The 71,601-nt window shown below is 46.7% G+C and overlaps 4 non-coding genes and 3 pseudogenes across 4 annotated transcripts; all 7 read left to right on the forward strand.

The window, feature by feature from the left end:
- Positions 1–12,458: 12,458 nt before the first annotated feature.
- Positions 12,459–14,269, forward strand: LOC149574649 (18S ribosomal RNA; annotated as a pseudogene).
- Positions 14,270–14,976: 707 nt separating this feature from the next.
- LOC149574650 (5.8S ribosomal RNA) lies at positions 14,977–15,130 on the forward strand. The gene has a single exon (XR_016361304.1). It is a non-coding gene; the product is annotated as a 5.8S ribosomal RNA (ribosomal RNA).
- Positions 15,131–15,356: 226 nt separating this feature from the next.
- LOC149574651 (25S ribosomal RNA) lies at positions 15,357–18,589 on the forward strand. Its single transcript, XR_016361075.1, has one exon. It is a non-coding gene; the product is annotated as a 25S ribosomal RNA (ribosomal RNA).
- Positions 18,590–37,218: 18,629 nt separating this feature from the next.
- Positions 37,219–38,224, forward strand: LOC149574652 (25S ribosomal RNA; annotated as a pseudogene).
- Positions 38,225–39,517, forward strand: LOC149574653 (25S ribosomal RNA; annotated as a pseudogene).
- Positions 39,518–55,167: 15,650 nt separating this feature from the next.
- Positions 55,168–55,321, forward strand: LOC149574654 (5.8S ribosomal RNA). The gene has a single exon (XR_016361333.1). It is a non-coding gene; the product is annotated as a 5.8S ribosomal RNA (ribosomal RNA).
- Positions 55,322–55,547: 226 nt separating this feature from the next.
- Positions 55,548–58,949, forward strand: LOC149574655 (25S ribosomal RNA). The gene has a single exon (XR_016361028.1). It is a non-coding gene; the product is annotated as a 25S ribosomal RNA (ribosomal RNA).
- Positions 58,950–71,601: the final 12,652 nt, after the last annotated feature.

Raw genomic sequence — 71,601 nt, forward strand, 5'->3', positions numbered from 1 at the left:
GGAGAGGTAGTGTGCTCGAAATAAAGTCGAGTCATAATTTTCAAATCAGGTAGCCTTAGATATAAAATGGAAGTCGAGCCATTCTAGCTGAGCCATAATTTTAAAATTGGGTTGCCTACGATACAAAATTCAAGCCGAGCCATAATTTTCAAATTTGGGTAACTTGCGATATAAAATGGGTACCCGAGCCATTCTACTTGAGTCATAATTCTCAAATCAGGTAGCTTTCGATATAAAATGGTCATCAAGCCATTCTGGTCGATCTCCAAAAATTGATCAATTTACCCCCTTGACTGATGCAATCAAATCGCCTAACCAATGCCAATCTTTGTCTCTGTTGACAACCTCATCAAAAATGGGGTCGTGGATGGCATTCGGTCACATTTTTCATTGAATTGGGGTTTAAGGTACTTGTCCACTGAATGTACATTTCTGATGTAGAGTAAGCCTTGCACTAATAGCTTATATAGGGGAGGTAGTGTGATTGAAAAATGGTGGGCGAGCCAGCCTGGCCGACCCGATTTGGGTGAGCCATGCTGGCTGAGCTGATTTGGGCGAGCCATGCTGGCCGAGCCGATCTGGTTGAGCCAATCTGGCTGAGCCATTCTGGCCAACCCAATCTGGGTGATCCATGCTGGCCGAGTTGTTCTGGCTGAGCCATGCTAGTCAAGCCGATCTGGGCAAGCCATGCTAGCCGAGCCATGCTAGCTGAGCCGATCTGGCTGAGCCATGCTTGCTGAGCCAATCTGGGCGAGCCATTCTGGCTGAGCCGATCTGGGCGAGCCATGCTGGCTGAGCCATTTTGGCCGAGATGATCTGGGCAAGCCATGCTAGCCGAGCCATTCTGGGCAAGCCATTCTAGCTGACCCGATCTGGGTGAGCCATGCTCGCTGAGCCATTCTAGGTGAGCCATGCTGGCCGACCCGATCTGGCCGAGCTCCAAAAATGGTGTCGTGGATGGCTGTTTGGTCACATTTTTCATTGAATTAGATTTTTAAGGGAGTTGTCTATGCTATCATAGATTTCTAATGCAGAAGGAGCATCACACTAAAAGCTTATATAGGAGAGGTGGTTTCCGCGAGCCTCTCCCATGCCCCTTTCATTGATTCAACATTGGTGTCTAGGAGGATCAGATTGTCAGATTTTCAAATGGTGTATGCTGATGTTGAATCAATGAAAGGGGCATGAAGTGATCTGTGAGTGCTTTTCCCTTTAGTTCATGTTTTCTAATGACTCAATTTTGGAAAAGGTGAGGCAGCGGTTTCCGATCCATGGCGTGTCTTTTTGGTGATTTTAAAACTTGATCTAAATGTGAGGCCTTGTCTAGCACTTCCACATTGCTTGGTATAATGGAAATTCTCTATGGGTGCTCGGTGCTCTAGCAATTTGTCATGGTGTACTTATCGCGGCTACATGGGAGCTTTAATATCAAAAGCTGTCGGTGAAAAATGGTGGTCGAGCCATGCTGGCCAACCCGATTTGGGCGAGCCATGCTGGCTGACCCGATCTAGCTTAGCCATTTTTGTTGACCTGATCTGGCTCTTCTTTCTCACTCCATCAGCACAAATTTGGGAGTTGTTCGACAGTGGTTTTCATTCCAATGTGTCATTGCAGTGATCTGGAGAGCACTGCTAAGGGCGAGAGCTTGCGTCTAGCATTTGGGATGTTTGTACAAGCGAGTAGGGGAGCTTCTCTTATCAAAACCTCTCCATGGCCTTTGAATATAGACCCAGTGCCGACGATATCGATGGATACGAGCCTTGGATTCTAAATTTGTTAAGCTAACATTGGTTTTTGTGAGAGATGGGTACGAAAGAACTTCTCGATTGCTACGCGGGAGCTCCCTAAGGTCGCCTCTATGCCAACTCAATCGGCACAACATTGGGAATGGTTCGACAGTGGTTGTCATTCCAATGTGTCACCAGGATGTCTTGGAAAGTGACCTTTCAAGGGCGAGCTCGCATCTAGCACTTGGATTGTGCATCGTCACAAGTGAATGGGGAGATCTCTCTGTGAATAGTGGCATGGTGTTTGCAAGAGAAAATTGACTTAGTAGTCAGAGCATTGGCCTCGGGCCATTGTGACGGCCTTGCAATTTCTTTATAATTGCAACTTATGTTTGCACAGTAGCAGAGTTTGCATGTAAGATTGGCCTTTGTTCTTGACAGTTCCAAGAACATTTGGATTGGGCCCTTTCAAGGTGAAATTCATCCAATTGATCGAATGAGCTCGATGACCATTTCACTCCCTTGGCTCCATGAATTCAAATCCCATCCAGCTACCATAGACACTCCAAATGCCAAGCTATTGTTACCATGCCAACCTACTCGGACTCCTAGATGATAAAGGCCGACATTGTGTTCGCTCCTCTTAGGTAAACCTCAAAAAAGGCACCGAGGCAAACGGTATTGTCAAGTCGTCCTACTCGAGCTATTCCACTCGACCTGAGCTGTTCTGCCTGATCTCCAAAAGGTGGTCATTTCACTGCCTTAGCTCCATGAATTCCCATCTCCAAACCAATGACAATCTTTTGCTCCTCTGCCGACCTCATAAAAAATGGGTTCGTGGATGGCTGTTTCGTTACATTTTTCAATGATTTGGATTTTTAAGGCAGTTGTCGGTGTGTTCGCTAATTTCTAATGTAGAGCGAGCCTCGCACTAATAGCTTATATAGGAGAGGTGGTTGTCGCGAGCCTCTCCCGTGCCCATCTGATTGATTCAACGCCGGTGTCAAGGTAGATGGATATGTCAGATTTTGAAACAGTGGACACCGACGTTGAATCAATTAGAGGGGCATGATGCCCACCCTCGAGGTGCTATTCCTCGACTCTCCTTAAGATAATGTTTTCTTGTGACTCAGCTAGCGCAATTTCAGAAAAAGGTTTGGCAGCAGTTGCCAGCCCTCACTGCCTCTACTTGGTAATTTTAAAACATGATCTAAAATGGGAGCCCTCGTCTAGCACCTCCATCCGGTGTTGCTCGGGTATTGCATAAATTCTTGCTATCGACGCAAATCCCCCAACGAATCCCTAGCCTTTGACTCTCTCTTAGATCACCTTCTTTGATCACTCAACTAACCAAATTACGAAAGAGACTTGGCAGCGGTTGCTATTCTACAGTGCGTCTGTTCAGCGATTTCGAAGTTGATCTAATGGCGAGCCCTTGTCTAGCCATGAGGTGGGTGCCTGATGCTCTAGCAATTTTTTGTGTGCCTATCGTGACTACAATGGGAGTTTTGATAACAAAAGCTGTCGGCAACCCTCCCCAATAGAATCAGTGCTGGTGTTCAAGAAAGACATGTTATTCGGATTTGGAATATTGGCACCAGCATCGTTTCTATTGGGAGGGCCGTGAAGCCATCCCAATTTTGCTATGCGAGGGCTCTCTCCCCAGATTTGTTCTATTTGCAACAACTTCTTCGGCACAAAATTTTTGGAATGGTTTGGTAGCGGTTGTCGTTCCAATGGTGCCGTTGTGGTGCTTGCCTGGCCAGCGATCTGAATGGCGAACCGTCATCTAGCAGTTGGGTTGTGCATCACAAGTGACATGGGAGGCTTTGTTATCGAAAGCTCCTCGTGGCCATTCAATTAGAAGAGCCATTGCTTGTGTGAGCAAGGATGAATGCAGCCCAAAAGTTTCTCTACTTTCTCACTCCATTGCCACAATTTTGGGAGTTTTTCGACAACGGTTGTCATTCCAATGTGTCATTGCAGTGATCTGGAGAGCGATGCTAAGGGCCCTCGTCTAGCACCTTCATCCGGTGTTGCTTGGGTATTGCTTAAGTTTTTGCTATTAGTGCGAATCCCCTGATGAATGCCTACCCTTGGACTCTCTCTTAGATCACCTTCTTCAATCACTCGATCGACGCAATTATGGAAGAGACTTGGCAGCGGTTGCCATTCTATAGCACATCTATTCAGCGATTTCGAAGTTGATCTAATGGCAAGCCCTTTTCTAGCCATGAGGTGGGTGGTGGGCACTCTAGCAAAATTTTTTGTGTGCCAATCGCTACTACAATGGGAGAGGTCATTGCCGAGAGCCTCTCCCGTGCCCCGCTCATTGATTCAACGCAGGTGTCAAGCCGGAAGGATATGTCTGATTTTGTAATGGTGGACACCGACGTTGAATCAATTAGAGGGTCATGAAGCCCACCCCCGAGGCGCTATTCCTGGACTCTCCTTTAGATCATGTTTTCTTGTCACTCAGCGGGCGCAATTTCAGAAAAAGGTTTGGCAGTAGTTGCCAGCCCTCACCGCGTCTACTTGGTGATTTTAAAACTTGATCTAAAATAGGAGCCCTCGTCTAGCACCTCCGTTCGGTGTTGCTCGGGTGTTACATAAATTTTTTCTATCAGCGCAAATCCCCAAATGAATTCCTACCCTTGGACTCTCTCTTAGATCACCTTACTCGATCTATCGACCGACGCAATTACGGAAGAGACTTGGCAGCAGTTGCCATTCTACAGTGCGTATGTTTAGCTATTTTGAAGTTTATCTAACGGTGAGCCCTTGTCTAGAAATGATGTGGGTGCTTGGTGCTCTAGACATTTTTTGTGTGCCTATCGTGGCTACAATGGGAGAGGTGGTTGTTGCGAGCCTCTCCCGTGCCCCTCTCATTGATTCAATGCCAGTGTTAAGGCGGATGGATATGTTAGATTTTGAAATGGTGGAGGCCGACGTTGAATCAATTAGAGGGGCATGAAGCCCACCCTCGAGGTGCTATTCCTTGACTCTCCTTTAGATCATGTTTTCTTGACACTCAGCTGGTGCAAATTCAGAAAAAGGTTTGGCAGTGGTTGCCAGCCCTCATCGTGTCTACTTGGTGAATTTTAAAACTTGATCTAAGACAGGACCCCTCGTCTAGCACCTCCTTCTGGTGTTGCTTGGGTATTGCTTAATTTTTTGTTATCGGCGCGAATCTCCCAATGAATTCCTACCCTTGGACTCTCTCGTAGATCACCTTCTTCTATCACTTGATCGACGCAATTACGGAAGAGACTTGGCAGCGGTTACCATTCTACAGCGCGTCTGTTCCGTGATTTCTAAGTTGATCTAATGGTGAGCCCTTGTCTAGCCATGAGGTGGGTGGTTGGTGCTCTAGAAAAAAATTTTGTGTGCCAATCATGGCTACAATGGGAGAGGTCATTGTTGTGAGCCTCTCCCGTACCCCGCTCATTGATTCAACACCTGTGTCAAGGCGGATGGATATTTCAAATTTTGAAATGGTGGACGCTGACGTTGAATCAATTAGAGGGGCATGAAGCCCACCCTCAAGGTGCTATTCCTAGACTCTCCTTTAGATCATTTTTTCTTGTCACTCAGTTGGTGCAATTTTGGAAAAAGGTTTGGCAGTGGTTGCTAGCCCTCACCGCGTCTACTCGATGATTTTAAGACTTGATCTAAAACGGGAGCCCTTGTCTAGCACCTTCATCCGGTGTTGCTCAGGTATTGCATAAATTTATGCTATCAGCACAAATCCCCCAATGAATGCCTACCCTTGGACTCTCTCTTAGATCACCTTCCTCGATCCCTCGATCGACGCAATTATGGAAGAGACCTTGCAGCGGTTGCCATTCTACAGCGCATCTGTTCAGCGATTTCAAAGTTGATCTAATGACGAGCCCTTGTCTAGCCATGAGGTGGGTACTTGGCACTCTAGCAATTTTTTGTGTGCCTATCATGGCTACAATGGTAGAGGTAGTTGATGCAAGCCTCTCCCATGCCCCTCTCATTGATTCAACACCGGTGTCAAGGCGGATGGATATGTTAGATTTTGAAACGATGGACATCAACGTTGAATCAATTAGAGGGGCATGAAGCCCACCCTTGAGGTGCTATTCCTTGACTCTCCTTTAGATCATGTTTTCTTGACACTCAGCCGGCACAATTTCAGAAAAAGGTTTGGCACTGGTTGCCAGCCCTCATCGCATCTACTTGGTGAATTTTAAAACTTGATCTAAGACGGGAGCCCTCATCTAGCACCTCCATCCGGTGTTGCTCGGGTATTGCTTAATTTTTTTCTATCGGCACAAATCTTCCAAGGAATGCCTACCCTTAGACTCTCTCTTAGATCACCTTCTTCGATCACTCGACTGACACAATTATGGAAGAGACTTGGTAGCGGTTGTGACTCTAAAGTGCGTCTGTTCAACTATTCCAAAGTTGATCTAATGGCGAGCCCTTGTCTAGCCATGAGGTGGGTGGTGGGCACTCTAGCAAAATTTTTTGTGTACCTATCACGGCTATAATGGGAGAGGTTGTTTCCATGAGCCTCTCATGTGCCCCCCTCATTTATTCAATGCTAGTGTCAAGGTGGATGGATATGTCTAATTTTGAAATGGTGGACGCCGACGTTGAATCAATTAGAGGGGCTTGAAGTCCACCCTCGAGGCACTATTCCTGGACTCTCCTTTAGATCATGTTTTCTTGTCACTCAACTAGAGAAATTTCAGAAAAAGGTTTGGCAGCGGTTGCCAGCCCTCACCGTGTCTACTTGGTGATTTTAAAACATGATCTAAAATGGGAGCCCTCGTCTAGCACCTCTGTCTGGTGTTGCTTGGGTGTTGCATAAATTTTTGCTAACAACACGAATCCCCCAATGAATGCCTACCCTTGGACCCTCTCTTAGATCACCTTCTTCAATCACTCAACCAACATAATTATGGAAGAGACTTGGTAGCAGTTGCCATTCTACAGTGCGTCTGTTCTGCGATTTTGAAGTTGATCTAATGGCGAGCCCTTTTCTAGCCATGAGGTGGGTGCTTGGCACTCTAGCAATTTTTTGTGTGCCTATCACGGCTACAATGGGAGAGTTTATTACTGCGAGCCTCTCCCGTGCCCCCCTCATTGATTCAACGCTGGTGTGAGGGCGGATGGATATGTCAGATTTTGAAATGGTGGATTCTGACATTGAATCAATTAGCAGGGCATGAAGCCCACCCTCAAGGTGCTATTCCTGGACTCTTGTTTAGATCATGTTTTCTTGTCACTCAGCTGGTGCAATTTTGGAAAAAGGTTTGGCAGCTATTGCCAGCCCTCACCGCGTCTACTCAGTGTTTTTAAAACTTTGTCTAAAATGGGTACCCACGTGTAGCACCTCCATCTGGTGTTGCTCAGGTATTGCATAAATTTTTTCCATCGGCACGAATCCCCCAATGAATGCCTACCCTTGCACTCTCTCTTAGATCACCTTCTTCAATCTCTCAACCGATGCTATTACGGAAGAGACTTGGCAGCGGTTGCCATTCTATAGTGCGTCTATTTAATGATTTTGCAGTTGATCTAATGGTGAGCCCTTGTCTAGCCATGAGGTGGGTGCTCGGTGCTCTGGCAATTTTTTGTGTGCCTATCATGGCTACAATTAGAGAGGTGGTTGCCGTGAGCCTCTCCCTTGCCCCCCTCATTTATTAAACGCCAGTGTCAAGGCGCATGGATATGTTAGATTTTTTAACGGTAGATGCCGACGTTGAATCAATTAGAGGGGCATGAAGCCCACCCTCAAGGTGCTATTCCTCGACTCTTCTTTAGATCATGTTTTCTTGTCACTCAGCTGATGCAATTTTGGAAAAAGGTTTGGCAGCGATTGCTAGCCCTCACCACGTCTACTTGGTGATTTTAGAACTTGATCTAAAATGGGAGCCCTCGTCTAGCACGTCCATCCTGTGTTGCTCGCTTATCGCATAATCTTTTGCTATCGGCGTGAATCCCCCAACGAATGCATAGCCTTTGACTATTTCTTAGATCACCTTCTTCGATCACTCGACTGACATAATTACGGAAGAGACTTGGTAACGGTTGCCATTGTATAGCACATCTGTTCAGCAATTTCAGAGTTGATCTAACGGCGAGCCCTTGTCTAGCCATGAGGTGGGTGCTGGGCGCTCTAGCAATTTTTTGTATACCTATCACGGGTACAATGGGAGAGGTGGTTTTCGTGAGCCTCTCTCGTGCCCCTCTCATTTATTCAATTCTGGTGTCAAGGTGGATGGATATGTCAGATTTTGAAACGGTGGACGCCGACGTTGGATAAATTAGAGGGGCATGAAGGCCACCCTTGAGGTGTTGTTCCTGGACTCTCCTTTAGATCATGTTTTCTTGTCACTCAGCTGGCACAATTTTGGAAAAAGGTTTGGCAGTGGTTGCCAGCCCTCAACACATCTACTTGGTGATTTTAAAACTTGATCTAAAATGGGAGCCCTCGTCTAGCACGTCCGTCCGGTGTTTCTCGGGTATCGCATAATTTTTTGCTATCGACGTGAATCCCCCAATGAATGCATAGCCTTGGACTGTCTCTTAGATCACCTTCTTCGATCACTCAACCAATGCAATTATGAAAGAGACTTGGCAGCGGTTGCCATTCTACAGTGCATCTATTCAGCGATTTCAAAGTTGATCTAATGGCGAGCCCTTGTCTAGCCATGAGGTGTGCGCTGGGCGCTCTAGCAATTTTTTGTGTGTCTATCGTGGCTACAATGGGAGAGGTGGTTGCCATGATCCTCTCTCGTGTCCCTCTCATTGATTCAACATTGGTGTCAAGGTGGATGGATATGTTAGATTTTGAAACGGTGGATGCCGACGTAGGATCAATTAGAGGGGCATGAAGGCCACCCTCGAGGTGTTGTTCCTGGACTCTCCTTTAGATCATGTTTTCTTGTCACTCAGCTGGCACAATTTCAAAAAAAGCTTTGGCAGCAGTTTCTAGCCCTCACCACGTCTACTTGGTGATTTTAAAACTTGATCTAAAATGGGAGCCCTCATCTAGCACCTCCGTCCGAATTTGCTCGGGTATTGCATAAATTTTTGCTATCGGCGTGAATCCCCCAACGAATGCCTACCCTTGGACTCTCTCTTAGATCACCTTCTTCAATCACTTGATCGACACAATTACGTAAGAGACTCATAGTGCTTACCATTCTATAGCGCGTCTGTTCAGCAATTTCAAAGTTGATCTAACGGCGAGCCCTTGTCTAGCCATGAGGTGGGTGCTCGGTGCTCTAGCAATTTTTTATGTGCCTATCGCAGCTACAATGGGAGAGGTGGTTGCCATGAACCTCTCCCGTGCCCCTCTCATTTATTCAATGCTGGTGTCAGGGTAGATGGATACGTCAGATTTTGAAATGGTGGATGCCAAAATTGAATCAATTAGAGGGGCATGAAGCCCACCCTCAAGGTGTTATTCTTTGACTCTCCTTTAGATCATGTTTTCTTGTCACTCAGCTTGCGCAATTTTGGAAAAAGGTTTTGGCAGCAATTGCCAGCCCTCAACATGTCTACTCGCTGATTTTAAAACCTGATCTAAAATGGGAGTCATTGTCTAGCACCTCCATCCAGTGTTGCTCGAGTATTGCATAAATTATTTCTACCGGCACAAATCCCCCAATAAATGCCTACCCTTGGACTGTCTCTTAGATCACCTTCTTCGATCACTCGATCGACGCAATTACGAAAGAGACTTGGCAGCGGTTGCCAGTCTATAGTGCATCTGTTTAGTAATTTCAAAGGTTGTCTAATGGCAAGCCTTTGTCTAGCCATGAGGTGGGTGTTTGGGTTTTGAATATTGGCACCAGCACCATTTCTATTGGAAGGGCCATGAAGCCATCCTGATTTTACTATGCGAGGGCTCTCTCCCCAGAGTCATTCTCTTTGCAACAACTTCTTTGGCGCAAATTTTTTGGAATGGTTTGGTAGTAGTTGTCATTTTAATGGTGCCGTTGTGGTGGTTGCCTAGGCAACGATCTGAAGGGCAAGTCGTTGCTTAGCAATTGGGCTGCGGATCACGAGTGACAAGGGAGCCTTTGTTATCGGAAGCTCCCCGTGGCCATTCGATGAGAAGATCCATTTCTTGTGTGAGCAAGGATGAATGCAGCCTCATATTCCAAACAAAATCAACGACATCGGATCTATATATAAGAGCGAAATAAAGTAGCAGCCTGTTTGCTATGCGTGACTCCCCAAAGTTGCTCTTCTTTCTCACTCCATTGGCAAAAATTTGCGAGTTGTTCGATAGTGGTTATTATTCCAATGTGTCATTGTGGTGATCTCAAGAGTGATGCTAATGATGGGAGCTTGTGTCTAGCATTTCCGATGATTGTGCATGTGAGTAGGGGAGCTTCTCTTATCGAAACCTCTCCATGGCCTTTGAATATAGACCCAGTGTCGACGATATCGATGGATACTAGCCCTAGATTCTAAATTTGTTCACAGCTAACATTGGTTTTTGTGAGAGATGGGTATGAAAGCACATTCGGATTTCTACACGAGAGCTTCCTAAGGTTTCCTCTGTGCAACTCAATCGGCACAACATTGGGAATCATTTGACAGTGGCTATTGCTCTAATGTGTCATCGGGATGTCTTGGAAAGTGGTCTTTCAAGGTCGAGCTCACGTCTAGCACTTGGATTGTGCATCGTCACAAGTGAATGGGGAGATCTCTCTGTGAATGGTGGCATGGTGATTGCAAGAGAAAATTGACTTAATCGGAGCATTGGCCTTAAGCCATTGTGACCGCCTTGCAATTTCTCTTTAATTGCAACCTATGTTTGCATAGTTGTAGAGTTTGCATGTAAGATAGGCCTTGTTCTTGACAGTTTGAGGAGATGACCTCTGGAACTTTTGGATTGGGCCCCTTCAAGGTGAAATTCATCTAGTTGATCAAATGAAGCTCGATGTGCTTGTATCTACTCCAAGACGGTAATGATGGTCATTAGAATCTATGATGGTGAGTATATCCCATTCGGTAATTGCAATGGCGAAGCTGGTGGGAAGTACTTGTTGCTTTGTTTTGTTGGATACCCCATATGTAGGTGTCTGAACGGCTTGCAACACACTGCACATTTGGTGTTCGATTCTAAGATGTGCTAGTTGCTGAGTGTATGGAGTTGTATCTTTTAGCCAAGGGCTTCATCTCTTGGCACGTTCTATCATTGCATTTTTATCCTACCCGGACGACAAGAAGGAAAGAGATGGTTGCACGGGTAGAGTGTTGGGATTGAGAGGGGGGCCGGCGAAAGGTTTGGTTGTCGCATAATTTATTCGATAGTGCATTCTCAGTGTGTGCTCGCCTCTTTACTATCTCAACCTATAGAAGTGCATGGCACTGTCATGACAGCTTTTGTGGTCTAGGCCAGTAGAAGTGTAGAGTATTACAGATAATTTTTGTTTGGATGCAGAAACTCTCCATGCCCTATCCTACCCGTGCGATCCGAATGGCTGTGGCTCATGGGTTCTATAGGAGATACTCTTCTTCAGCTTCCCCCTAAAGAGAGAATTTAGTGTTTGCATTGTGTGGACAAAAAGCCCAAGGCATTTCATCTCTCTTTAGATGCAAAATTCTGGGAGGGCTTGTCGAAGTATGGCCGTTTGTACGGGGTGCACCAAAAAGCATGTAGGGGTTATATGCCTAGGAAATGGATGTCTCTGAGTATCCTTACTTGGTCACATGTGCGGTGTACATCTTTGCATTATGACTCTGCTGCAAGCATTTGTAATTTGAGTATTTTGGGGGAACGGGTTTCGTACGAGATGTTCTTCTCAGGCTCCTACAAACCAGAGTGCTTGTCTTTGCAATGCTCCGACAAGTGCAGGACCAACGTGTCTATCTAGGGGAAGAAATCACAAAAATTCTTTTTGTTGAGATGTGTATGTGCATGTGCATGCGATTGAAGCTTGTCCAACAATGCTAGTGTGAGTGTTCACCAGTAGGAACTTTTCATTACCTGCGCTGGTAGATCATGTGTCACGGGGAATGGTTAGCGAGGCTATGCTGGGAAAGGAGATATTTGCCAGAGCTTAGACATGTCCGTGTCTAAGGGTGGGCTCTCATCACCTATAAATGTGTTGAGGGGGTGTTATAGATGATGCCCTTGAGTGGCCTTATAATTGAGGTGGTCACGTGCATAGTGATGCTCCCACCAATCGCATAACTAGTCATGTTTTCGACTCGCATGACCCTTCACCCTTCAGCACAGTGGTCTCCATTGGCACTTCGGCAACCAGCTCTTCATCATGGGAAAATGTTTGTTGTGATCAAGAAGGATTTTTTCTGTGTGGGTGCACCTCAACAGGCATGTAGGAGGCATATGCCTGGGAAATAGATGTCTCTAAGTGGCCTTACAATTGAGGTGGCTATGTGTGCGATGGATCTCGTACAGATCGAGGCTTCTTTCCAAGTACTGGCGACAGCGAGTTCAAAGGTAAAGGGTTCCGTATGGGATGTTCTTCCCAGGTGCCTTTGAATTGAGGCTCCCTGTTTGGCCCTCTCTAGTCGATGATGGGACACTTTCCTCTTGTGTGAAATCTTTGAGCGTTGTGAGTCCTGCATGTGCTGTGAACATCATTCTTGTTGCTTGTGAGGTGGATTGTGTTTGGATGCATGATAGAGTGAATGCAAATTTTGGTTTCCCATCGCAGCGAGCATCCCTTAGCTATAGCAAGTCTTGGGGGTCCCCTCGTTGTTAGAAGCTACCTAGTCGATCCTACCAGTAGTCATATTCTTGTTTCAAAGATTAAGCCATGCATGTCTAAGTATGAACTATTTCAGATTGTGAAACTGTGGATCGCTCATTAAATCAGTTATAGTTTCTTTGATGGTACTTTGCTACTCGGATAACCATAGTAATTCTAGAGCTAATACATGCACCAAATCCTGACTCTCAGAAGGGATGCATTTATTAGATAAAAGGTCAGCGTGGGCTCACCTGCTATTCCGGTGATTCATGATAACTCGACGGATCACACGGCCTTTGTGCTGGTGACGCTTCATTCAAATTTCTGCCCTATCAACTTTTGATGGTAGGATAGAGGCCTACCATGGTAGTGATGGGTGACAGAGAATTAGGGTTCAATTATGAAGAGGGAGCCTGAGAAATGGCTACCACATCCAAGGAAGGCAGCAGGCGCGAAAATTACCCAATCTTGACACGGGGAGGTAGTGACAATAAATAACAATACTCGGCTCATCAAGTCTGGTAATTGGAATGAGTACAATCTAAATCCCTTAATGAGGATCCATTGGAGGGAAAGTCTAGTGCCAGCAGCCATGGTAATTCTAGCTCCCATAGCGTATATTTAAGTTCTTGTAGTTAAAAAGCTCGTAGTCGGACCTTGGGTCGTCACGATCAGTTTTCCTTCTAGGTGTGCACTGGCCCTCACGTCCCTTCTGCTGGCGGCATGTTCCTAGCGTCAATTGGCTAGGTCACAGTTCTGGTGCCATTACTTTGAAAAAATTAGAGTGCTCAAAGCAAGCCTACGCTCTGAATACATTAGCATGGAATAACACGATAGGAGTCTGGTCCTGTTCCATTCGCCTTCAGGACCGAAGTAATGATTAATAGGGACTGTCGGGGGCATTCATATTTCATTGTCAGAGGTGAAATTCTTGGAATTATGGAAGCTGAACCACTGCGAAAGCATTTTCCAAGGATGTTTTCATTAATCAAGAATGAAAATTGGGGGCTCAAAGACGATCAGATACCATCCTAGTCTCAACCATAAACGATGCTGACCAGGGATCGACGGATGTTGCTCTAAGGACTCCGCCAGCACCTTCTAAGAAATCAGAGTGTTTGGGTTCTGGGGGGACTATGGTCGCAAGGCTGAAACTTAAAGGAATTGACGGAAGGGCACCACCAGGAGTGGAGCCTACGGCTTAATTTGATTCAACAAAGGGAAACTTACTAGGTCGAGACATAGTAAGGATTGACAGATTGAGACCTCTTTCTTGATTCTATGGGTGGTGGTGCATGGTCGTTCTTAGTTGGTGGAGCAATTTGTCAGGTTAACTCCATTAAAGAATGAGACCGCAGCCTGCTAACTAGCTACGCGGAGGTTCCTCTTCATGGCCAGCTTCTTAGAGGGACTATGGCCTCCTAGGCCATGGAAGTTTGAGGCAATAACAGGTCTATGATGCCCTTAGATGTTCTGGGCCGCACACACGCTACACTGATGAAACCAATGAGTTTCTCTCCCTGGCCCAAAAGGTTTGGGAAATCTTGCCAAATTGGATCATGATGGGGATAGACCATTGCAATTATTGATCTTCAACAAGGAATTCCTAGTAAGCTCGAGTCATCAGCTGGCATTGACTACATCCCTGCCCTTTGTACACACCGCCCGTCGCTCCTACTGATTGAATGATCTGGTGAAGTGTTCAGATCATGGCGACGACGGTAGTTCTTGTCGGCGAAGTCGCAAGAAGTTCATTGAACCTTATCATTTAGAGGAAGGAGAAGTCATAACAAGGTTACTGTAGGTGAACCTATGGTAGGATCATTATCAATTTGAGACCCTAAATCATGTAGGGGATGGAGTTGGCCTCCTTCCTACCCCTAAAATCTTAGAGACGTGTGGACACTTGGCCCTGAAGCGATGTGCTAAACAGCCAAGCTACGGGTCCAGTGTCGTTGAGGTCGAGGGTCACATTGAATGTCGTGATTGAAAGAGTGGATTCCTCGTGGGGCAAAGAAGATACTCAGATGCAATTTGGATTAGGATCGGTGCCTTCAAACGATGTCCATGTCAGAGCAAGAGGTCTCTCCTTGGTTGGAGTTCAGAGGGGGTCCGGGCCTCGTCCCCTATTGAGATTTCATTTTTTGATCGCGTGCGCAGCGCTGTGCCAGGGATCCATCATTTTGACAGTGGCAAGTTGGGACTGTCGCAACCCCCCATTGCCTTGCCCAGGTGTGTTGACTCATCGCTTGGAGCGTTCTATGTTTAGGATGGTTTCACTCGCATGATTTGCAAGGTAGGGGCCCCATCCGCTGACACAGCTCTCCCATGTGTTGACTCCCACCTTTGTGAGGTGATGGGGTGGGGACACACCACAACGTTCCTCGTTGCACCCATGGAGGGTGCTCGAGGTTCGAGATGTGTCAACACCCAACACACGGGTGCATCGCACACCTTAGAAATCCAAAGAACAAAGCGTGAGCTAGTGCCTTGCACGCTTTGGTCACTGAAAGACAAAAACATAACAAAATCATGACTCTCGGCAACAGATATCTCAGCTCTCGCCATGATGAAGAATGTAGCAAAATGCGATACTTTCTGTGAATTGAACAATCTCGTGAATCATCAAGTCTTTGAACGCAAGTTGCGCCCGAGGCCTCGGCCAAGGGCATGTCTACTTGGGCGTCACACAATGAAATTTTTCCCTCCCTAGCGAGGAGCGGAGATGAACGTTCATGTTTTCAAGTGGCATGCGGTCGGCTGAAATGAGTACACGAGGTCCATTGATTTGTCGCAACGAGTGGTGGCTCGCAAAGGTCGACGTTGATTTGTGCTGATTGAATGATTCCTCATGAGGAACTTTATTCTGGGCTTAGCAGCCTACCGTAATGCGGGCATTGCTACATCTCTACCATGTACCCAAGTCAGGTGTGAATACCTGCTGAGTTTAAGCATATCAATAAGCGGAGGAAAAGAAACTTACCAGGATTCCACTAGTAACGGCAAGCAAACTGGGAAGAGCCCAGCATGAAAATTGATGGCCACGTCTATCGAATTGTAGTCTATAGAAGCATACTTAGCGATGGACTAGGCCCAAGTCCCCTGGAAGGGGGCACCGGAGAGGGTGAGAGCCCCGTCAGGCCTGCACCCTGTCGGACCATGAGGCGCTATCGGCGAGTCAGGTTGTTTGGGAATGCAGCCCTAATCGAGTGGTAAATTTTGTCGAAGGCTAAATACAAGCGAGAGACCAATAGCGAACAAGTACCACAAGGGAAAGATGAAAAGGAATTTGAAAAGAGAGTTAAAGAGTGCTTGAAATTATCAAGAGGGAAGCAGATAGAGGTCGGCAATGTACCCCGATCAGATGTGGAATGGTGTGAGCTGGTCTGCCACTCGATTTGAGGGATGTACCAGCATGGGATGTCACGGTGGCATAAGCGCAACCTTCTAGTCGCACAAATATTTCTGTTGTGATGGTAGAGGAGCGAAGTGCATGCCTTTATGATGGGCTCTTGGGCACCTGTGCACTCGTGGTGCTGGCCAGAAGGCTTTCCATCCAACCTATCTTGAAACACGAACCAAGGAGTCTAACATGTGTGCAAGTTGGTGGGTTGGGAAAACCTGCGAGGCGCAAGGAAGCTGACTGGCGAGATCCCCTCTCAGGGAGTGCACCGCCGATCGACCCTGATCTTCTATGAAGGGTTCGAGTGGGAGCACACCTTTTGGGACCCAAAAGATGGAAAACTATACTTGAGCAGGGAAAACCTAGAGGAAACTCTACTGGAGGCCTGCAGCAACCTATTCTCAAACTTTAAATAGGTAAGTCGGCGTGGCTGCTCTGTTGAGCCGCGCCATGAAATCGTGAGCTCCAAGTGGGTCATTTTTGGTAAGCAGAACTGGCAATGCGGGATGAACCAAAAGTTGAGTTATGGTGCCAAATTACGCACTAACCCAGATCCCACAAAGGGTGTTGGTTGATTAAGACAGCAAGATGGAGGTCATTAAAGTCAAAATCCGCTAAGGAGTGTGTAACAACTCACCTGCCGAATCAACTAGCCCCAAAAATGGATGGCACTGAAGCGAACAACCTATACTCGGTCATAGGGGCAAGTGCCAAGCTCTGATGAGTAGGAGGATGTGGGGGTTGTTGGGAAACCTTGGGCATGAGCCTGGGTGGACAGGCCCTCGGTGCAGATCTTGGTGGTAGTAGCAAATATTCAAATGAGAACTTTGAAGACTGAAGTGGGGAAAGGTTCCATGTGAACATCACTTGGACATGGGTTAGTCGATCCTAAGAGATGGGGAAACCCTATTTCAAGGGCGCACCTTGCGCGATCATCAAAAGGGAATTGGGTTAATATTCCCAAACCGGGACGTGGCGGTGGACGACAACGTTAGGAAATTTGGAGACATCGATGGGGGCCCCAGGAAGAGTTATCTTTTCTTTTTAACAACCTGCCCACCCTAAAATCGGTTCAACCGAAGATAGGGTCCAGCGGCTGGAAGAGCACCACATCTCCCGTAGTGTCCGGTGTGCCTTCGATGGCCCTTTAAAATCTAGAGGACCAAGTACCGTTCACGCTCGATCGTACTCATAACTGCATCAGGTCTCCGAGGTGAACAGTCTCTGGTCAATAGAATAATGTAGGTAAGGGAAGTTGGCAAAATGGATCCGTAACTTTGAGAAAAGGATTGGCTCTGAGGGCTAGGCCTAAGGGTTTGTGCCTCAAACTTGTGGGCTGTTGGCAGCCTGCCCAAGCTGCTCGCACGATGAGGACGGGATGTCACGTGCTGATAGGGCGATGGATGCAGGACACCCCCTTCGGAGGGCTTTCCCTAGGTGGTGAACAGTCGACTCAGAACTGGTACGGGCAAGGGGAATCTGATTGTTTAATTAAAACAAAGCATTACAATGGTCCTTGCGGATGCTAACGTAATTTGATTTCTACCCATTGCTCTGAATGTCAAAGTGAAGAAATTCAACCAAGCGCAGGTAAATGGTGGGAGTAACTATGACTCTCTTAAGGTAGCCAAATGCCTCATCATCTAATTAGTGATGCGCATGTATGGATTAATGAGATTCCCACTATCCCTATCTACTATCTAGCGAAACCACAGCCAAGGGAACGGGCTTGGCAGAATCAGTGGGAAAAGAAGACCGTGTTGAGCTTGACTCTAGTCCGACTTTGTGAAATGACTTGAGAGGTGTAGAATAAGTGGGAGCTTTCAAGAACAACTAAAATACCACTACTTTTAACATTATTTTACTTATTCCATGAGGCAGAGATGGGGCAATGCCCCTATTTTTGGCCTTAAGGTGCATCTAGGCACGTCGATCTGGGCAAAAAATTGTCAGGTGGGGAGTTTGGCTGGCGCAGTACATCTATTTAAAGATAACGCAAGTGTCCTAAGATGAGCTCAACGAGAACAAAAATCTCGTGTGGAACAAAAGCATAAAAGCTCATTTGATTTTGATTTTTAGTATGAATACAAATTGTGAAAGCATGGCCTATCGATCCTTTAGACTTTCAAAATTTCAAGCTAGAGGTGTCAAAAAAGTTACCACAGGGATAACTGGCTTGTGGCAGCCAAGCATTCATAGCGACATTGGTTTTTGATCCTTCGATGTCGGATCTTCCTATCATTGTGAAGCAAAATTTACCAAGTGTTGGATTGTTCACCCACCAATAGGGAATGTGAGCTAGGTTTAGACCATCGTGAGACAGGTTAGTTTTACCCTACTGATGATCCACACTGCGATAGTAATTCAACTTAGTACAAGAGGAACTGTTGATTCACACATTTGGTCATCACGCTTGGTTGAAAACCCAGTGGCGCGAAGCTACCATGTGTCCAATTATGACTGAATGCCTCTAAGTTAGAATCCATGCTAGATGTGGTGCATATCTCTCCCTGGCTACATCGCGACCTACAGTAGGGGTGCTCTTGCACTCCCAGGGGCCCATGTCATTGGCCATCTTTGATCAATGCATTAGCCCGTTGGAGCAACCTTGGATATTAATTTCAACTAGTTGGCGAGAAGAATCATTTGCAGATGACTTAAATAAGCGATGGGGTATTGTAAGTGGCAGAGTGGCCTTGCTGCCACAATCCACTAAGATTCAGCCCTCTGTCGCCTTGATTCATAAAACCTTTTTCGACTCTAAGGTGGGTGGGGTTTGTAATTTACGCGAGGGTGAGAAAATCTCCCAAGTGCCAAATTTCAGGTGGGTGGGGTTTGCAAGGTTTCTTTGCGAGGTCATAACAATCACTCAGGTGCCAAATTCTTGGCGGGTGGGGTTTGCAATTTGCGAGGTCGTGAAAAACATTCAGGTGCCAAATTCTCAGCGAGTGGGGTTTGCAATTTTTGCAAGGGTGGAAAAACTCTCCCATGTGCCAAATTTTGAGCGGGTGGGGTTTTGTGAAAATTTTTGCGAGGGCAAAGAAATCTCCCGAGTGCCAAATTCGTAGCAGGTGGGGTTTTGTAAAAATTTCTGCGAGGGCGAAGAGATCTCCCAAGAGCCAAATTCCTAGTGGGTGGGGTTTTCAATTTCTGTCAGGGCAAAAAAATATCCCAAGTGCCACATTCTGGGTAGGTGGGGTTTTGTAAAAATTTCCGCGAGGGTGAAAAAATCTCCCAAGTGCCAAATTTTGGGTGGGTGGAGTTTCCAATTTTTGCAAGGGCATAAAAATCTCCCAAGTGCCAAATTCTGGGTGGGTGGGGTTTGCAATTTTTGTGAGGGCGTAAAAATCTCCCAGGTGCCAAATTTTGGGTAGGTGGGGTTTGTAATTTCTGCCAGGGCAAAAAAATCTCCTGAGTGCCAAATTTTGGGCGAGTGTGAAAAAATCTCTCGAGTGCCAAAGTTTCCTCGAGGGCAAAAAAGTCTTCCAAGTGCAATTACCATGTGGGTCAGGTTTGTAATCAGTGCAATTTAGGGTGGGTCGGGTTTGCAATTTCTGTGAGGGTAGAAAAATCTTCCAAGTCCAAATTTCGGGCGAGCGAGGTTTCGTAATTTCCAAGTGCCAAATTCCAAGCGGCTGGGGTTTGTAAATTTCGCGAGGGCGAAAAAATCTTCCAGGTCCAAATTTCGAGTGGGTGGGGTTTGTAAATTTTCATGAGGGTAGAAAAATCTTCATACTACAAATTCCAGGTGGGTCCCCGAGTTTTGTAATTTTTGCGAGGGCAGATGACTCATGTACGTGATCCAAAATCGATCAACTTATTTTTTTGGTTAACGCCCAAAATTTTGAACTCAAATCGAGTTGGCTACCCTGACTCGAATTGCCTTCAAATTTTTCATATAACCCATGTCACCATGCTCAACTTGATTCTAAGTGCCCCGAGTCATGTACGTGGTCCAAAAGAGGTCAAATTTTTTTTTTTTGGGTTAATGCCCAAAGTTTTCAACTCAAACCATTTTGGCAACCCCGACACAAATCGCCCCAACTACCCCAACCCCGAATCAAACTGCGTCAAGCCTTAACTGCCTCAAATTTTTTTGCACGACTCATTTCACCGTGCTCGACACAATTCTAAGCGCGTCGAGTCATGTGTGTGATCGAAAGGCGGTCAACTTTTTTTTGGGTTAACGCCCAAAGTTTCAACCCAAGTTGTGTCGGCAACCCTGACTCGTATCGCCTCAAGCCTTAACCGCCTCCAGTTTTTTTGTAGGACTCATGTCACCATGCTCGACTTGGTGCCCCGAGTCATGTATGTGATCCAAAAGTGGTTAACTTCTTCCTTCTTTGGTTAACACCAAAAGATTTCAACCCGAATTGTGTCAGCAACCCTGACTCAAATCGCCTTGAGCCTTAATCGCCTAAAAAAATTTCAAACTTCTCATGTCACTGTGCTTGACTTGATTCTATGCACCCCAAGTCATGTACGCGATCCAAAAGTGATTAACTCTTTTCTTGGCTAACGGCCAAAGTTTTTGAATCAACTCAGCTACCCCGACTCGAATTGCCTCGAGCCTTAACTGCTTCTATTTTTTTTCTCGCTCGATTCATGTAACCACACTCACCTTGATTCTGAGTGGCCCGAGTCACTTCTGTGATCCAAAATAGGGTAACTTTTTCTTTTTTCTTTTTTTTGTCAAGTCCCAAAGTTTTGAACTCTAATAGAGTCGGATGCCCCAACTCGAGTCGTCTCCAAATTTTTTGCACGACTCATGTCACCATGCTCGACTTAATTCTAAGTGCCCCGAGCCATGTACGTGATCCAAAAGCGGTTAACTTTTTCTTTTTGGTTAACACCGAAAGTTTTCAACCCGACCGACCTCGGCAACCTCGACTCGAAGAACCTCGAGCCTTAATGGCCTTCAATGTTTTTGCATGACTCATGCCACCGTCAACTTTTTTCTCGAATCATGTCACCTAGGGCACCTCGATGCAACGTGACCCGTGCCTTGTGCGCGATCCAAAACCGAGTAACATTTTTTTTTGAACTCCCAAAATTTCATTCTTTTTTGCCTTATGGAGCCTATCATGATCTCTTTTTATAAAGAAAATTCTCAAATCGGATTGTTTCGGCTACCCTACCTCAAATCTGGCTAGCTAGGCGTCAGACCTCGAGTCAGCTCGGCAATACATGAACTGAAACCTGTGCATGGTCCAAAAGCGGGTAACTTGTTTTTTTTTTTTTGCAATGCCCAAAATTTAGTGCTCATCAAGTCACCCCACCAAGTACTCTGACCAAGTTGATTCTTCAAGTGCGCTCATCAAGTCATCCCACCAAGTACTCTCACCAAGTCGACTCTTTGAGTCTGTTCATCAAGTCACCCCATCAAGTACTCTCAGCAAGTCAACTCTTTAGGTCTGTTAATAGAGTCACCCCACCAAGATGACCCTTCAAGTGTGTTCATCAAGTCACCCCACAAAGTTGACTCTTTAAGTTCATTCATCAAGTCACCCCACCAGGTCAGCACAAAAATTACTCTCACCAAGTCAAATCTTTAAGTTCGTTCATAGTGTCACCCTACTAGGTCGGCCCACCAAGTGGACTCTTTAAGTTTTTTCATGAAGTCACTCTGCCAAGTTGGCCCACCAAGTTGACTCTTTAAGTTTGTTCATCAAGTCACCCTGCCACGTCAGCCCACCGAGTACTCTCACCAAGTCAATTCTTTAAGTTTGTTCATCAAGTCACCCCGCCAGGTCGGCCCACCAAGTACTCTAACCAAGTTGACTCTATAGATTTGTTCATCAAGTCACCCCACCCAGTACTCTCCCCAAGTTGACTCTTTAAGTTCGTTCATCAAGTTGCTCCGCCAAGTCGGCCCACCAAGTACTCTCACCAAGTCGACCCGTTTTAAGTTCCGTCATCAAGTCAACCCCGCCAGGCCGGCCCACCAAGTACTCTCACAAAGTTGACTCTTTAGGTTCGTTCATCAATTCACCCCGCCAGCTCGGCCCACCAAGTTCTCTCACCAAGTCGACTCTTTAAGTTCGTTCATCAAGTCACGCCACCAGTTTGACCCACCGAGTACTCTCAAAAATTCGACCCTCTAAGTTCATTCATAAATTCACCCTGCCAGGTCAGCCCACTAATTACTCCCACCAAGTCACACCGCTAGTTTGACCCACCAAGTCGACTCTTTAAGTTTGTTCATCAAGTCACCCGGCTGAGTCGGCCCACCAAGTTGACTCTTTAAGTTCGCTCATCAAGTCACATGACAAGGTCAGCCCATCGAGTACTCTTACCAAGCCAACTCTTTAAGTTTGTTCATCAAGTCACCCCACCAGGTCGGCCCACCAAGTACTCTCACCAAGTCGACTCTTTAAGTTTGTTCATCAAGTCACCCTGCCAAGTTGGCCCACCAAGTCGACTCTCTAAGTTCGTTCATCAAGTCACCCTACCAGGTCAGCACACCAAGTCGACTCTTTAGGTTCATTCGTCAAGGCACCCCACCAAGTACTCTCACCAAGTTGACTCTTTAAGTTCTTTCATTAAATCACCCCGCTATGTCTGCCCACCAAGTACTCTCACCAAGTCGACTCTTTAGGCTCATTCATCAAGTCACCCCGCTAGGTTGGCACACCAAGTGGACTCTTTAAGTTCGTTCATCAAGTCACCCCGCCAGTTCGACCCACCGAGTACTCTCACAAAGTCGACTCTCTAATTTAGTTCATCAAGTGAGCCTGCCAGGTCAGCCCACCAAGTACTCTCACCAAGTCACCCCGCTAGTTCGACCCACCAAGTCAACTCTTTAAGTTCGTTCATCAAGTCACATGACTAGATCAACCCACCGAGTACTCTCACCAAGTCAACTCTTTCAGTTTAATCATCAAGTCACCTCACCAGGTCAGCCCACCAAGTACTCTCACCAAGTGGACTCTTTAAGTTTGTTCATCAAGTCACCCTGTCAGGTCGGCCCACCAAGTCGACTCTTTAAGTTCATTCATCAAGTAAGCCTGCCAGGTCGGCCCACCAAGTCGACTCTTTAGATTCGTTGGTCAAGTCACCCCACCAAGTACTCTACCCAAGTTGACTCTTTAAGTTCCTTCATCAAATCACCCCACTATATCTCCCCACCAAGTACTCTCACCAAGTCGACTCTTTAGGTTCATTCATCAAGTCACCCTACCAGGTCAGCCCACCAAGTGGACTCTTTAAGTTCATTCATCAAGTCACCTAGCTAGGTCGGCCCACCAAGTCACCAAGTACTCTCACCAAGTTGACTCTCTAAGTTCGTTCATCAAGTCACCCTGCCAAGTCGGCCCACCAAGTCGACTCTTTAAGTTCATTCATCAAGTCACCCCACCAAGTACTCTAACCAAGTTGATTCTTCAAGTGTGTTCATCAAGTCACCCGACCAAGTACTCTCACCAAGTCGACTCTTTAACTCTGTTCATCAAGTCACCCCAACAAGTACTCTCACCAGGTCAACTCTTTAGGTCCATTCATCAAGTCACCCCACCAAGTTGTCCCTTCAAGTGCGTTCATCAAGTCACCCCACCAAGTACTCTCAAAAATTTGACTCTTTATGTTTGTTCATCAAGTCACCCCACCAAGTACTCTCACCAGGTCAACTCTTTAGGACCGTTCATCAGGTCACCCCGCCAAGTCGACCCTTGAAGTTCGTTCATCAAGTCACCCCACCAAGTACTCTCGCCAAGTAAACTCTTTAAGTCTGTTCACGAAGTCACCCAACCAGGTTGGCCCACCAAGTCTACTCTCTAAGTCTGTTCATCAGGTCACCCCACCAAGTACTCTCACCAAGTCAACTCTTTACATCCGTTCATCAAGTCACCCCGTAAAGTCGACCCTTTAAGTTCGTTCATCAAGTCACCCCTGTACGTTGACTCTTTAAGTCCTTTCATCAAGTCACCACACCAAGCTGACTCTTTAAGTCCATTCATCAAGTCACCAGAACAAGTACTCTCACCAAGTCCACTCTATAAGTCTGTTCGTCAAGTCACCCCACCAGGTCGGCCCACCAAGTACTCCCACCAAGTCGACTCTTTAAGTCTGTTCATCAGTTCACCCCACCAAGTACTCTCACCAAGTCAATTCTTTAGGTCCGTTTGTCAAGTCACCCCGCCAAGGCGACCCTTTAATTCCATTCATCAAGTCGCCCCACCAAGTACTCTCACCAAGTCGAATCCTTGAGTCCTTTCATCAAGTAACCCCACCAAGTCGACTCTTCAAGTCACCAGAACAAGTACTCTAACCAAGTCAACTCTTTAAGTCCATTCATCAAGTCACCCCACAAGGTCAGCCCACCAAGTACTCCCACCAAGTTGACTCTTTATGTCCGTTCATCAGTTCACCCTGCCAAGTGCTCTCACCAAGTTGACTCTTTAAGTCTGCTCATCAAGTCGAGCCACCAAGTACTCTCACCAAGTCGACTCTTTGAGTGCGTTCATCAATTCACCCCACCAAGTACTCTAACCATGTCAATTCTTCAAGTGTGTTCATCAAGTCACCCCACCAAGTACTCTCACCAAGTTGACTCTCTAAGTCCTTTCATCAAGTCACCCCACCAAGCCGACTGTTTAAGTCTGTTCATTAAGTCACCAGAACAAGTACTCTCACCAAGTCAACTCTTTATGTCCCTTCATCAAGTCACCCCACCAGGTCGGCCCACCAAGTCGACTCTTTAAGTCTATTCATCAATTCACCCTACCAAGTACTCTCCCCAACTAGACTCTTTAAGTTTGTTCATCAAGTCACCTTGACAGGTCGGCCCACCAAGTACTCACACCAAGTCAACTCTTTAGGTTTGTTCATCAAGTCACCCCTAAAAATACTCTCACCAAGTTGACTCTTTAAGTTCATTCATCAAGTCACTCTGCCAAGTTGGCCCACCAAGTTGACCCTTTAAGTTCGATCATCAAGTCACCCCGCCAGGTCGGCCCACCAAGTACTCTCACAAAGTCAACTCTTTAGTTTCGTTCATTGATTCACCCTGCCAGCGAGGCCCACCAAGTTCTCTCACCAAGTCAACTCTTTAAGTTCGTTCATCAAGTCACCCCGCTAGTTTGACACATCAAGTACTCTCACAAAGTCGACTCTTTAAGTTCATTCATCAAGTCACCCGGCTGAATCGGCCCACCAAGTCGACTCTTTAAGTTCGTTCATCAAGTCACGTGACCAGGTCAGCCCATCGAGTCCTCTAACCAAGTCGACTCTTTAAGTTTGTTCATCAAGTCACCTCGCCAGGTCGGCCCACCAAGTACTCTCACCAAGTTGACTCTAAATTTTTTCGTCAATTCACCCTGCTAGGTCAGCCCACCAAGATAACTCTTTAAGTTCATTCATCAAGTCACCCTACCAGGTCGGCCCACCAAGTTGACTCTTTATATTTGTTCGTCAAGTCACCCCACCAAGTACTCTCACCAAGTCAACTCTTTAAGTCCGTTCACAAAGTCACCCAACCAGGTTGGCCCACCAAGTTGACTCTCTAAGTCTGTTCATCAGGTCACCCCACCAAGTACTCTCACCAAATCAACTCTTTAGGTCCGTTCATCATGTCACCCCTAAAGTCGACCCTTTAAGTTCTCTCATCATGTTGTCGCACCAATTCTACTCTTTAAGTCCTTTCAACAAGTCACCCCACCAAGCCAACTCTTTAAGTCCGTTCATCAAGTCACCAGAACAAGTACTCTCACCAAGTCCGCTCTATAAGTCCGTTCATCAAGTCACCCCACCAGGTCGGCCATCCACGTACTCCCACCAGGTCGACTCTTTAAGTTTGTTCATTAGTTCACCCCACCAAGTACTCTCACCAAGTCAACTCTTTAGATCCGTTCATCAAGTTACCCTGCCAAGTCGACCCTTTAATTCCTTTCATCAAGTTGCCCCACCATGTACTCTCACCAATTCGACTCTTTGATTCCTTTCATCAAGTCACCCCACCAAGTAGACTCTTCAAGTCACCAGAACAAGTACTCTAACCAAGTCGACTCTTTATGTCCATTCATCAAGTCACCCCACCAGGTCGGCCCACAAAGTACTCCCACCAAGTCGACTCCTTAAGTCTATTCATCAGATCACCCTGCCATGTACTCTCACCAACTCAACTCTTTAAGTCTGCTCATCAAATCGAGCCACCAAGTACTCTCACCAAGTTGACTCTTTCAGTATGTTCATCAAGTCACCCCACCAAGTACTCTAACCAAGTTGATTCTTCAAGTGCATTCATCAAGTCACCCCAGCAAGTACTCTCACCAAGTCGACTCTTTAAGTCCTTTCATCAAGTCACCCCACCAAGCCGACTGTTTAAGTCTATTCATCAAGTCACCAGAACAATTACTCTCACCAAGTTGACTCTTTATGTCCCTTCATCAAGTCACCCCGCCAGGTCGGCCCACCAAGTACTCTCACCAAGTTGACTCCTTAGGTTTGTTCATCAAGTCACCCTGCCAGGTCGGCCCACCAAGTTGACTCTTTAAGTTCATTCATCATTTTACCCTGCCCAGTCAGACCAACAAGTCGACTCTTTAGGTTCGTTCGTCAAGTCACCCCACCAAGTACTCTCACCAAGTCGACTCTTTAAGTTCGTTCATCAAATCACCCTGCTATGTCTGCCCACCAAGTATTCTCACCAAGTCGACTCTTTAGGTTCATTCATCAAGCCACCCCGCCAAGTCAGCCCACCAAGTGGACTCTTTAAGTTCGTTCATCAAGTCACCCGGCCAGGTCAGCCCACCAAGTCACCAAGCACTCTCGCCAAGTCGACTCTCTAAGTTCGTTCATCAATTCACCCCGCCAGGTCAGCCCACCAAGTTGACTCTTTAAGTTCGTTCATCAAGTCACCCCACCAAGTACTCTAACCAAGTTGACTCTTCAAGTGCATTCATCAAGTCACCCAACCAAGTACTCTCACCAAGTCGACTCTTTAACTCTGTTCATCAAGTCACCCCACCAAGTACTCTAACAAGGTCAACTCTTTAGGTCCGTTCATCAAGTCACCCCACCAAGTCGACCCTTCAAGTGCATTCATCAAGTCACCCCACCAAGTACTCTCACTAATTTGACCCTTTAAGTCTGCTCATCAAGTCACCCCACCAAGTACTCTCACCAAGGCAACTCTTTAGGACCGTTCATCAAGTCACCCCAGAAACTCGACCCTTGAAGTCTGTTCATCAAGTCACCCCACCAAGTACTCTCACCAAGTAGACTCTGTAGGTCCATTTATGAAGTCACCCAACCAGGTCAGCCCACCAAGTCAACTCTCTAAGTCTGTTCATCAGGTCACCCCACCAAGTACTCTCACCAAGTCAACTCTTTAGGTCCGTTCATCAAGTCACCTCACAAAGTTGACCCTTTAAGTTCGCTCATCAAGTCGCCCCACCAAAATTGACTCTTTAAGCCCTTTCATCAAGTCACCCCACCAAGCTGACTCTTTAAGTCCGTTCATCAAGTCACCAGAACAAGTAATCTCACCAAGTCCACTCTATAAGTCCATTCATCAAGTCACCCCACCAGGTCGACCCACCAAGTCGACTATTTAAGTCCGTTCATTAGTTCACTCCGCCAAGTACTCTCACCAAGTCAACTCTTTAGGTTCATTCATCAAGTCACCCCGCCAAGTTGACCATTTAAGTCTGTTCATCAAGTTGCCCCACTAAGTACTCTCACCAAGTCGACTCTTTGAGTCCTTTCATCAAGTCACCCCACCAAGTCAACTCTTCAAGTCACCAGAACAAGTACTCTAACCAAGTCGACTTTTTAAGTCCGTTCATCAATTCACCCCACCAGGTCGGCCCACCAAGTACTCTCACCAAGTCAACTCTTTAAGTTCGTTCATCAAATCACCCCACTATGTCAACCCACCAAGTACTCTCACCAAGTTGACTCTTTAGGTTCATTCATCAAGTCACCTCGCTAGGTCAGCCCACCAAGTCGACTCTTTAAGTTCGTTCATCAAGTCACCCTGCCAGGTCGGCCCACCAAGTCACCAAGTACTCTCACCAAGTTGACTCTCTAAGTTTGTTCATCAAGTTACCCTGCCAATTCAGCCCACCAAGTCAACTCTTTAAGTTTGTTCATCAAGTCACCCGACCAAGTACTCTAACCAAGTTGACTCTTCAAGTGCGTTCATCAAGTCACCCGACCAAGTACTCTCACCAAGTCAACTCTTTAACTCTGTTCATCAAGTCACCCCACCAAGTACTCTCACCAGGTCAACTCTTTAGGTTCGTTCATCAAGTCACCCCACCAAGTTGACCCTTCAAGTGCGTTCATCAAGTCACCCCACCAAGTACTCTCACCAATTTGACCCTTTAAGTCTGCTCATCAAGTCACCCCACCAAGTACTCTCACCAAGGCAACTCTTTAGGACCATTCATCAAGTCACCCCGCCAAGTCGACCCTTGAAGTCTGTTCATCAAGCCACCCCACCATGTAGTCTCACCAAGTCGACTCTTTAGGTCCATTTATGAAGTCACCCAACTAGGTCGACCCACCAAGCTGACTCTCTAAGTCTTTTCATCTGGTCACCACACCATTTACTCTCACCAAGTTAACTCTTTAGGTCCGTTCATCAAGTCACCTCGCAAAGTTGACCCTTTAAGTTCGCTCATCAAGTCGCTCAACCAAGTCGACTCTTTAAGTCCTTTCATCAAGTCACCCCACCAAGCTGACTCTTTAAGTCCGTTCATCAAGTCACCAAAACAAGTACTCTCACCATGTCCACTCTATAAGTCCATTCATCAGGTCACCCCACCAGGTCGGTCCACCAAGTACTCCCACCAAGTCGACTCTTTAAGTTTTTTCATCAGTTCACTCTGACAAGTACTCTCACCAAGTCGACTCTTTGAGTCCTTTCATCAAGTCACCCCACCAAGTCAACTCTTCAAGTCACCAGAACAAGTACTCTAACCAGGTCGAATCTTTAAGTCCGTTCATCAAGTCACCCCACCAGGTCAGCCCACCAAGTCGACTCTTTAAGTCCGTTCATCAGTTCACCCTGCCAAGTACTCTCTCCAAGTCGACTCTTGAAGTCTCCTCATCAAGTCAAGCCACCAAGTACTCTCACCAAGTTGACTCTTTGAGTTCGTTCATCAAGTCACCCCACCAAGTACTCTAACCAATTTGATTCTTCAAGTGTGTTCATCAAGTCACCCCACCAAGTACTCTCACCAAGTCAACTCTTTAAGTCCTTTCATCAAGTCACCGCACCAAGCCGACTGTTTAAGTCCGTTCATCAAGTCACCAGAACAAGTACTCTCATGAAGTCGACTCTTTATGTCCCTTCATCAAGTCACACCCCAGGTTGGCCCACCAAGTCAACTCTTTAATTCCATTCATCAGTTCACCCCACCAAGTACTCTCACCAACTAGATTCTTTAAGTTTGTTCATCAAGTCACCCCACGAGGTCGGCCCACCAAGTACTCTCACCAAGTCAACACTTTAGGTTTGTTCATCAAGCCACCTCACCAAGTACTCTCACCAAGTGGACTCTTTAAGTTCGTTCATCAAGTCACTCCCCTAGGTCGGCCCACCAAGTACTCTCACAGGGTTGACCCTTTAAGGACGGTCATCAAGTCACCCCGCTAGGTCGGCCCACCAAGTACTCTCACAAAGTCGACTCTTTAGGTTCGTTCATCAATTTACCCAGTCGAGTCGGCCCACCAAGTCTCCTCTTTAAGTTCGTTCATCAAGTCATGTGGCCAGGTCAGCCCACCGAGTACTCTCACCAAATAGAATCTTTAAGTTTGTTCATCAAGTCACCATGCCAGGTCGGCCCACCAAGTACTCTCACCAAGTTGACTCTTTAAGTTTGTTCATCAAGTCACCCTGCTAGGTCAGCCCACCAAGTCGACTCTTTAAGTTCATTTATCAAGTCACCCTGCCAGGTTGGCCCACCAAGTTGACTCTTTAGGTTCGTTCATCAAGTCACCCCACCAAGTACTCTAACCAAGTCAATTCTTCAAGTGCATTCATCAAGTCACCCGACCAAGTACTCTCACCAAGTCGACTCTTTAACTCTGTTCATCAAGTCACCCCACCAAGTACTCTCACCAGGTTAACTCTTTAGTTCCGTTCATCAAGTCACCCCTACAAGTCGACCCTTCAAGTGCATTCATCAAGTCACCCCACCAAGTACTCTCACCAATTCGACTCTTTAAGTCTGTTCATCAAGTCACCCCACCAAGTACTCTCACCAGGTCAACTCTTGAGGACCGTTCGTCAAGTCACCCCGCCAAGTCGACCCTTGAAGTCCATCCATCAAGTCAACCCACCTAGTACTCTCACCAAGTCGACTCTTTAAGTCCATTAACGAAGTCACCCAACCAGTTTGGCCCACCAAGTTGACTCTCTAAGTCTGTTCATCAGGTCACCCAATCAAGTACTCTCACCAAGTCAACTCTTTAGGTCCATTCATCAAGTCACCCCACAAAGTTGACCCTTGAAGTTCGCTCATCAAGTGGCCCGACCAAGCCAACTCTTTAAGTCCTTTCATCAAGTCACCCCACCAAGCCGACTCTTTAAGTCCATTCATCAAGTCACCAGAACAAGTACTCTCACCAAGTCCACTCTATAAGTCCGTTCATCAAGTCACCCCACCAGGTCGGCCCACCAAGTACTCCCACCAAGTTGACTCTTTAAGTCCGTTCATCGGTTCACCCCGCCAAGTACTCTCACCAAGTCAACTCTTTAGGTCCGTTCATCAAGTCACCAGAACAAGTACTCTAACCAAGTCCACTCTTTAAGTCTGTTCATCAAGTCACCCCACTAGGTCGGCGCACCAAGTACACCCACCAAGTTGACTCTTTAAGTTCGTTCATCAGTTCACCCCACCAAGTACTCTCACCAAGTCAACTCTTTAAGTCTACTCATTAAGTCGAGCAACCAAGTACTCACACCAAGTCGACTCTTTGAGTCCGTTCATCAAGTCACCCCACCAAGTACTCTAACCAAGTCAATTCTTCAAGTGCATTCATCAAGTCACCCCACCAAGTACTCTCACCAAGTCGACTCTTTAAGTCCTTTCATCAAGTCACCCCACCAAGCCGACTGTTTAAGTCCATTCATCAAGTCACCAGAACAAGTACTCTCACCAAGTTGACTCTTTATGTCCCTTCATCAAGTCACCCCACCAGGTCGGCCCACCAAGTCAACTCTTTAAGTCCATTCATCAGTTCACCCTGCCAAGTACTCTCACCAACTGGACTCTTTAAGTTTGTTCATCAAGTCACCCCGCCAGGTCGGCCCACCAAGTACTCTCACCGAGTCGACTCTTTAGGTTTGCTCATCAAGTCACCCCACCAGGTACTCTCACCAAGTCGACTCTTTAAGTTCGTTCATCAGGTTGCTCTGCCAGTTTGGCCCACCAAGTACTCTCACCAAGTCGACTCTTTAAGTTTGGTCATCAGTTCACCTCACCAGGTCGGCCCACCAAGTACTCTCACAAAGTCGACTCTTTAGGTTTGCTCATCAATTCAGCCCGCTAGCTCGGCCCACCAAGTTCTCTCACCAAGTCAAGTCTTTAAGTTCCTTCATCAGGTCACCCCGCCAGTTTGAGCCACTGAGTACGCTCACAAAGTCGACTCTCTAAGTTCGTTCATCGAGTCACCCTGCCAGGTCAGCCCACCAAGTACTCTCACCAAGTCACCCCGCTAGTTTCACCCACCAAGTTGACTCTTTAAATTTGTTCATCAAGTCACCCAGTCAAGTCGGCCCACCAAGTCGACTCTTTAAGTTCGTTCATCAAGTCACGTGGCCAGGTCAGTCCACTAAGTACTCTCACCAAGTTGACTCTTTAAGTTTGTTCATCAAGTCACACTGCAAGGTCGGCCCACCAAGTACTCTCACCAAGTTGACTCTTTAAGTTTGTTCATCAAGTCACCCTGCCAAGTCGGCCCACCAAGTCAACTCTTTAAGTTTGTTCATCAAGTCACCCTACCAGGTCGGCCCACCAAGTTGACTCTTTAGGTTTATTCATCAAGTCACCCCACCAAGTACTCTCACCAAGTCAACTCTTTAAGTTTGTTCATCAAATCACCATGCTATGTCTGTTACTCTCACCAAGTCAACTCTTTAGGTTCATTCATCAAGTCACCCTGGTAGGTCAGCCCACCCAGTGCACTCTTTAAGTTTGTTCATCAAGTCACTTGGCTAGGTCAGCCCACCAAGTCACCAAGTACTCTCGCCAAGTCGACTCTCTAAGTTCGTTCATCAAGTCACCCGGCGAGGTTGGCCCATCAAGTTGACTCTTTAAGTTCATTCATCAAGTCACCCTGCCAGGTCGGCCCACCAAGTAGTCTTGCCAAGTCAACTCTTTAAGTTCATTTAGGCTAGCCAAGTCCGTTGGCCAAGTCATCTCACCACCAGACTAGCCAGCTTTGCTCGCCAAGGCATCTCACCATGTGGGCTCGCCAAGTCACCCCAGAAAGTCACCTCAACAAATTGACTCTTTAAGTAGATGCTCACCAAGTCAAGTCACCACATTGAATTACCATGTCGCATTACCAAGTTGCCCTACCCGGTCACATCTTAAAGTCTTCTCACCATGTCAGATTTCTAGCTCGATTCCTCAAGTCAGATCGCCAACGTGGTTCATGAGTCAAAAGTTCAAGTGTGCCCACCAAGTCGATTCTTTAAGTTCGCTCACCAAGTTCGCTCACTAGGTCAGCTCACTGAGTCAAGTCACCTCACCTAGTTGACTTACCATCTTTCATCACCGTCAATTTACTCCAACGGCTCATGAAATCACGCCACCTAACCGATGTCAATTTTTGGCTCCGTTGCCAAATTTAGCAAAAATGGGGTCGTGGATGGCTATTCAGTTACATTTTTTAATGAATTGATTTTTTTAAGGCACTTGTCTTTGTGAATGCATATTCTCAAATGCAGAGCAAGCCTTGCACTAATATCTTATATAGGAGAGGTAGTGTGCTCGAAATAAAGTCGAGTCATAATTTTCAAATCGGGTAGCCTTAGATATAAAATGGAAGTTGTGCCATTCTAGCCGAGCCATAATTTTTGAATTGGGTTGCCTATGATACAAAATTCAAGCCGAGCCATAATTTTAAAATTTGGGTAACTTGCGATATAAAATGGGTACCCGAGCCATTCTACTTGAGTCATAATTATCAAATTGAGTAGCTTCCGATATAAAATGGTTGTCGATCCATTCTGGTCGGTCTCCAAAAATTGATCAATTTACCCCCCTGACTAATGCAATCAAATTGCCTAACCAATGCCAATCTTTGTCTCTGTTGACAACCTCATCAAAAATGGGGTCGTGGATGGCTATTCGGTCACATTTTTCATTGAATTGGGTTTTAAGGTACTTGTCCACTAAATGTTCATTTATGATGTAGAGTAAGCCTTCCACTAATAGCTTATATAGGGGAGGTAGTGTGCTTGAAAAATGGTGGGCGAGCCAGCCTGGCTGACCCGATCTGGGCGAGCCATACTGGCCGAGCCGATCTGGGCGAGCCATGCTGGTCGAGCCGATCTATGTGAGCCATTCTGGCCAACCCGATCTGGGCAAGCCATGCTAGCCGAGCCATTCTGGCCCAGCTGATATGGGCGAGCCATGCCGGCTGAGCCATTCTGGCCGACCCGATTTGGGCAAGCCATGCTGGCCGAGCCATTCTGGGCGACCCATGCTAGCCGACCCGATCTGGCCGAGCTCCAAAAACGGTGTCGTGGATGGCTGTTTGGTCACATTTTTCATTGAATTGGATTTTTAAGGGAGTTTTCTATGCTATCATAGATTTCTAATGCAGAAGGAGCCTCACACTAATAGCTTATATAGGAGAGGTGGTTGCCATGAGCCTCTCCCATGCCCCTTTCATTGATTCAACATTGGTTTCTAGGCAGATCAGATTGTTGGGTTTTCAAACGGTGTATGCTGATGTTGAATAAATGAAAGGGGCATGAAGCGATCTTAGTGCTTTTCCTCAGCTCTCCTTTAGAACATATTTTCTGATGAATCAATTTTGGAAAAGGTGAGACAGCAGTTGCCAATCCATGGCGTGTCTTTTTGGTGATTTTAAAACTTAATCTAAACATGAGCCCTGCTTTAGCACTCTGATGTTGCTTGGTATAATGGCAATTTGCTATGGGTGCTTGGCGCTCTAGAAATTTGTCATGATGTACTTATCACGGCTACATGGGAGCTTTAATACCGAAAGCTCTCGACGAAAAATGTTGGCCGAGCCATGCTGGTCGACCCGATTTGGGCAAGCCATTTTGGCCGACCCAATCTGGGCGAGCCATTATGGCTGACGCGATCTGGCCGAGCTCCAAAAACGGTGTCGTGGATGGCTGTTTGGTCACATTTTTCATTGAATTGGATTTTTAAGGGATTTTTCCATGCTATCGCAGATTTTTAATGCAGAAGGAGCCTCACACTAATAGCTTATATAGGAGAGGTGGTTGCCACGAGCCTCTCCCATGCCCCTTTCATTGATTCAACATTGGTGTCTAGGCGGATCGGATTGTTGGATTTCAAATGGTGTATGCTGATGTTGAATCAATGAAAGGGTCATGAAGCAATCTCTAAGTGCTTTTCCCTTTAGATCATGTTTTCCGATGACTCAATTCTGGAAAAGGTGAGGCAGCGGTTATCGATCCACGACGTGTCTTTTTGGTCATTTTAAAACTTGATCTAAACATGAGCCGTTGTCTAGCACTTCAGTGTTGCTCGGTATAATGAAAATTTTCCATGGGTGCTTGGTGCTCTAGCAATTTTTCATGGTGTACTTTTTGCAGCTACATGGGAGCTTTAATATCGAAAGCTGTCAGTGAAAAATGGTGGTCGACCCATGCTGCCTGACCCGATCTGGGCGAGCCATGATGGCCGACCCGATCTAGCTTAGCCATTTTTGTCGATCCGATCTAGCTCTTCTTTCTCACTCCATCGGCACAAATTCGGGAGTTGTTTGACAACGTTTGTGGTTCCAATGTGTCATTGTGGTGATCTGGAGAGCGATGCTAAGGGTGGGAGCTTGCGTCTAGCATTTGGGATGTTTGTGCAAGTGAGTAGGGGAGCTTCTCTTATTGGAACCTCTCCATGGCCTTTGAATATAGACCTAGTGCCATCGATATCGATGGATACGAGCCTTGGATTCTAAATTTGTTAAGCTAACATTGGTTTTTGTGAGAGATGGGTACGAAAGCACTTCCTGATTGCTATGCAGGAGCTCCCTAAGATCGCCTCTGTGCCAACTTGATCAGCACAACATTGTGAATGATTCGACAGCGGTTGTCATTCCAATGTGTCACTAGGATGTCTTGGAAAGCAGCCTTTCAAGGGTGAGCTTGTGTCTAGCACTTGGATTGTACATCGTCACAAGTGAATGGGGAGATCTCTCTGTGAATGGCGGCATGGTGATTGCAAGAGAAAATTGACTTAGTAGTCAGAGCATTGGCCTCGAGCCATTGTGATGACCTTGCAATTTCTCTATTATTGTAACCTATGTTTGCGTAGTAGTAGATTTTGCATGTAATATTGGCCTTTTTTCTTGACAGTTCAAGGAATTTTTGGATTGGGGCCCCTTCAAGGTGAAATTCATCCAGTTGATCGGATGAGCTCGATGACCATTTCACTCCCTTGGCTCCATGAATTCAAATCCCATCCAGCTGCCATAGACACTCCAAATGTCGAGCCGTTGTTACCATGCCATCCTACTCGGACTCCTAGACAATCAAGGCTGACATTGTGTCTGCTCCTCTCAGGTAAACCTCAAAAAAGGCATCGAGGCAAATGGTATTGTCAAGTCGTCCTACCTGAGCTATTCCACCCGAGCCAAGCTGTTCCACCCGATCTCCAAAAGGTGGCCATTTCACTACCTTGGCTCCATGAATTCCCATCTCCTAACCGATGACAATCTTTTGCTCCTCTTTCGACCTCATAAAAAATGGGGTCATGGATGGCTGTTTTGTCACATTTTTCAACGATTTGGATTTTTAAGGCAGTTGTCAGTGTGTTCGCTAATTTCTAATGCAAAGTGAGTCTCGCACTAAAAGCTTATATATTAGAGGTGGTTGCCTTGAGCCTCTCCCATGCCCCTCTGATTGATTCAACACTAGTTTCAAGGCGGATGGATATGTCAGATTTTGAAATGGTGGACGCCGACATTGTCTAGCACCTCCGTCCGGTGTTGCTCGGGTATTGCATAAATTTTTTCTATTGGCACGAATCCCCCAACGAATCCCTAGCCTTTGACTCTCTCTTAGATCACCTTCTTCGATTACTCAACCGACGCAATTACGGAAGAGACTTGGCAGCGATTTCCATTCTACAGCGTGTCTATTCAGCAATTTCGAAGTTGATCTAATGGCGAGCCCTTGTCTAGCCATGAGGTGGGTGCTTGGTGCTCTAGCAATTTTTTATGTGCCTATCATGGCTACAATGGGAGCTTATTAATAAAAAAAGCTCTCAGTGACATTCCCCAGTAGAATTAGTGTTGGTGTTCGAGAAAGACACGTAATTCGGATTTGGAATATTGGCACCAGCATCGTTTCTATTGGGAGGGCCGTGAAGCCATCCTGATTTTGCGATGCAAGGGCTCTCTCCCCAGAGTCATTCTCTTTGCAACAACTTCTTCGGCACAAAATTTTTGGAATGGTTTGGCAGCGGTTGTCATTCCAATGGTGCCATTGTGGTGGTTTCTTAGGCAGTGATCTGAAGGGTGAGCCATCGTCTAGAAGTTGGGTTGCACATCACGAGTGACTAGGGATCCTTTGTTATCGGAAGCTCCCCGTGGCCATTCGATTAGAAGAGCCATTTCTTGTGTGAGCAAGGATGAATGCAGCCTCGAATTCCAAACAAAATTAACGACGTCGGATCTATATAAGAGTGGAATGAGGCAGCAGCAGCCCATTTGCTATGCGTGGCTCCCCAAAGTTTCTCTTCTTTCTCACTCCATTGCCACAATTTTGGGAGTTGTTCGACAGTGGTTGTCATTCCAATGTGTCATTGCAGTGATATGGAGAGCGATGCTAAGGGCGGGAGCTTGTGTCTAGAATTTGGGATGTTTGTGCAAGCAAGCACAGGGGAGCTTCTCTTATCGGAACCTTTCTGTGGCCTTTGTATATAGACCCAATATCGAAGATATTCATGGATACGAGCCCTTGGATTCTAAATTTGTTCACAGCTAACATTGGTTTTTGTGAGAGATGGGTACAAAAGCACATCCTGATTGCTACGTGGGAGCTCCCTAATTTTGCCTCTATGCCAACTCGATCGGCACAACATTGGGAATGGTTCAATAGCGGTCATCATTCCAATGTGTCATCAGGGGATGTCTTGGAAAGTGGTCTTTCAAGCACAAGCTCACATCTAGCACTTGGATTATGCATCGCATCGCGACAGTCAAGGAGCGAAGTGCGTGCAAGGAAAACCTGCGAGGTGCAAGGAAGCTGACTAGCAAGATCCCCTCTCAGGGGGTGCACCACCGACTGACCCTGATCTTCTGTGAAGGGTTCGAGTGCAAGCGCACCTGTTGGGACCTGAAAGATGGTGAACTAAGCCTGAGCAGGGCGAAGCCAGAGGAAACTCTGGTGGGGGCCCGCAGTGATACTGACGTGCAAATCATTCGTCTGACTTGGGTATAGGGGCAAAAGACTAATCGAACCATCTAGTAGCTGCTTCCCTCTGAAGTTTCCCTTAGGATAGCTTGAGCTCATGTGCGAGTTTTATCAAGTAAAGAAAATGATTAGAGGCATCGGGGGCATAACGCCCTCAACCTATTCTCAAACTTTAAATAGGTAAGTCGGCGCGGCTGCTCTGTTGAGCAATTCCACAGAATCGTGAGCTCCAAGTGGGCCATTTTTGTTAAGTAGAACTGGCGATGTGGGATGAACCAAAAGCTGAGTTACGGTGCCAAATTATGCACTAACCCAGATCCCACAAAGGGTGTTGGTTGATTAAGATAGTAGGACAGTGGTCATGGATGTCGAAATTCGCTAAGGAGTGTGTAACAACTCACCTGCCGAATCAACTAGCCCCAAAAATGGATGGTGCTAAAGTGCACAACCTATACTTAGCTGTCAGGGCAAGTGCCAGGCTCTGATGAGTAGGAGGATGTAGGGGTTGTTGCGAAACCTTGGGCGTGAGCCTGGGTGGACCAGCTCCTGGTGCAGATCTTTGTGGTAGTAGAAAATATTCAAATGAGAACTTTGAAGACTGAAGTGGGGAAAGGTTCCATGTGAATAACACTTGGACATGGGTTAGTCGATCCTAAGAGATGGGGAAACCCTGTTTGAAGGGCGCACTTTGTGTCTTCAGCAGCCCTTGAAAATCTAGAGGACCTAGTACGGTTCACGTCTGATCGTACTCATAATCGCATCAGGTCTCCAAGGTGAACAACCTCTGGTCAATAGAACAATGTAGGTAAGGGAAGTTGGCAAAATGGATCCGTAACTTTGGGAAAAGGATTTTCTCTGAGGGCTAGGCCTAGGGGTCTGCGCCCCAAACTTGTGGGCTGTTGGCAGCCTACTTGAGCTACTCCCATGGTGAGGGCGGGCCGTCGCGTGCTGATCAGGCGACAGACGCAGGATGCCCCCTTCGAAGGGCTTTCCCTAGGTGACGAACAGTCAACTCAGAACTGGTACAGACAAGGGGAATCCAACTATTTAATTAAAACAAAGCATTTTGATGGTCCTTGCAGATGCTGATGCAATATGATTTTTGCCCAGTGCTCTAAATGTTAAAGTGAAGAAATTCAACCAAGCGCGGGTAAACGGCAGGAGTAACTATGACTCTCTTAAGGTAGCCAAATGCCTCATCATCTAATTAGTGATGCACATGAATGGATTAACGAGATTCCCATGTCCCTATCTACTATCTAGCGAAACCACAACCAAGGGAATGGGCTTGGCGGAATCAACGGGGAAAGAAGACCTTGTTGAGCTTGACTCTAGTCTGACTTTGTGAAATGACTTGAGAGGTGTAGAATAAGTGGGAGATTTTGGGCGCAAGTGAAATACCACTACTTTTAACATTATTTTACTTATTCTATGAGGCAGAGATGGGGCAATGCCCCTATTTTTGGCATTAAGGTGCATCTAGGTGCGCCGATCCGGGCATAAGACATTGTCAGGTGGGGAGTTTGGCTGGGGTGGCACATCTGTTAAAAGATAACGCCGATGTCCTAGGATGAGCTCAACAAGAATAGAAATCTCATGTGGAAGAAAAGGGTAAAAGCTCATTTGATTTTGATTTTCAGTACGAATACAAACCGTGAAAGCGTGGCCTATCGATCATTTAGACTTTACGAATTTGAAGCTAGAGGTGTCAAAAAAGTTACCATAGGGATAACTGGCTTGTGGCAGCCAAGCGTTCATAGTGACGTTGCTTTTTGATCCTTCAATGTCGGCTCTTGATATCATTGTGAAACAGAATTCACCAAGTGTTGGATTGTTCACCCACCTATAGGGAACATGAGCTGGGTTTAGACTATCGTGAGACAGGTTAGTTTTACCCTACTAATGATCTGCACCGCGATAGTAATTCAACTTAGTATGAGAGCAACTGTTGATTCACACATTTGGTCATCGTGCTTGGTTGAAAAGCCAGTGGCGTAAAGCTATCGTGTGTTTGATTATGACTGAATGCCTCTAAGTCAGAATCCATGCTAGAATCCCACAGTAGGGGTGCTCTTGAACTCCCAAGGGCCCGTGTCACTGGCCATCTTAAATCGGTGCATTAGTCCTTTCATCAAGTCACCCCACCAAGTCAACTCTTCAAGTCACCAGAACAAGTACTCTAACCAAGTCGACTCTTTAAGTCCGTTCATCAAGTCACCCCATCAGGTCGGCCCACCAAGTACTCTCACCAAGTTGACTCTTTAAGTTTGTTCATCAAATCACCCCACTATGTCTGCACACCAAGTACTCTCACCAAGTTGACTCTTTAGGTTCATTCATCAAGTCACCCCACCTGGTCAGCCCACCAACTGGACTCTTTAAGTTCGTTCATCAAGTTACCTAGCCAGGTCAGCCCACCAAGTCACCAAGTACTCTCGCCAAGTCGAATCTCTAAGTTCGTTCATCAAGTCACCCCCCCAGGTTGGCCCACTAAGTCGACTCTTTAAGTTTATTCATCAAGTCACCCCACCAAGTACTCTAACTAAGTCAATTCTTCAAGTGTGTTCATCAAGTCACCCAACCAAGTACTCTCACCAAGTTGACCCTTTCACTCTGTTCATCAAGTCACCCCGCCAAGTACTCTCACCAGGTCAACTCTTTAGGTCCTTTCATCAAGTCACCCCACCAAGTACTCTCACCAATTCGACTCTTTAAGTCTACTCATCAAGTCACCCCATCAACTACTCTCACCAAGGAAACTCTTTAGGACCGTTCATCAAGTCACCCCACCAAGTCAACCGTTGAAGTCCATTCATCAAGTCACCCCACCAAGTACTCTCACCAAGTCGACTCTTTAAGTCCATTCACAAAGTCACCCAACCAAGTCGGCCCACCAAGTTGACTCTCTAAGTCTATTCATCAGGTCACCCCACCAAGTGCTCTCACCAATTCAACTCTTTAGCTCGGTTCATTAAGTCACCCCGCAAAGTCGACCCTTTAAGTTTTCTCATCAAGTCGCCCCACCAAGTTGACTCTTGAAGTCCTTTCATCAAGTCACCCCACCAAGCTCACTCTTTAAGTCCATTCATCAAGTCACTAAAACAAGTACTCTCTCCAAGTCCACTCTATAAGTCCGTTCATCAAGTCACCCCACCAGGTCGGTCGACCAAGTACTCCCACCAAGTCGACTCTTTAAGTCCGTTCATCAATTCACCCTACCAAGTACTCTCACCAAGTGAATTCTTTAGGTCCGTTCATCAAGTCACCCTGCCAAGTCAACCCTTTAAGTTCGTTCATCAAGTCGCCCCACCAAGTACTCTAACCAAGTTGACTCTTTGAGTCCTTTCATCAAGTCACCCCACCAAGTCGACTCTTCAAGTCACCAAAACAAGTACTCTAACCAAGTCAACTCTTTAAGTCCATTCATCAAGTCACCCCACCAGTTCGCCCCACCAAGTACTCCTACCAAGTCGACTCTCTAAGTCCGTTCATCAGTTCACCCTGCAAAGTACTCTCACCAAGTCGACTCTTTAAGTCTGCTCATCAAGTCGAGCCACCAAGTACTCTCACCAAGTTGACTCTTTGAGTCTGTTCATAAATTCACCCCACCAAGTACTTTAACCAAGTCAATTCTTCAAGTGTGTTCATCAAGTCACCCCACCAAGTACTCTCACCAAGTTGACTCTTTAAGTCCTTTCATCAAGTCACCCCACCAAGCCGACTATTTAAGTCCGTTCATCAAGTCACTAGAACAAGTACTCTCACCAGGTTGACTCTTTATGTCCCTTCATCAAGTCACCCCACCAGGTCGGCCCACCAAGTCGATTCTTTAAGTCCGTTCATCAGTTCACCCTGCCAAGTACTCTCACCAATTGGACTCTTTAAGTTTGTTCATCAAGTCACCCCGCCAGGTCGGCCCACCAAGTACTCTCGCCAAGTCGACTCTTTAGGTTTGTTCATCAAGTCACCCCACCAAGTACTCTCACCAAGTTGACTCTTTAAGTTCATTCATCAAGTTGCTCTGCCAGATCGGCCCACCAAGTACTCTCACCAAGTTGACCCTTTAAGTTCGGTCATTAAGTCACCCCGCCAAGTTGGCCCACCAAGTACTCTCACAAAGTTGACTCTTTAGGTTTTTTCATCAATTCACCCCGCTAGATCGGCCCACCAAGTTCTCTCACCAAGTTGACTCTTTAAGTTTGTTCATCAGGTCAACCCACTAGTTCGACCCACCGAGTACTCTCATAAAGTAAACTCTCTAAGTTCGTTCATCAAGTCACCCTGCCAGGTCAGTCCACCAAGTACTCTCACCAAGTCACCCCGCTAGTTCGACCTGCTAAGTCGACGCTTTAAGTTTGTTCATCAAGTCACCAGGCCGAGTCGGCCCACCATGTTGACTCTTTAAGTTCGTTGATCAAGTTACGTGACCAGGTCAGCCCACCGAGTACTCTCACCAAGTCGACTCTTTAAGTTTATTCATCAAGTCACCCCACCAGGTCGATGCACCAACTACTCTCACCAAGTCGACTCTTTAAGTTTGTTCATCAACTCACCCTGCTAGGTCAGCCCACCAAGTTGACACTTTAAGTTTGTTCATCAAGTCACCCTGCCAGGTTGACCCACCAAGTCAACTCTTTAGGTTCGTTCATCAAGTCACCCCACCAAGTATTCTCACCAAGTCAACTCTTTAAGTTCATTCATTAAATCACCCCGCTATGTCTGCCCACCAAGTACTCTCACCAAGTTGACTCTTTAGGTTCATTCGTCAAGTCACCCCGCCAGGTCGGCCCACCAAGTGGACTCTTTAAGTTCGTTCATCAAGTCACCCGGCGAGGTCGGCCCACCAAGTCACCAAGTACTCTCGCCAAGTCGACTCTCTAAGTTCATTCATCAAGTCACCCTGCCAGGTCAGCCCACCAAGTCGACTCTTTAAGTTCATTCATCAAGTCACCCCGCCAGGTCGGCCCACCAAGTAGTCTCGCCAAGTCGACTCTTTAAGTTTGTTTAGGCTAGCCAAGTCCGCTGGCCAAGTCATCTCACCATTGGGCTAGCCAGCTTTACTCGCCAAGGCATCTCACCATGTGGGCTCGCCAAGTCACCCCAGAAAGTCGCCTCATCAAATTGACTCTTTAAGTAGATGCTCACCAAGTCAAGTTACCACATTGACTTACCATGTTGCATTACCAAGTTGCTCTACCCGGTCACGTTTTAAAGTTTTCTCACCATGTCAGATTTCTAGCTCGATTCCCCAAGTTAGCTCGCCAAGGTGGTTCATGAGTCAAAAGTTCAAGTGCGCCCACCAAGTTGAGTCTTTAAGTTCACTCACCAAGTTCACTCACTAGGTCGGCTCACCGAGTCAAGTTGTCTCACCCATTTGACTTACCATATTTTGTCACCGTCAATATACTCCCGTGGCTCATGAAATCATGCCACCTAACCGATGTCAATTTTTGGCTCCGTTGCCAAATTCAAGAAAAATGGGGTCATGGATGGCTATTCGGTTACATTTTTCAATGAATTGATTTTTTTAAGGCACTTGTCTTTGTGAATGCATATTCTCAAATGCAGAGCAAACCTTGCACTAATATCTTCTATAGGAGAGGCAGTGTGGTCGAAATAAAGTCGAGTCATAATTTTCAAATCGAGTAGCCTTAGATATAAAATGGAAGTTGAGCCGTTCTAGCCGAGCCATAATTTTTGAATTGGGTTGCCTACGATACAAAATTCAAGCTGAGCCATAATTTTAAAATTTGGGTAACTTGCGATATAAAATGGGTACCCAAGCCATTCTACTTGAGTCATAATTCTCAAATTGGGTAGCTTCCGATATAAAATGGTCATCGAGCCATTCTGGTCGGTCTCCAAAAATTGATCAATTTACCCCCCTAACTGATGCAATAAAATCGCCTAACCAATGCCAATCTTTGTCTCCATTGACAACCTCATCAAAAATAGGGTCGTGGATGGCTATTCGGTCACATTTTTCATTGAATTGGGTTTTAAGGTACTTGTCCACTGAATGTACATTTATGATGTAGAGTAAGCCTTACACTAATAGCTTATATAGGGGAGGTAGTGTGCTTGAAAAATGGTGGGCAAGCTAGCCTAGGGACTCGATCTGGGTGAGCCATACTGGCCGAGCCGATCTGGGCGAGCCATGCTGGCCGAGTTGATCTGGCCATGCTGATCTAGGCGAGCCATTCTGGTCGACCTGATCTGGGCAAGCCATGCTGGCCAAGCCATTCTGGCCGAGCCATGCTGGCCGAGCCGATCTGGGCAAGCCATGCTGGCTGAGCTATTTTGGCCAAGCCAATCTGGGTGAGCCATGCTAGCCAAGCCATTCTGGCCGAGCTGGCTTGGGTGAGCCATGCTGGCCGGGCCGATCTAGGTGATCCATTCTGGCCGAGCCAATCTGGGCGAGCCATGCTGGCCGAGCTGTTCTGGCTGAGCCGATCTGGGTGAGCTATTTTGGCTGACCCAATCTGGGTGAGCCATGTTGGCCGAGCCATTTTGGGCAAGCCATTCTGGCCGACCCGATCTGGGCAAGCCATGCTAGCCAAGTCGTTCTGGGCGAGCCATGCTAGCTGACCCGATCTGGCTGTGCTCCAAAAATGGTGTCGTGGATGGCTGTTTGGTCACATTTTTCATTGAATTGGATTTTTAAGGGATTTGTCCATGCTATCGCAGATTTATAATGCAGAAGAAGCCTCACACTAATAGCTTATATAGGAGAGGTGGTTGTCGCGAGCCTCTCCTGTGCCCCTTTCATTGATTCAAAATTGGTGTCTAGGCGGATCAGATTGTTGGGTTTTCAAACAATGTATGCTGATGTTGAATCAATGAAAGGGGCATGAAGCGATCTTAGTGCTTTTCCTTGGCTCTCCTTTAATACTGAAAGCTCTCAGCGAAAAATTTTGGCCGAGCCATGCTAGCCGACCCAATTTGGTTAAGCCATTCTGGCCAACCCGATCTGGGCGAGCCATGCTAAGGGCGAGAGCTTGCGTCTAGCATTTGGGATGATTATGCAAGCAAGCAGGGGAGCTTCTCTTATCGAAACCTCTCCATGGCCTTTGAATATAGACCCAGTGCTGACAATGTCGATGGATACAAGCCTTGGATTCTAAATTTGTTAAGCTAACATTGGTTTTTGTGAGAGATGGGTATGAAAGCAGTTCCCGATTGCTACGTGAGAGCTCCCTAAGATCGCCTCTGTGCCAACTAGATCGGCACAAAATTGGGAATGGTTCGATAGCAGTTGTCGTTCTAATGTGTCACCGGGATATCTTGGAAAGTGGCCTTTCAAGGGTGAGCTCGCATCTAGCACTTGGATTGCGCTTCATCACAAGCGAATGGGGAGATCTCTCTATGAATGGTGGCATGGTGATTGCAAGATAAATTTGACTTAGTAGTCAAAGCTATCGTGTGTTTGATTATGACTGAATGCCTCTAAGTCAGAATCCATGCTAGAATCCCGCAGTAGGGGTGCTCTTGAACTCCCAAGGGCCCGTGTCACTGGCCATCTTAAATCGGTGCATTAGTCCTTTCATCAAGTCACCCCACCAAGTCAACTCTTCAAGTCACCAGAACAAGTACTCTAACCAAGTCGACTCTTTAAGTCCGTTCATCAAGTCACCCCATCAGGTCGGCCCACCAAGTACTCTCACCAAGTTGACTCTTTAAGTTTGTTCATCAAATCACCCCACTATGTCTGCACACCAAGTACTCTCACCAAGTTGACTCTTTAGGTTCATTCATCAAGTCACCCCACCTGGTCGGCCCACCAACTGGACTCTTTAAGTTCGTTCATCAAGTTACCTAGCCAGGTCAGCCCACCAAGTCACCAAGTACTCTCGCCAAGTCGAATCTCTAAGTTCGTTCATCAAGTCACCCCCCCAGGTTGGCCCACTAAGTCGACTCTTTAAGTTCATTCATCAAGTCACCCCACCAAGTACTCTAACTAAGTCAATTCTTCAAGTGTGTTCATCAAGTCACCCAACCAAGTACTCTCACCAAGTTGACCCTTTCACTCTGTTCATCAAGTCACCCCGCCAAGTACTCTCACCAGGTCAACTCTTTAGGTCCTTTCATCAAGTCACCCCACCAAGTACTCTCACCAATTCGACTCTTTAAGTCTACTCATCAAGTCACCCCATCAACTACTCTCACCAAGGAAACTCTTTAGGACCGTTCATCAAGTCACCCCACCAAGTCAACCGTTGAAGTCCATTCATCAAGTCACCCCACCAAGTACTCTCACCAAGTCGACTCTTTAAGTCCATTCACAAAGTCACCCAACCAAGTCGGCCCACCAAGTTGACTCTCTAAGTCTATTCATCAGGTCACCCCACCAAGTGCTCTCACCAATTCAACTCTTTAGCTCGGTTCATTAAGTCACCCCACAAAGTCGACCCTTTAAGTTTTCTCATCAAGTCGCCCCACCAAGTTGACTCTTGAAGTCCTTTCATCAAGTCACCCCACCAAGCTCACTCTTTAAGTCCATTCATCAAGTCACTAAAACAAGTACTCTCTCCAAGTCCACTCTATAAGTCCGTTCATCAAGTCACCCCACCAGGTCGGTCGACCAAGTACTCCCACCAAGTCGACTCTTTAAGTCCGTTCATCAATTCACCCTACCAAGTACTCTCACCAAGTGAATTCTTTAGGTCCGTTCATCAAGTCACCCTGCCAAGTCAACCCTTTAAGTTCGTTCATCAAGTCGCCCCACCAAGTACTCTAACCAAGTTGACTCTTTGAGTCCTTTCATCAAGTCACCCCACCAAGTCGACTCTTCAAGTCACCAAAACAAGTACTCTAACCAAGTCAACTCTTTAAGTCCATTCATCAAGTCACCCCACCAGTTCGCCCCACCAAGTACTCCTACCAAGTCGACTCTCTAAGTCCGTTCATCAGTTCACCCTGCAAAGTACTCTCACCAAGTCGACTCTTTAAGTCTGCTCATCAAGTCGAGCCACCAAGTACTCTCACCAAGTTGACTCTTTGAGTCTGTTCATAAATTCACCCCACCAAGTACTTTAACCAAGTCAATTCTTCAAGTGTGTTCATCAAGTCACCCCACCAAGTACTCTCACCAAGTTGACTCTTTAAGTCCTTTCATCAAGTCACCCCACCAAGCCGACTATTTAAGTCCGTTCATCAAGTCACTAGAACAAGTACTCTCACCAGGTCGACTCTTTATGTCCCTTCATCAAGTCACCCCACCAGGTCGGCCCACCAAGTCGATTCTTTAAGTCCGTTCATCAGTTCACCCTGCCAAGTACTCTCACCAACTAGACTCTTTAAGTTTGTTCATCAAGTCACCCCGCCAGGTCGGCCCACCAAGTACTCTCGCCAAGTCGACTCTTTAGGTTTGTTCATCAAGTCACCCCACCAAGTACTCTCACCAAGTTGACTCTTTAAGTTCATTCATCAAGTTGCTCTGCCAGATCGGCCCACCAAGTACTCTCACCAAGTTGACCCTTTAAGTTCGGTCATTAAGTCACCCCGCCAAGTTGGCCCACCAAGTACTCTCACAAAGTTGACTCTTTAGGTTTTTTCATCAATTCACCCCGCTAGATCGACCCACCAAGTTCTCTCACCAAGTTGACTCTTTAAGTTTGTTCATCAGGTCAACCCACTAGTTCGACCCACCGAGTACTCTCATAAAGTAAACTCTCTAAGTTCGTTCATCAAGTCACCCTGCCAGGTCAGTCCACCAAGTACTCTCACCAAGTCACCCCGCTAGTTCGACCTGCTAAGTCGACGCTTTAAGTTTGTTCATCAAGTCACCAGGCCGAGTCGGCCCACCATGTTGACTCTTTAAGTTCGTTGATCAAGTTACGTGACCAGGTCAGCCCACCGAGTACTCTCACCAAGTCGACTCTTTAAGTTTATTCATCAAGTCACCCCACCAGGTCGACGCACCAACTACTCTCACCAAGTCGACTCTTTAAGTTTGTTCATCAACTCACCCTGCTAGGTCAGCCCACCAAGTTGACACTTTAAGTTTGTTCATCAAGTCACCCTGCCAGGTCGACCCACCAAGTCAACTCTTTAGGTTCGTTCATCAAGTCACCCCACCAAGTATTCTCACCAAGTCAACTCTTTAAGTTCATTCATTAAATCACCCCGCTATGTCTGCCCACCAAGTACTCTCACCAAGTTGACTCTTTAGGTTCATTCGTCAAGTCACCCCGCCAGGTCGGCCCACCAAGTGGACTCTTTAAGTTCGTTCATCAAGTCACCCGGCGAGGTCGGCCCACCAAGTCACCAAGTACTCTCGCCAAGTCGACTCTCTAAGTTCATTCATCAAGTCACCCTGCCAGGTCAGCCCACCAAGTTGACTCTTTAAGTTCATTCATCAAGTCACCCCGCCAGGTCGGCCCACCAAGTAGTCTCGCCAAGTCGACTCTTTAAGTTTGTTTAGGCTAGCCAAGTCCGCTGGCCAAGTCATCTCACCATTGGGCTAGCCAGCTTTACTCGCCAAGGCATCTCACCATGTGGGCTCGCCAAGTCACCCCAGAAAGTCGCCTCATCAAATTGACTCTTTAAGTAGATGCTCACCAAGTCAAGTTACCACATTGACTTACCATGTTGCATTACCAAGTTGCTCTACCCGGTCACGTTTTAAAGTTTTCTCACCATGTCAGATTTCTAGCTCGATTCCCCAAGTTAGCTCGCCAAGGTGGTTCATGAGTCAAAAGTTCAAGTGCGCCCACCAAGTTGAGTCTTTAAGTTCACTCACCAAGTTCACTCACTAGGTCGGCTCACCGAGTCAAGTTGTCTCACCCATTTGACTTACCATATTTTGTCACCGTCAATATACTCCCGTGGCTCATGAAATCATGCCACCTAACCGATGTCAATTTTTGGCTCCGTTGCCAAATTCAAGAAAAATGGGGTCATGGATGGCTATTCGGTTACATTTTTCAATGAATTGATTTTTTTAAGGCACTTGTCTTTGTGAATGCATATTCTCAAATGCAGAGCAAACCTTGCACTAATATCTTCTATAGGAGAGGCAGTGTGGTCGAAATAAAGTCGAGTCATAATTTTCAAATCGAGTAGCCTTAGATATAAAATGGAAGTTGAGCCGTTCTAGCCGAGCCATAATTTTTGAATTGGGTTGCCTACGATACAAAATTCAAGCTGAGCCATAATTTTAAAATTTGGGTAACTTGCGATATAAAATGGGTACCCAAGCCATTCTACTTGAGTCATAATTCTCAAATTGGGTAGCTTCTGATATAAAATGGTCATCGAGCCATTCTGGTCGGTCTCCAAAAATTGATCAATTTACCCCCCTAACTGATGCAATAAAATCGCCTAACCAATGCCAATCTTTGTCTCCATTGACAACCTCATCAAAAATAGGGTCGTGGATGGCTATTCGGTCACATTTTTCATTGAATTGGGTTTTAAGGTACTTGTCCACTGAATGTACATTTATGATGTAGAGTAAGCCTTGCACTAATAGCTTATATAGGGGAGGTAGTGTGCTTGAAAAATGGTGGGCAAGCTAGCCTAGGGACTCGATCTGGGTGAGCCATACTGGCCGAGCCGATCTGGGCGAGCCATGCTGGCCGAGTTGATCTGGCCATGCTGATCTAGGTGAGCCATTCTGGTCGACCTGATCTGGGCAAGCCATGCTGGCCAAGCCATTCTGGCCGAGCCATGCTGGCCGAGCCGATCTGGGCAAGCCATGCTGGCTGAGCTATTTTGGCCAAGCCAATCTGGGTGAGCCATGCTAGCCAAGCCATTCTGGCCGAGCTGGCTTGGGTGAGCCATGCTGGCCGGGCCGATCTAGGTGATCCATTCTGGCCGAGCCAATCTGGGCGAGCCATGCTGGCCGAGCTGTTCTGGCTGAGCCGATCTGGGTGAGCTATTTTGGCTGACCCAATCTGGGTGAGCCATGTTGGCCGAGCCATTTTGGGCAAGCCATTCTGGCCGACCCGATCTGGGCAAGCCATGCTAGCCAAGTCGTTCTGGGCGAGCCATGCTAGCTGACCCGATCTGGCTGTGCTCCAAAAATGGTGTCGTGGATGGCTGTTTGGTCACATTTTTCATTGAATTGGATTTTTAAGGGATTTGTCCATGCTATCGCAGATTTATAATGCAGAAGAAGCCTCACACTAATAGCTTATATAGGAGAGGTGGTTGTCGCGAGCCTCTCCTGTGCCCCTTTCATTGATTCAAAATTGGTGTCTAGGCGGATCAGATTGTTGGGTTTTCAAACAATGTATGCTGATGTTGAATCAATGAAAGGGGCATGAAGCGATCTTAGTGCTTTTCCTTGGCTCTCCTTTAATACTGAAAGCTCTCAGCGAAAAATTTTGGCCGAGCCATGCTAGCCGACCCAATTTGGTTAAGCCATTCTGGCCAACCCGATCTGGGCGAGCCATGCTAAGGGCGAGAGCTTGCGTCTAGCATTTGGGATGATTGTGCAAGCAAGCAGGGGAGCTTCTCTTATCGAAACCTCTCCATGGCCTTTGAATATAGACCCAGTGCTGACAATGTCAATGGATACAAGCCTTGGATTCTAAATTTGTTAAGCTAACATTGGTTTTTGTGAGAGATGGGTATGAAAGCAGTTCTCGATTGCTACGTGAGAGCTCCCTAAGATCGCCTCTGTGCCAACTAGATCGACGCAAAATTGGGAATGGTTCAATAGCAGTTGTCGTTCTAATGTGTCACCGGGATATCTTGGAAAGTGGCCTTTCAAGGGTGGGCTCGCATCTAGCACTTGGATTGCGCTTCATCACAAGCGAATGGGGAGATCTCTCTATGAATGGTGGCATGGTGATTGCAAGAGAAATTTGACTTAGTAGTCAAAGCATTAGCCTCGGGCCATTGTGACGACCTTGCAATTTCTCTATAATTGCAACCTATGTTTGTGCAGTAGTAGAGTTTTCATGTAAGATTGGCCTTTGCTCTTGATAGTTCTAGGAGATGACCTCCGAAACTTTTTGATTGGGCCCCTTTAAGGTGAAATTCATCCAGTTGATCGGATGAGCTCGATGACCATTTCACTCCCTTGGCTCCATGAATTCAAATCCCATCTAGCTATCATAGACACTCCAAATGCTGAGCCGTTGTTACCATGCCATCCTACTCGGACTCCTAGACGATCAAGGCCAACATTGTGTCTGCTCCTCTCAGGTAAACCTCAAAAAAGGCACCGAGGCAAACGATATTGTTGAGTCATCCTAAACGAGCTATTCCACCTGAGCTGAGTTGTTCTGCCTGATCTCTAAAAGGTGACCATTTCACTACCTTGGCTCCATGAATTCCCATCTCCTAACTGATGACAATCTTTTGCTCCTCTGCCGACCTTATAAAAAATGGGGTCGTGGATAGCTATTTTGTCACATTTTTCAATGATTTGGATTTTTAAGGTAGTTGTCGGTGTGTTCGCTAATTTCTAATGCAGAGCAAGCCTCGCACTAATATCTTATATAGGAGAGGTGGTTGCCATGAGCCTCTCCCATGCCCCTCTGATTGATTCAACACTGATGTCAAGGCAGATGGATATGTCAAATTTTGAAATGGTGGACGTCGATGTTGAATCAATTAGAGGTGCATGAAGCCCACCCTCGAGGTGCTATTCCTCGACTCTCCTTTAGATCATGTTTTCTTGTCACTCAACTGGTACAAAATCAAAAAAAGGTTTGGCAGCAGTTGCTAGCCCTCACCACGTCTACTTGGTGATTTTAAAAGTTGATCTAAAACAGGAGCCCTCGTCTAGCACCTCTATCCGGTGTTGCTCGGGTATTACATAAATTTTTGCTATTGGCACGAATCCCCCAACAAATGCCTACCCTTGGAATGTCTCTTAGATTACCTTCTTTGGTCACTCAACTGACACTATTACGGAAGAGTCTTGGCAGTGATTGCCATTCTACAGCGCGTCTATTCAGTGATTTCAAAGTTGATCTAATGGCGAGCCCTTGTCTAGCCATGAGGTGGGTTCCTGGTGCTCTAGCAATTTTTTGTGTGCCTATCGCAGCTACAATGGGAGCTTTGATAACAAAAGCTCTATGTGACCCTCCCCAATAGAATCAGTGCTAGTGTTTGAGAAACACACGTTATTCAGATTTGGAATATTGGCACGAGCATTGTTTCTATTGGGAGGGTTGTGAAGCCATCCCGATTTGGCTATGCGAGGGCTCTCTCCCCAGAGTCATTTTCTTTGCCAAAACTTCTTTGGAAATTTTTTTTTGGAATGGTTCAGAAGCGGTTGTCATTCCAATGGTGCCATTGTGGTGGTTACCTGGGCAGCGATCTGAAGGGCAAGTCGTTGTCTAGCAGTTGGGTTGTGCATCATGAGTGACAAGAGAGCCTTTGTAATCGGAAGCTCCCCATGGCCATTCGATGAGAAGAGCCATTGCTTGTGTGAGAAAGGATGAATGCAGCCTCGGATTCCAAATGAAATCAATGACATTGGATCTATATATAAGAGCGGAATGAAGTAGCAGCTTGTTTTCTATGTGCGGCTCCCAAAAGTTGCTCTTCTTTCTCACTCCATCGGCACAAATTTTGGAGTTGTTCGACAGCAGTTGTCATTCCAATGTGTCATTGTAGTGATCTGGAGAGCGATGCTAAGGGTAGGAGCTTGTGTTTAGCATTTTGGATGTTTGTATGAGTGCACATCCAGATTGCTACGTGGGAACTCCCTAATGTCGCCTCTATGCCAACTCGATCGGCACAACATTGGGAATGGTTCGCAAGCGGTTGTCGTTCCAATGTGTCATCGGGGGATGTCTCAGAAAGTTGTCTTTCAAGGGCGAGCTCGTGTCTAGCACTTGGATTGTGCGTCGCATTACAAGTGAATGGGGAGATCTCTCTATGAACAGTGGCATGGTGATTGCAAGAGAAAATTGACTTAGTCGGAGCATTGGCCTCGGGCCATTGTCACGGCCTTGCAATTTTTCTTTAATTGCAACCTATGTTTGCGCAGTAGCAGAGTTTGCATGTAAGATTGGCCTTGTTCTTGACTGTTCTAGGAGATGACCTCCAACACTTTTGGATTGGGCCCCTTCAAGGTGAAATTCATCTTGTTGATCAGATGAGCTCGATGACCATTTCAGCCCCTTGGCTCCATGAACTCACATCTCCTAACCAATGCCAATCTTTTGCTTCCTGCCGACCTCATAGAAAATTGGGTCATGGATGGCTGTTTGGTCAAAATTTCCAGTGATTTGGATTTTTAAGGCAGTTGTCAGTGTGTTTGCTGATTTCTAATGCAAAGCGAGCCTCACACTAATAGCTTATATAGGAGAGGTGGTTGATGTGAGCCTCTCTCATTCCCCTCTGATTGATTCAATGCTGGTGTCAAGGCAGATGGATATGTCAGATTTTGAAATGGTGGATGCCGACCTTGAATCAATTAAAGGGGCATGAAGCCCACCCTCGAGGTGCTATTCCTTGACTCTCCTTTAGATCATGTTTTCTTGACACTCAGCTGGCGCAATTTCAAAAAAAGGTTTGGCAGTGGTTGCCAGCCCTCACCGTGTCTACTTGGTGAATTTTAAAACTTGATCTAAGATGGGAGCCCTCGTCTAGCACCTCCATTCGGTGTTGCTCGGGTATTGCTTAATTTTTTTCTATCGGCGCAAATCTCCCAACGAATGCCTACCCTTGAACTCTCTCTTAGATCACCTTCTTCAGTCACTCGACCGACGCAATTATGGAAGAGACTTAGCAGCGGTTGCCATTCTATAGCGCATCTGTTCAGTGATTCCAAAGTTGATCTAATGGCGAGCCCTTGTCTAGCCATGAGGTGGATGGTGGGAACTTTAGAAAAAAAAATTGTGTGCCAATCGCGGCTACAATGGGAGAGGTCATTGCCACGAGCCTCTCTCATGCCCCCTCAGTGATTCAATGCCGGTGTCAAGGTGGATGGATATGTCAAATTTTGAAATGGTGGACGCCGACGTTGAATCAATTGGAGGGGCATGAAGCCCACCCTCAAGGTGCTATTCCTAGACTCTCCTTTAGATCATTTTTTCTTGTCACTCAGCTGGCACAATTTCGAAAAAAGGTTTGGCAGTGGTTACCAGCCCTCACCTCGTCTACTTGGTGATTTTAAAACTTGATCTAAAACAGGAGCGCTCGTCTAGCACCTCTGTCCGGTGTTTCTCGGGTATTGCATAAATTTTTTCTATCGGCACAAATCCCCCAACGAATGCCTACCCTTGGACTCTCTTAGATCACCTTCCTTGATCTCTTGACCGATGCAATTACGGAAGAGACTTGGCAGTGGTTGCCATTCTACAATGCGTCTGTTCAGTGATTTCAAAGTTGATCTAACGGCGAGCCCTTGTCTAGCCATGAGGTGGGTGCTTGGTGCTCTAGAAATTTTTTGTCTGCCTATCATGTCTACAATGGGAGAGGTGGTTTCCATGAGCCTCTCCCATGCCCCTCTGATTGATTCAATGCCGGTGTCAAGGTGGATGGATATGTCAAATTTTGAAACGATGGATGCCGATGTTGAATCAATTAGAGGGGCATGAAGCCCACCCTCGAGGTGCTATTCCTCGAATCTCCTTTAGATCATGTTTTCTTGACACTCAGCTGGCACAATTTCGGAAAAAGGTTTGGTAGCAGTTGCTAGCACTCACCGTGTCTACTTGGTGAATTTTAAAACTTGATCTAAGACAGGAGCCCTCGTCTAGCACCTCTGTCCGGTTTTGCTCGGGTATTGCTTAATTTTTTGGTATCGGCGCGAATCTCCAAACGAATGCCTACCCTTGGACTCTCACTTAGATCACCTTCTTTGATCACTCGACCAACACAATTACGGAAGAGACTTGGTAGCGGTTGCCATTCTATAGCGCATCTGTTCAGCGATTCTGAAGTTGATCTAACGGCAAGCCCTTGTCTAGCCATGAGGTGGGTGGTGGGCGCTCTAGAAAAATTTTTTGTGTGCCTATCATGGCTACAATGGGAGAGGTCATTGTCGCAAGCCTCTCCTATGCCCCTCTCATTGATTCAACGCTAGTTTCAAGGTAGATGGATATGTCAAATTTTGAAATGGTGGACGCTAAAGTTGAATCAATTAGAGGGGCATGAAGCCCACCCTCGAGGTGCTATTCCTGGACTCTCCTTTGGATCATGTTTTCTTGTCACTCAGCTGGCGCAATTTCAGAAAAAGGTTTTTCAGTAGTTGCCAACCCTCACCTCATCTACATGGTGATTTTAAAACCTGATCTAAAATAGGAGCCCTCGTGTTCACATTGTGTGGACATTGTGTGGACAAAGAGCCCAAGGCGTTTCATCTCTTTTTAGATGTGAGATTCTGGGAGGGCTTGTCGAAGTATTGCCATTTGTACGGGGTGCACCAAAAAGCATGTAGGGGGCATATGCCTAGGAAATGGATGTCTCTGAGTGTCCTTACTCGATCACATGCGCGGTGTACATCTTTTCATTACAGCTCTGCTACGAGAATTTGTGATTTGAGTATTTTGGGAGAACGGGTTTCGTACGAGATGTTCTTCTCAGGCTCCTATGAACCAGAGCGCTCTTCTTTGATATGCTTTGACAAGTGCAAGCCCAACGTGTCTATCTAGGGGAAGAAATCACACGAATGCTTTTTGCCAAGATGTGGGTTCTCGGGGTTCGAGATGTGTCAACACCCAACACACGGGTGCATCACGCACCTTAGAAATCCAAAGAATGAAGCGTGAGCCATTGCCTTGTGCGCTTGGGTCACTGAAAGATAAAAATATAACAAATCATGACTCTCGAAAATGGATATCTCGACTTTCGCGATGATGAAGAATGTAGTGTAATGCGATACTTAGTGTGAATTGCCAAATCCTGTGAATCATCAAGTCTTTGAACGCAAGTTGTGCTCGAGGCCTCGGCCAAGGGCACGTCTGCTTGGGCATCACACTACAAAGTTTTGCCCTCCCCAACAAGGAGCAGAGATGGCTTTCCATGTGCACAAGTAGCACATGGTTGGCTAAAATGAGCACATGAGGTCCATCGATCCGTTGCGACAAGCGGTGGCTCACAAAGGTTGGCGTTGGTTTGGGCTGATCGAATGATTCCTTGCGAGGAAATTTATTCTGGGCTCAACGGCCCGCCGCAGTGCGGGTATTGCTGCATCTCTACCGCATCCCCAAGTTAGGCGTGAATACCCACTGAGTTTAAGCATATCAATAAGAAGAGGAAAAGAAACTTACCAGGATTCCCCTAGTAAAGGTGTGCGAATCGGGAAGAGCCCAGCATGAAAATTGACGGCCGTGTCTATCAAATTGTAGTCTGTAGAAGCATCCTCAGCGATGGACTAGGCCCAAGTCCCCTTAAAGGGGGCATCGAAGAGGGTGAGAGCCCCGTCGGGCCTGGACCCTATCGCACCACGAGGCGCTGTCGACGAGTCGGGTTGTTTGGGAATGCAGCCCTAATCAGGTGGTAAATTCTGTCCAAGGCTAAATACGGGCAAGAGACCAATAGCGAACTAGTACCGCGAGGGAAAGATGAAAAGGACTTTGAAAAGAGAGTTAAAGAGTGCTTGAAATTTTTGAGAGGGAAGCGGATGGAGGCTGGCGATGTGCCCCGGTCAGATGCGGAATGGTGTGAGCCGATCTGCCACTCGATTCAAGGGACGTGCCAGTGCAGGCTGTTGCGGAAGCACAAGCGCGACCTTCTAGTCACATGAATACTTCCATCCCAGCAGTCGAGGAGCAAAGCATGCACCTTTATAGCGAGCTCTCGGGCACCTGTGCACTCGTGGTGCTGGCTAGCGGGCTTTCCATCTGACCCATCTTGAAACACGGACCAAGGATTCTAACATGTGTGCGAGTTGGCAGGTTGGGAAAACCCGCGAGGCACAAGGAAGCTGACTGGCGAGATCCCCTCTCGGGGGGTGCACTGCCGATCAACCCTGATCTTCTGTGAAGGGTTTGAGTGTGAGCGTACCTGTTGGGACCTGAAAGATGGTGAACTATGCCTGAGAAGGGTGAAGCCAGAGGAAACTCTGGTGGATGCCCACAGTGATACTAATGTGCAAATCATTCGTCTGACTTGGGTATAGGGGCGAAAGACTAATCAAACCATCTAGTAGCTGGTTTCCTCTAAAGTTTCCCTCAAGATAGCTGGAGCTCATGTGCAAGTTTTGTCGGGTAAAGCAAATGATTAGAGGCATTGGGGGCGTAACGCCCTCGACCTATTCTCAAATTTTAAATAGGTAAGTCGGCGCGGCTGCTCTGTTGAGCCACGCCACAGAATCACGAGCTCCAAGTGGGCCATTTTTGGTAAGTAGAACTGGTGATGCAGGATGAACCAAAAGCTGAGTTACGATGCCAAATTGCGTGCTAACCCAGATCCCACAAAGGGTGTTGGTTGATTAAGACAGTAGTATGGTGGTCATGGAAGTCAAAATCCGCTAAGGAGTGTGTAACAACTCACCTGCCGAATCAACTAGCCCCGAAAATGGATGGCGCTAAAGTGCGTAACCTATACTCGGCCATCGAGGCAAGTGCCAGGCTTCAATGAGTAGGAGGATGCAGGGGTTGTTGCAAAACCTTGGGCATGAGCCTGGGTGGACCGGCCCCCGGTGCAGATCTTGGTGGTAGTAGCAAATATTCAAATGAGAACTTTGAAGACTGAAGTGGGGAAAGGTTCCATGTGAACAGCACTTGGACATGGGTTAGTCGATCCTAAGAGATGGGGAAACCTTGTTTCAAGGGTGCACCTTGCATGATCATCGAAAGGGAATCGGGTTAATATTCTTGAACTGAGATGTGGCGGCGGACGACAATGTTAAGAAATCTAGAGATGTCGGCGGGGGCCCCGAGAAGAGTTATCTTTTCTTTCTAATAGCCTACCCACGCTAAAATCGATTCAACTGGAGATAGGGTCCAGTGGCTGGAAGAGCACCACACGTCCCACGGTGTCCAGTGTGCCTTCGGTGGCCCTTGAAAATCTAGAGGACCGAGTACCGTTCATGCCCAGTCGTACTCATAACCACATCAGGTCTCCAAGGTGAACAACCTCTAGTCAATAGAACAATGTAGGTAAGGGAAGTCGGCAAAATGGATCTGTAACTTCGGTAAAAGGATTGGCTCTAAGGGATAAGCCTAGGGGTCTATGACCCAAATTCGTGGGGTGTTGGCAGCCTGCCCGAGCTACTCCCACGAGGAGGGTGGGCCGTCGCGTGCCGATCGAGCGATGAACGCAGGGTGCCCCCTTCGGAGGGATTTCCCTAGGCGGCGAATAGTCGACGCAGAACTGGTACGGACAAGGGGAATCTGACTGTTTAATTAAAACAAAGCATTGTGATGGTCCTTGCAGATGCTGATGCAATGTGATTTTTGCCAAGTGCTCTGAATGTCAAAGTGAAGAAATTCAACCAAGCGCGGGTAAACGGTGGGAGTAACTATGACTCTCTTAAGGTAGCCAAATGCCTTGTCATCTAATTAGTGATGGAAATGAATGGATTAATGAGATTCCCACTGTCTCTATCTACTATCTAGTGAAACCATAGCCAAGGGAACGGGCTTGGCGGAATCAGTGGGGAAAGAAGACCCTGTTGAGCTTGACTCTAGTCTGACTTTGTGAAATGACTTGAGAGGTGTAGAATAAGTGGGAGCTTTTGGGCGCAAGTGAAATACCACTACTTTTAATGTTATTTTACTTATTCCGTGAGGCAGAGATGGGGCAATGCCCCTTTTTTTGGCCTTAAGGTGCGTCTAGGCGCATCGATTCAGGCGGAAGACATTGTCAAGTGGGGAGTTTGGCTGGGGTGGCACATCTGTTAAAAGATAACGTAAGTGTCCTAAGATGAGCTCAACGAGAACAAAAATCTCGTGTGGAACAAAAGGGTAAAAGCTCATTTGATTTTGATTTTTAGTATGAATACAAACCGTGAAAGCAAGGCCTATCGATCCTTTAGACTTTCAAAATTTGAAGCTAGAGGTGTCAGAAAAGTTACCACAGGGATAATTGGCTTGTGGCAGCCAAGCATTCATAGCGACGTTGCATTTTGATCCTTCGATGTCGGCTCTTCCTATCATTGTGAAGCAGAATTCACCAAGTGTTGGATTGTTCACCAACCAATAGGGAACGTGAGCTAGGTTTAGACTGTCGTGAGACAGGTTAGTTTTACCCTACTGATCATCCGTGCCATGATAGTAATTTAACATAGTATGAGAGGAACCGTTGATTCACACATTTGGTCATCACGCTTTATTGAAAAGCCAGTGGCGCGAAGCTGCCCTGTGTCAGATTATGACTGAACGCCTCTAAGTCAAAATCTATGCTAGATGCAGCGCATATCTCTCTCTGACTGCATTGCGACCCACAGTAGGGGTGCTCTTGCACTCCCAAGGGCCCGTGTCATTGGCCATCTCCGATCGGCACATTAGCCTATTGGAGCAACCTTGGATATTAATTTCAAGTGGTCGGTGAGAAGAATCTTTTGCAGACGACTTAAATAAGGGATGGGGTATTGTAAGTGGCAGAGTGGCCTTGCTACCACGATCCACTGAGATTCAACCCTCTGTCGCCAAATTCTGGGTGGGTGGGGTTTGCAAGGTTTCTTTGTGAGGTCGTAACAATCACTCAAGTTCCAAATTCTTGGCGGGTGGGGTTTGCAATTTGCGAGGTCGTGACAATCACTCAGGTGCCAAATTCTCAGCGGGTGGGGTTTGCAATTTGTGCGAGTGTGGGAAAATCTTCCAAGTACCAAATTTTGGGCGGGTGGGGTTTGCAATTTTTGCGAGGGCAGAAAAAATCTCCCAGGTGCTAAATTTCAAGTGGGTGGGGTTTTGTGAAAATTTCTGTGAGGGAAAAGAAATCTCCCAAGTGCCAAATTCCCGGCGGGTGGGGTTTTGTAAAAATTTTTGCGAGGGTGAAGAAATCTCCCAAGTGCCAAATTCTTGGCGGGTGGGGTTTGCAATTTCTGCCAGGGCGGAAAAACCTCCCAAGTGACACATTTTGGGCGGGTGGGGTTTTGTAAAAATTTTCGCGAGGGTGAAAAAATCTCCCAATTGCCAAATTTCGGGCAGGTGGGGTTTGCAATTTTTGCGAGGGCGTAAAAATCTCCCAAGTGCCAAATTCTGTGCAAGTGGGGTTTGCAATTTTTGCAAGGGCGTAAAAATCTCCCAGGTGCCAAATTCCAAGTGGGTGGGGTTTGCAATTTCTGCCAGGGCGAAAAAATCTCCCGAGTGCCAAATTTTGGGCGGGAGGGAGGGGTTTTGTAGAAATTTTTGCCAGGGCGAAAAATCTCTCAAGTGCCAAATTTCAGGAGAGTGGGGTTTTGTAAAATTTCCACAAGGGGGAAAAAAATTTCCCAAGTCCAAAATTCTGAGTTGGTGGGGTTTGCGATTTTCTGAAGGGCAAAAAAGTCTCCCAAGTTCCGAATTCCTGGTGGGTGGGGTTTTGTGATTTTCGCGAGTGCGAAAAAATCTCTCGAGTGTCGAAGTTTCCTCGAGGGTGAAAAAGTCTTCCAAGTGCAATTTCCATGTGGGTCAGCTTCGTAATTAGTGCAATTTTTGGTAGGTCGAGTTTGCAATTTCTGTGAGGGCAAAAAAATCTTCTAAGTCCAAATTCTAGGCGGGTGGGGTTTCGTAATTTCCAAGTGCCAAATTCCCAGTGGCTGGGGTTTGTAAATTCCGCGAGGGCGGAAAAATCTTCCAGGTCCAAATTTTGAGCGGGTGGGGTTTGTAAATTTTTGTGAGGGCAAAAAATCTTCCGACTGCAAATTTCAAGCGGGTCCCCAAGTTTTGTAATTTTTGCGAGGGAAGATGACTCATGTACGTCATCCAAAATTGGTCAACTTATTTTTTTGGTTAACACCCAAAGTTTTGAACTCAAATCGAGTTGGCTACCCCGACTTGAATCACCTTCAAATTTTTTGCACAACCCATGTTACCGTGCTCGACTTGATTCTAATTTCCCTGAGTCATGTACGTGGTCCAAAAGAGGTCAACTTTTTTTTTTTGGTTAATGCCCAAAGTTTTCAACTCAAACTGTGTTGGCAACCCCAACACGAATCGCCCCAACTACCCCAACCCTGACTCGAATCGTGTCAAGCCTTAACTGCCTCCAATTTTTTGCATGACACATGTCACCATGCTTGACATGATTCTAAGTGCGCCGAGTCATGTGCATGATCCAAAGGCATTCAACTTTTTTTTTGGGTTAACGCCCAAAGTTTTCAACCCAAATTGTGTCGGCAACCCCGACTCGTATCACCTAGAGCCTTAACCACCTCCAATTTTTTTGCAGGACTCATGTCACCATGCTCGACTTGGTGCCTCGAGTCATGTACGTGATTCGAAAGCGGTTAACTTCTTCCTTCTTTGGTTAACACCCAAAGATTTCAACCCGAATTGTGTCAGCAACCCCAACTCAAATTGCCTCGAGCCTTAATCTTCTGCAATTTTTTCGAACCACTCATGTCACCGTGATTGACTTGATTCTATGTGCCCCAAGTCATGTACGCGATCCAAAAGCAATTAACTCTTTTCTTGGCTAACAGCTAAAGTTTTCGAATCGACTCAGCTACCCCAACTCGAATTGCCTCGAGCCTTAACCGCCTCCATTTTTTTTTCTTGCTCAACTCATGTAACTACACTTGCCTTGATTCTGAGTGGCCTGAGTCACGTGATCCAAAACCAGGTAACTTTTTCTTTTTTCTTTTTTTTGTCTAGTCCCAAAGTTTTGAACTCGGATAGAGTCGGATGCCCCGACTCGAGTCATCTCAAAAATTTTTGCACGACTCATGTCACCGTGCTCAACATGATTCTAAGTGCCTCGAGCTGTGTACATGATCCAAAAGTGGTTAAATTTTTCTTTTTGGTTAATGCCCAAAGGTTTCAACCTGACCCACGTTAGTAACCTCGACTCGAAATGTATCGAGCCTTAATGGCCTCCAATGTTTTTGCATGACTCATGCCACCGTCAACTTTTTGCTCGAATCATGTCACCCAGGGCACCTCGATGCTACGTGACCTGAGCCCTATGCGCGATCCAAAACCGGGTAACATTTTTTTTTTGAACTCCCAAAATTTCATTCTTTTTTCCCTTACGGGGCCTATCATGATCTCTTTTTCTAAAGAAAATTCTCAAATTGGATCGTTTCAGCTACCCTACCTCGAATTTGGCTAGCTAGGCGTAACACCTCGAGTCAGCTCGGCAATACGTGAAATAAAACCTGTGCGTGATCCAAAAGCGGGTAACTTTTTTTTTTTTTTTTTTGTAATGCCCAAAATTTAGTGCTTTTCACTGTACAAGACCTCCCATGATTGATATTTTTTTTTTCCCCTCGTGAACCCACTCTGGCGACCCAGTCGGGTCACCCAAGGCTGGGGAGACGGCGATGGGTTGACCCAGTTGGGTGACCCAATCGAGCCACCAAGTACTCTCAGCAAGTTGACTCTTTGAGTCCGCTCATCAAGTCACCCCACCAAGTACTCTAACCAAGCCGATTCTTAAAGTGCGCTCATCAAGTCAACCCACCAAGTACTCTCACCAAGTCGACTCTTTGAGTCTGTTCATCAAGTCACCCCACCAAGTACTCTCAGCAAGTCAACTCTTTAGGTCCGTTCATAGAGTCACCCCACCAAGATGACCCTTCAAGTGCGTTCATCAAGTAACCCCACCAAGTTGACTCTTTAAGTTCATTCATCAAGTCAACCCGCCAGGTCAGCCCACAAATTACTCTCACCAAGTCGACTCTTTAAGTTCGTTCGTAGTGTCACCCCGCCAGGTTGGCCCACCAAGTGGACTCTTTAAGTTTGTTCATGAAGTCACTCTACCAAGTCGGCCCACCAAGTCAACACTTTAAGTTCATTCATCAAGTCATCCCGCCAGGTCAGCCCACCAAGTACTCTCACCAAGTCGACTCTTTAAGTTTGTTCATCAAGTCACCCCACCAAGTCAGCCCACCAAGTACTCTCAGCAAGTTGACTCTTTAGGTTTGTTCATCAAGTCACCCCACCTAGTACTCTCACCAAATTAACTCTTTAAGTTCGTTCATCAAGTTACTCTGCCAGGTCGGCACACCAAGTACTCTCACCAAGTCGACCCATTTTAATTTCGATCATTAAGTCACCCCGCGAGGCCGGCCCACCAAGTACTCTCACAAAGTTGACTCTTTAGGTTTGTTCATCAATTCACCCCACCAGCTCGGCCCACCAAGTTCTCTCACCAAGTTGACTCTTTAAGTTTGTTCATCAAGTCACCCCACCAGTTCGACCCACCAAGTACTCTCACAAAGGCGACTCTCTAAGTTCGTTCATCAAGTCACCCTGCTAGGTTAGCCCACCAAGTACTCTCACCAAGTCACCCGGCTAGTTTGAGCCACCAAGTCAACTCTTTAAGTTCGTTCATCAAGTCACCTGGCCGAGTCAGCCCACCAAGTTGACTCTTTAAGTTCGTTCATCAAGTCACATGACCAGGTCAGTCCACCGAGTATTCTCACCAAGTTGACCCTTTAAGTTTGTTCATCAAGTCACCCCGCCAGGTTGGCCCAACAAGTACTCTCACCAAGTCGACTCTTTAAGTTTGTTCATGAAGTCACCCTACTAGGTTGGCCCACCAAGTCGGCTCTTTAAGTTCATTCATCAAGTCACCCTACTAGGTCGGCACACCAAGTCAACTCTTTAGGTTCGTTCCTCAAGGCACCCCACCAAGTACTCTCACCAAGTCGACTCTTTAAGTTCGTTCATCAAATCACCCCGCTATGTCTACCCACCAAGTACTCTCACCAAGTCGACTCTTTAGGTTCATTCAATAAGTCACCCCGCTAGGTCGGCCCACCAAGTGGACTCTTTAAGTTCGTTCATCAAGTCACCCCACCAGTTTGACCCACCGAGTACTCTCATAAAGTTGACTCTCTAAGTTCATTCATCAAGTCACCCTGCCAGGTCAGCCCATCAAGTACTGTCACCAAGTCACCCCACTAGTTCGACCCACCAAGTCAACTCTTTAAGTTTTTTCATCAAGTCACCCGACCGAGTTGGCCCACCAAGTCAACTCTTTAAGTTCGTTCATGAAGTCATGTGACCAGGTCAGCCCACTGAGTACTCTCACCAATTCGACTCTTTAAGTTTGTTCATCAAGTCACCCCAACAGGTCGGCCCACCAAGTACTCTCACCAAGTTGACTCTTTAAGTTTGTTCATCAAGTCACCCTACCAGGTCGGCCAACCAAGTCAACTCTTTAAGTTCATTCATCAAGTCACCCTACCAAGTCGGCCCACCAAGTCAACTCTTTAGGTTTGTTTGTCAAGTCACCCCACCAAGTACTCTCACCTGGTCGACTCTTTAAGTTCATTCATCAAATCACCCCGCTATGTCTGCCCACCAAGTACTCTCACCAGGTTGAATCTTTAGGCTCATTCATCAAGTCACCCCACCAAGTACTCTAACCAAGTTGATTCTTCAAGTGTGTTCATCAAGTCACCCGACCAAGTACTCTCACCAAGTTGACTCTTTAACACTGTTCATCAAGTCACCCCACCAAGTACTCTCACCAGGTCAACTCTTTAGGTCCATTCATCAAGTCACCCTACCAAGTCAACTCTTCAAGTGTGTTCATCAAGTCACTCCACCAAGTACTCTCACCAATTCAACTCTTTAAGTCTATTCATCAAGTCACCCAACCAAGTACTCTCACCAAGTCAACTCTTTAGGACCGTTCATCAAGTCACCCTACCAAGTCGACCCTTGAAGTCCATTCATCAAGTCACCCCACCAAGCACTCTCACCAAGTCAAATCTTTAAGTCTGTTCACGAAGTCACCCAACCAAGTCGGCCCACCAAGTTGACTCTCAAAGTCTGTTCATCAGGTCACCCCACCAAGTACTCTCAGCAAGTCAACTCTTTAGGTCCGTTCATCAAGTCACCCCGCAAAGTCGACCCTTTAAGTTCGCTCATCAAGTCGCCCCACCAAGTCAACTCTTTAAGTCCTTTCATCAAGTCACCCCACCAAGCTGACTCTTTAAGTCCGTTCATCAAGTCACCAGAACAAGTACTCTCACCAAGCCGACTGTTTAAGTCTGTTCATCAAGTCATGAGAACAAGTACTTTCACCAAGTCAACTCTTTATGTCCCTTCATCAAGTCACCCCACCAGGTCGGCTCACCAAGTCGACTCTTTAATTCTGTTCATCAGTTCACCGTGCCAAGTACTCTCAGCAACAGGACTCTTTAAGTTTGTTCATCAAGTCACCCCGCGAGGTCGGCCCACCAAGTACTCTCACCAAGTCGACTCTTTAGGTTTCTTCATCAAGTCACCCCACCAAGTACTCTCACCAAGTTGACTCTGTAAGTTTTTTTATCAAGTTGCTCTTCTAGGTCAGCCCACCAAGTACTCTCACCAAGTTGACCCTTTAAGTTCTATCATCAAGTCACCCTGCCAGGTCGGCCCACCAAGTACTCTCACAAAGTCGACTCTTTAGGTTCGTTCATCAATTCACCCCGCCAGCTCGGCCCACCAAGTTCTCTGACCAAGTTGACTCTTTAAGTTCGTTCATCAAGTCACCCCGTCAATTTGACCCACTGAGTACTGTCACAAAGTCGACTCTCTAAGTTCATTCATCAAGTCACCCTGCCAGGTCAGCCCACAAAGTACTCTCACCAAGTCACCCTGCTAGTTCGACCCACTAAGTTGACTCTTTAAGTTTGTTCATCAAGTCACCTGGCTGAGTCAGCCCACCAAGTCGACCCTTTAAGTTTGTACATCAAGTCACGTGACCAGGTCAGCCCCCCGAGTACTCTCACCAAGTTGACTCTTTAAGTTTGTTCATCAAGTCACCCCGCCAAGTCAGCCCACCAAGTACTCTCACCAAGTTGACTCTTTAAGTTTGTTCGTCAAGTCACCCTGCCAAGTCGGTCCACCAAGTTGACTCTTTAACTTTGTTCATCAACTCACCCTGCCGGGTCAGCCCACCAAGTCGACTCTTTAGGTTCATTTGTCAAGTCACCCCACCAAGTCCTCTCGACAAGTTGACTCTTTAAGTTCGTTCATCAAATCACCCCGCTTTCTCTGCCCACCAAGTACTCTCACCAAGTTGACTCTTTAGGTTCATTCATCAAGCCACCTCGCTAGGTTGGCTCACCAAGTGGACTCTTTAAGTTCGTTCATCAGGTCACCCGGCCAGGTCGGCCCACCAAGTCACCAAGTACTCTCACCAAGTTGACTCTCTAAGTTCGTTCATCAAGTCACCCCACCAGGTCGGCCCACCAAGTCGACTCTTTAAGTTCATTCATCAAGTTACCCCACCAAGTACTCTAACCAAGTCGATTCTTCAACTACATTCATCAAGTCACCTGACCAAGTACTCTTACCAAGTCGACTCTTTAACTCTGCTCAAGTCATCCCACCAAGTACTCTCACCAGCTCAACTCTTTAGGTCCGTTCATCAAGTCACCCCACCAAGTTGACCCTTCAAGTTCGTTCATCAAGTCACCCCACCATGTACTCTCACCAATTCGACTCTTTAAGTATGCTCATCAAGTCACCCCACCAATTACTCTCACCAAGGTAACTATTTAGGACTGTTCATCAAGTCACCCTGCGAAGTCGACCCTTGGAGTGCGTTCATCAAGTCACCCCACCAAGTACTCTCACCAAGTCAACTCTTTAAGTTTGTTCACGAAGTCAATCAGCCAGGTTGGCCCACTAAGTCGACTCTCTAAGTCTGTTCATGAGGCCACCCCACCAAGTCAACTCTTTAGGTCCGTTCATCATGTCAGCCCGCAAAGTCGACCCATTAAGTTGGCTCATCAATTCGCCCCACGAAGTCGACTCTTTAAGTCCTTTCATTAAGTCAACCCACCAAGCCGACTCTTTAAGTCTGTTCATCAAGTCACCAGAACAAGTACTCTCACCAAGTCCACTCTATAAGTCCATTCATCAGGTCACCCCACTAGGTTGGCCCACCAAGTACTCCCACCAAGTCGACTCTTTAAGTTAATTTATCAGTTCACCCCACCCAACACTCTCACCAAGTCAACTCTTTAGGTCCGTTCATCAAGTCACCCTGCCAAGTCAACCCTTTAAGTCTGTTCATCAAGTCGCCCACCAAGTACTCTCACCAAGTTGACTCTTTGACTCCTTTCATCAAGTCACCCCACCAAGTCGACTCTTCAAGTCACCAGAACAAGTACTCTAACCAAGTCGACTGTTTAATTCCGTTCATCAAGTCACCCCACCAGGTCGGCCCACCAATTACTCCAACCAAGTTGACTCTTTAAGTCTGTTTAAGTCCGTTCATCAAGTCACCCCACCAAGTACTCTAACCAAGTCAATTCTTTAAGTGCGTTCATCAAGTCACCCCACCAAGTACTCTCACCAAGTTGACTCTTTAGGTCCTTTCATCAAGTCACCCCACAAAGCTGACTGTTTAAGTTCGTTCATTAAGTCACTAGAACAAGTACTCTCACCAAGTTGACTCTTTATGTCCCTTCATCAAGTCACCCCACTAGGTCGGCCAACCAATTTGACTCTTTAATTTTGTTCATCAGTTCACCCCGCCAAGTACTCTCACCAACTGGACTCTTTAAGTTTGTTCATCAAGTCACCCCGCCAGCTCGGTCCACCAAGTACTCTCACCAAGTCGACTCTTTAGGTTTGTTCATCAAGTCACCCCACCAAGTACTCTCACCAAGTCGACTCTTTAAGGTTGTTCATCAAGTCCCTCTGCCAAGTCGGTCCACCAAGTACTCTCACCAAGTCAACCCTTTAAGTTCGGTCATCAAGTCACCCCGCCAGGTCGGCCCGCCAAGTACTCTCACAAAGTTGACTCTTTAGGTTCGTTCATCAATTCACCCTGCTAGCTCGGCCCACCAAGTTCTCTCACCAAGTTGACTATTTAAGTTCATACATCAAGTCACCCTACCAGTTCGACCCACCGAGTACTCTAACAAAGTCGACTCTCTAAGTTCGTTCATCAAGTCACCCTGCCAGGTCAGCCCACCAAGTACTCTCACAGAGTGACGCCGCTAGTTCAACCGACCAAGTCGACTCTTTAAGTTCATTCATCAAGTCACCCAGCCGAATCAGCCCATCAAGACAACTCTTTTAGTTTGTTCCTCAAGTCACATGACCAGGTCAGCCCACCGAGTACTCTCACCAAGTCGACTCTTTAAGTTTGTTCATCAAGTCATCCCACCAGGTTGGCCCACCAAGTACTCTCACCAAGTCGACTCTTTAAGTTTGTTCATCAAGTCACCCTGCCAGGTCGGCCGACCAAGTCAACTCTTTAAGTTCGTTCATCAAGTCAACCTGCTAGGTCGGCCCACCAAGTCGACTCTTTAGGTTCGTTTGTCAAGTCACCCCACCAAGTACTCTCACCAAGTTGACTCTTTAAGTTCGTTCATCAAATCACCGTGCTATATTTTCCCACCAACTACTCTCACCAAGTCAACTCTTTAGGTTCATTCATCAAGTCACCCTGCCAGGTCAGCCCACCAAGTCACCATGTACTCTCGACAAGTCGACTCTCTAAGTTTGTTCATCAAGTCACCCCACCAGGTCGGCCCACCAAGTTGACTCTTTAAGTTCATTCATCAAGTCACCCCACCAAGTACTCTAACCAGGTTTATTCTTCAAGTGAATTCATCAAATCACCCGAACAAGTACTCTCACCAAGTCGACTCTTTAACTTTGTTCATCAAGTCACCCCACCAACTACTCTCACCAGGTCAACTCTTTAGGTCCGTTCATCAAGTCACCCCACCAAGTCGACCATTCAAGTGTGTTCATCAAGTCACCCCACCAAGTACTGTCAACTCTTTAGGTATGCTCATCATGTCACCCTGCAAAGTTGACCCTTTAAGTTTTCTCATCAAGTCACCCCACCAAGTCGACTCTTTAAGTCCTTTAATCAAGTCCCCCCACCAAGGGGACTCTTTAAGTCCGTTCATCAAGTCACTAGAATAGGTACTCTCACCAAGTCCACTCAATAAGTCCATTCATCAAGTCACCCCAGCAGGTCAGCCGACCAAGTACTCCCACCAAGTTGACTCTTTAAGTCCGTTCATCAGTTCACCCTGCCAAGTACACTCAACAAGTCAACTCTTTATTTCTGTTCATCAAGTCACCCCGCCATGTCAGCCCTTTAAGTCCATTCATGAAGTCGCCCCACCAAGTACTCTCAGCAAGTTGACTCTTTGATTCCTTTCATCAAGTCACCCCACCAAGTCGACTCTTCGAGTCACCAGAACAAGTACTCTAACCAAGTTGACTCTTTAAGTCCGTTCATCAAGTCACCCCACCAAGTTAGCCCACCAAGTACTCCCACCAAGTTGACTCTTTAAGTCCATTCATCAGTTCACCCCACCAATTTCTCTCACCAAGTCGACACTTTAAGTTTACTCATCAAGTCGAGCCACCAAGTACTCTCACCAAGTCAACTCTTTGAGTCCGTTCATCAAGTCACCCCACCAAGTACTCTAACCAAGTCGATTATTCAAATGCGTTCATCAAGTCACCCCACCAAGTACTCTCACCAAGTCGACTCTTTAAGTCCTTTCATCAAGTCACCCCACCAAGCCGACTGTTTAAGTCCGTTCATCAAGTCACTAGAACAAGTACTCTCACCAAGTCGACTCTTTATGTCCCTTCATCAAGTCACCCCACCAGGTCAGCCAACCAAGTCGACTCTTGAAATTTGTTCATCATTTCACCCCACTCAGTACTCTCACCAACTGGAATCTTTAAGTTTGTTCATCAAGTTACCCTGCCAAGTCGACCCACCAAGTACTCTCACCAAGTTGACTCTTTAGGTTTGTTCATCAAGTCACCCTACCAAGTACTCTCACCAATACAACTCTTTAAGTTCATTCATCAAGTCACTCTGCCAGGTTGGCCCACCAAGTACTCTCACCAAGCTGACCCTTTAAGTTCGGTCATCAAGTCACCTCGCCAGGTCAGCCCACCAAGTACTCTCACAAAGTCGACTCTTTAGGTTCGTTCATCAATTCACCCCGCCAACTCGTCCCGCCAAGTTCTCTCACCAAGTAAACTCTTTAATTTCGTTCATCAAGTCACCCTGCCAGTTTGACCCATCAAGTACTCTCACAAAGTTGACTCTCTAAGTTCATTCATCAAGTCACCCTGCCAAGTCAGCCCACCAAGTACTCTGACCAAGTCACCCCGCTAGTTCGACCCACCAAGTTGACTCTTTAAGTTCACTAATCAAGTCAGCTGGCCAAGTCAGCCCACCAAGTAGACTCTTTAAGTTCATTCATCAAGTCACGTGACTAGGTCAGCCCACCAAGTACTCTCACCAAGTTGACTCTTTAAGTTTGCTCATCAAGTCACCCCGCCACGTCGGCCAACCAAGTACTCACACCAAGTTGACTCTTTAAGTTTGTTCATCAAGTCACCCTGCCAGGTCAGGCCACCAAGTCGACTCTTTAAGTTTGTTCATCAAGTCACCCTGCCAGGTCAGCCCACCAAGTCAACTCTTTAGGTTCGTTCGTCAAGTCACCCCACCAAGTACTCTCAACAAGTCGACTCTTTAAGTTCATTCATCAAATCACCCCACTATGTCTGCCCACCAAGTACTCTCACCAAGTTGACTCTTTAGGTTCATTCATCAAGTCACCCCACCAGTTCGGCCCACCAAGTGGACTCTTTAAGTTTGCTCATCATGTCCCCCAGCTAAGTCGGCCCACCAAGTCACCAAGTACTCTCACCAAGTTGACTCTCTAAGTTTGTTCATCAAGTCACCCTACCAGGTCGGCCCACCAAGTTGACTCTTTAAGTTCGTTCATCAAGTCACCCCACCAAGTACTCTAACCAAGTCGATTCTTCAAGTGCTTTCATCAAGTCACCTGACCAAGTACTCTCACCAAGTCGGCTCTTTAACTCTGTTCATCAATTCACCCGACCAAGTACTCTCACCAGGTCAACTCTTTAGGTTCGTTCATCAAGTCACCCTATAAAGTTGACCCTTCAAGTGCGTTCATCAAGTCACCCCACCAAGTACTCGAACCAATTCGACTTTTTAAGTCTGCTCATCAAGTCACCCCACCAAGTACTCTCACCAGGTCAACTCTTTAGGACTGTTCATCAAGTCACCCCGCCAAGTCAACCCTTGAAGTCCGTTCATCAAGTCACCCCACCAAGTACTCTCACCAAGTCAACTCTTTAAGTCCATTCATGAAGTCACCCAACCAGGTCAGCCCACCAAGTCGACTCTCTAAGTCTGTTCATCAAGTCACCCCACCAAGTACTCTCACCAAGTCAACTCTTTAGGTCCGTTCATCAAGTCACCCTGCAAAGTTGACTCTTTAAGTTCACTCATCAAGTCGCCCCACCAAGTCGACTCTTTAGGTCCTTTCATCAAGTTACCCCACCAAGCCGACTCTTTAAGTCCGTTCATCAAGTCACCAAAACAAGTACTCTCACCAAGTCCACTCTATAAGTTTGTTCATCAAGTCACCCCACTAGGTTAGCCCACCAAGTACTCCCACCAAGTTGACTCTTTAAGTCCATTCATCAAGTCACCCTGCCAGGTCAGCCCACCAAGTACTCTCACCAAGTCACCCTACTAGTTCGACCCACCAAGTTAACGCTTTAAGTTCGTTCATCAAGTCACTCGGCCAAGTTGGCCCACCACGTCAACTCTTTAAGTTTGTTCATCAAGTCATGTGACGAGGTCAGCCCACCGAGTACTCTCACCAAGTCAACTCTTTATGTTTGTTCATCAAGTCACCCCGCCAGGTCGGCCCACCAAGTACTCTCACCAAGTCGACTCTTTAAGTTTGTTCATCAAGTCACCCTGCCAGCTCGGCCCACCAAGTTGACTCTTTAAGTTCGTTCATCAAGTCATGTGACTAGGTCAGCCCACCGAGTACTCTCACCAAGTCGACTCTTTAAGTTTGTTCATCAAGTCACCCCACGACGTCGGCCAACCAAGTACTCTCACCAAGTTGACTCTTTAAGTTTTTTCATCAAGTCACCCTGCCAGGTCAGCCCACCATGTCAACTCTTTAAGGTCATTCATCAAGTCACCCTGCCAGGTCGGCCCACCAAGTCAACTCTTTAGGTTCGTTCGTAAGGTCACCCCACCAAGTACTCTCACCAAGTCGACTCTTTAAGTTCGTTCATCAAATCACCCCACTATGTCTGCCCACCAAGTACTCTCACCAAGTTGACTCTTTAGGTTCATTCATCAAGTCACCCCGCTAGGTCGGCCCACCAAGTGGAC

The sequence above is a fragment of the Cupressus sempervirens genome, chromosome 2 (genome assembly GCF_028749045.1).
Source record: "Cupressus sempervirens isolate cs-2001-9-10 chromosome 2, ASM2874904v1, whole genome shotgun sequence".
Taxonomy (NCBI): Eukaryota; Viridiplantae; Streptophyta; class Pinopsida; order Cupressales; family Cupressaceae; genus Cupressus; species Cupressus sempervirens.